This window comes from Linepithema humile, chromosome 8 (genome assembly GCF_040581485.1).
Source record: "Linepithema humile isolate Giens D197 chromosome 8, Lhum_UNIL_v1.0, whole genome shotgun sequence".
NCBI classification, from domain to species: domain Eukaryota; kingdom Metazoa; phylum Arthropoda; class Insecta; order Hymenoptera; family Formicidae; genus Linepithema; species Linepithema humile.
This window is the reverse complement of record NC_090135.1, coordinates 3301711-3373799: the sequence shown is the minus strand read 5'-3', so window position 1 is coordinate 3373799 and position 72089 is coordinate 3301711. Positions and strand designations below refer to the sequence as shown.

The 72089-nt window shown below is 38.5% G+C and overlaps 4 protein-coding genes, 1 long non-coding RNA gene and 1 other non-coding gene across 7 annotated transcripts; 3 read left to right on the top strand and 3 right to left on the bottom strand.

Moving 5' to 3' along the window:
- Nucleotides 1-23379: 23379 nt before the first annotated feature.
- Nucleotides 23380-24885, bottom strand: LOC137001698 (ATP-dependent DNA helicase PIF1-like; the record flags this gene model as incomplete). The annotated part of the gene is made up of 1 exon (XM_067360805.1): nt 23380-24885. A coding segment is annotated over one exon (1146 nt), but the record flags the coding sequence as incomplete, so codon positions are not given.
- A 5120-nt stretch (nt 24886-30005) lies between these two features.
- On the top strand, nt 30006-32228 carry LOC105677885 (uncharacterized). Its single transcript, XM_012376766.1, has one exon. The coding sequence runs from the start codon at nt 30006-30008 to the stop codon at nt 32226-32228; it is 2223 nt and encodes a 740-aa protein (XP_012232189.1).
- A 12062-nt stretch (nt 32229-44290) lies between these two features.
- On the top strand, nt 44291-46899 carry LOC137001535 (uncharacterized). The gene is made up of 3 exons (XR_010891516.1): nt 44291-45282; nt 45345-45587; nt 45689-46899. It is a non-coding gene; the product is annotated as an uncharacterized lncRNA (long non-coding RNA).
- Nucleotides 46900-48608: 1709 nt separating this feature from the next.
- Nucleotides 48609-48713, bottom strand: LOC137001801 (U6atac minor spliceosomal RNA). Its single transcript, XR_010891671.1, has one exon. It is a non-coding gene; the product is annotated as a U6atac minor spliceosomal RNA (small nuclear RNA).
- An 11696-nt stretch (nt 48714-60409) lies between these two features.
- Nucleotides 60410-63042, top strand: LOC137001425 (uncharacterized). Its single transcript, XM_067360238.1, has 7 exons — nt 60410-60559; nt 60730-60833; nt 61316-61483; nt 61563-61749; nt 61872-62137; nt 62244-62300; nt 62581-63042. The coding sequence occupies exons 4-7, from the start codon at nt 61715-61717 to the stop codon at nt 62787-62789; spliced, it is 567 nt and encodes a 188-aa protein (XP_067216339.1). The 5' UTR covers nt 60410-60559; nt 60730-60833; nt 61316-61483; nt 61563-61714; the 3' UTR covers nt 62790-63042.
- Nucleotides 63043-63106: 64 nt separating this feature from the next.
- On the bottom strand, nt 63107-65052 carry LOC137001424 (putative nuclease HARBI1). 2 transcript variants are annotated; one of them, XM_067360237.1, is made up of 3 exons: nt 64347-65052; nt 63887-64235; nt 63107-63808 (listed from the first exon to the last, which is right to left on the bottom strand). In XM_067360237.1, exons 1-3 carry the CDS (start codon nt 64526-64528, stop codon nt 63107-63109), a joined length of 1233 nt encoding a protein of 410 aa, XP_067216338.1. In that variant the 5' UTR covers nt 64529-65052. The 2 variants fall into 2 exon arrangements, with proteins under 2 accessions (XP_067216338.1, XP_067216337.1); XM_067360236.1 differs by having other exon boundaries at nt 63887-64636; nt 64741-65033.
- Between the last annotated feature and the right edge of the window lie 7037 nt (nt 65053-72089).

The following is a 72089-nucleotide window of genomic DNA, read 5'->3' as shown; positions in this document are numbered from 1 at the left end:
ATTTCACAAAATAGTGGTACATCGCAAACAATTTCCATTGTCCCTCAGTTATGGAATAACTATACACAAAAGTCAAGGCGTTACGTGTAAAAATGCAATGATGGATCTGGGAACGACTGTATTCAGTGATGGTCAAGCCTATGTAGGTTTGTCTCGAGTGAGTACATTGGAAGGCCTACATTTGATAAACTTCAATCTGGCATCAGTTCAAGCACACTCAGGAGCCATTTCGGAATATAATCGACTAAGATCTTTGTTCAAATCTCAGCTGCCACAAATCGATTTATCCAAGAAAAAGGCTATAAAAGTTTACGATCGTCGATGGACTATACCTAATATCATTGATAATGTACAGAATCATGGTAGCAAGGAATTAAAAAGTGTAATTACGTGGAAAATATACGGCCTTCTTAATGACGATAATGTTTCGTGTTACGCTAATGTAATATTGCAGTGTGTATTTCATTGCGTGCGTATCAGGCAACAAATACTAAAATATAAAGCATCGAACGCATTGACTGATGCTATATGCGCGTATACTGAGCGTAAATATTGCAACGTTCAAGCGGTTAGAAGATCTGTCGGAGAATGCTTCAAAGAACGAATACAACAAGATGCTTCGCAATTTTTCATGGCTCTAATGTCGACGTATTCTGAAATCAATGATATATTGGAACACGAATTGAAGCACGTAACATGTTGCTCAAATGCCAAATGTAATTACACGGTAACTACGTTGGAAAAAAGTTGTTTGCTAATATTACCTATACAATCGACATTAAAAAGGAAAAGAGGTGTCACGCTATAAACTTTGATTGATTCGGAATTTTTCAAATGGGAAACGATAGACGGCAGTTGTAACGCATGTAAAGGTTCCGTTCTGAAAAGGAAAACCGTAATCGAATCGACTTTATCCATTTTAGTGATACAGCTTGTTGCGCCTACTATGGTAGCGGTAGGCGCTGCGTATAGATTCGGGATTCGCCGTGCTGGTCAAGGGGGCTTTGGCTCGGAGAGTGTAGAATAATTAAGCACTTCTGAATATATATAGAATAGCTTTTATTTGGTATCTTCTTATTACACTTGTCACCTCACTTATTCGGCGACCGTACTACCGGTTACGCGTGTACGCGACGTGTCGTGCTTCGTCCGGAACTTTGCTGATAAAAACCCGCGGCGCCTTGTGTGCCGCCTTAATTTATACGAATCAGTATTCGGAACACAATGAGACTTGAACTATATCGATCCATTGTGTTACCAAAATGCTGATCTGTTTAACCTACTTTAGACGCAAGTGACACTCGGGCTTCTAAGAACGAGTGCTCGCGTCAGCGCCTAATTGTTTAATAATTAAATAACTTTTGTCACAGGATTCTCGAGAAATGGCCTCGATTAATGGCCTTCTAAATGTTTATTATTGTTATTGCCTAATTAACCTATAATTATTACGTTGTGGTCTTTCGACACACAACATCCCTCCCCCGTTAAAAGAAGAAAACGGAGGTACGAAGTTTTCGTTTGTTTAATGCAGTTGTCTCAGTAGTAACCTGAGTAGTGCATGTTATAATGATTTACAATTTTACGCATTCCGGGGTTGCGAGAGTTCTTGAGTTTCCCTTTTTCTTTTTGCTAGAACAATTACCATTCCTATTAATAGGGTTAACACAATAACTACGATGGCTACAGAACTAGTGACCATAGGATAAATAAATATTGGCTTTTTGAATTGCACATTACTTTCTTCTAATTCCTTGTTAATTTCTTTTATTTCTCTTCCTAAATCCATGAGTTCCTTAGGGCTCTGGATGATTTTCTTTAATTTTATTGGTCTGATTGCCTCCTCTGGCTTATTTATGACCGTCTCTTTTATTAGAGTTAAATTAAATTTCGGCAAAAAGGCTTGAATGCTAGTGTCGCTTGTTGACGTTAAAGTCCTGATGGTCATGTCCGTCGTAATTATTTTACAATTATTTACTAATGTAATTCTACCGGTGCGTTCGATTTTGATTCGCATATCCCTTTTATTTTTGCACTGTATAATTATTTCCTGTTCTTTATTAGTCGAATACAGCCATGAATTTTCTTTACTTAGAGCTATCCAAATCGTTTGGTTAGATTTAATATATCTAACGTCGCACGCATTTTCTTTCGCTAGTCCCGCGTACAACTGTACTTCACAGAGTGCTCTCGGATTTATAGAGTATACTGGACTGTCTGGTTTACAAATATACTGATTTACGATTTTTACACACTTACTTAAATTTTCTACCGTCATGGTTACATAGGAGGGTAATTCCAGATTAACGGCAATTACATGTTGGTTTATTTCCGTAAAGGTAAATAGTTCGCCATGGTTATGGACAGGTAGAGGAATTATCTTTATTAACTTATATTTAGGATAAGATACAAGTGGAAATCTTAATATAGTGTACACAGTGTCGTTCGCATAATATGCGTTAACAGTGGTCAATTTCTCTAGTAACGGCCATCCACTATTTTCGAGGGCAAAGGGGAAGTGCGTCCCTTGAGGCAAGTGTGGCGTTATCGCTCGCAATTCGCTAAAAATTTGCTCTACCGGAACTAACCTAGGGTGTATAATTCCGTGTGTAGCGTAGGACAAGTAGTCATATACGTTCTGTACGTCACGTTGTAAATCGGTTAACATTTTATTAATAATAGTATAATATTCGTTTATTTCTTCGCTTTTGATAATTAACAATGTTCCGCTGTAGATACGCTTATCTAGATCGTATAATCTTTCGTTATTCTGTTCGATGGTTTCTTCTAAATCACTGATATGCGCTATTGTAGTATTTAATACTTTTAATTGGTTATGCGTTACGTGCGTCAGCGTCTTCTGGTTACTTTGTATTAGCATCAGTTGTTCGTTTATTTGTTTTTCATCGTCGGCGTCCATAGTGCCGAATAACGATTTAGCTAGCGAACCTATTCCGTTAATCAGTCCGCGCTTTCTATTTGATGAATCCTTATAGATACTGTTTAATCTGTCTATTAGTGCAGCTAATCTAACTTCATCTTTCTTTATTAATTCTAGCAGATTCGCGAATTTGCTTTTCTCTGGACGATTCGGATGTATCGTGTCCCTCGCGCTTTCGGCTCGCTCGACCCATTCTCTGATATGCTCATGACGCTAACCTAACGACGATATTTCGAGTTTGATTACTAGTTTCCAGGTAGAGTCTATAATGTTCAGGTCTCCAATCTCCTCGAAATATAACCCAGGCTCTTGCTGGAATCGGTCCACGGTGACGGGTAGGTTTGTCTCAGGTTGCGTCGCAAGCGCTTCCCGGAGAATTAGATACCTGTTATCAAGTGGTTATAAAGTTACATTGGATATGAATGAGCATTTTTTTTTTGTTTTTTTTTTTTTTTTTTTTTTACCGGTGGGTCGTTATAGAGCGAGTGGCGCGTAGTTTAGTACTGTTTCGATTCGCGACGATGAATGAGACCTTCCTCGTTGAGTCTGCTACGATCGCGGGAACGCGGCGCGTGTTTCGCCTCCGTCTACCGCGGAAGCCTTTCCCGCTTCGCAATAGACGTGACGGCGAAGTTCGAGGGAGAGTTGCCCCCAAGTTTTCTCCGGGGGTTTTTCCGGTTTGGCGTGCCGGTAGCGCATATGATAAAGTGCATGGAGAAGCAAGGAGAGGCGGAGAGGTAAGTGTTTATTGTTCCAATAATAATTTTAAACGATTCGCATGAACGACCATGCTTTTCCTCCCCGCTTTTATAGTGTAATTCACGTCGGAATTTTGTTTAATTATTGTATGCGGTCCTCTCCATAAAGATTCTAATTTCTTAGAGCGTCCACGGCGCAGTATTTCATCGTATAGCAATACCTTGTCGCCTGCTCTAAATGTGCTTATATTAGCCTTTTTGTCGTAGCATTCTTTTGATTTTGCTTTCTCCTCTTGCATGTTCGCTTTCGCTACCTGGTGTGCTGCGCGCAATCTTTCTTTGAACTTGGATACGTAGTCATCATACGTATACGTTAATTTCGGAGGACATGTCAGGGCCGTAGGGAGCGTAACCTGGTGTCCGTACAACAGTTCAAATGGCGTATAGCCTGTCGCTGTATGTGGTGTAGTATTGTATGTGAACATCGCGTAGGGCAGCCATTCGTCCCAATCGGTCTGATCTCCGTTTATGTAGTGTCGCAAGTACTCTGCTAGTGTTCTGTGCGATCTTTCGAGCGCGCCGTTACTTTCCGGGTGGTACGCGCTTGTATGAATCTTCTCAATTTTTAACAGTTTGCAAGTGCTCTTAAACACTTCGCTCATAAAATTCGTTCCTTGGTCGGTGAGAATTTTATCAGGCACTCCGTATTCCAAAATTATTTTTGTAACGAATGCCTTCGCTACTGTACCAGCTTCCTGATTTTCGATGGGCATTGCCTTGCTCAGTTTCGTGAAATGATCTTGGAATGCTAGTACGTATTTGTTTCCGGTTAGAGTTACGGTTAACGGTCCTACTATATCTAGTGCGCATTTTTCGAATGGCCTATCCGGAGTATCGGTAATAATCATTGGCGCTTTACTTCGCCGTTTTAATTTATTCTTTTGGCAATGCTCGCATTTGGCAATGTATCGTTCTACGTCTTTTGTTAACCCTCTCCAATTGTGAGTCAAACGGATTCGATTTATGGTGCGTTGCACGCCTTGATGCCCGCCTATCGGTGCATCATGATACTCATACAATATTTGCTGTTTCTCTTCCTCCGTGTACCTTTTTATCTCTTTTTCGCTATCTCTTTCTTCTTCCTCTTCGTCACTCTCTTTCTCCTTGTCGATTATATGTATATCGTGAGCGACGTTGCGACTTAGTGCGTCAGCATTTGTATTGTACTTTCCGGCTTTGTGTACGATTTCATAGTCGTACTCTTCCAATTTCAGTCTCCATCTAATTAGACGAGATCCTGGATCTGTCACGTTAAACAACCAAATTAGCGGTTTATGGTCGGTGACAATTTTAAATTTGGTCCCGTATAGGTACGGTCGAAAATGTTTGACCGCCCACACAATCGCGAGTAATTCTTTTTCCGTCGTGTTATAATTTTGTTCTGCACGAGAAAGAATTCTACTAGCATAAGCTATTGGTCGGTCTTGTCCTATCACTCCTTGTGACAAGATACCTCCTATCGCGAAATCCGATGCGTCGGTAGTCAGTATAAATTCATCGTTAAAATTTGGATACTGCAAGACGGGGGCGGTAATTAATTTCTCCTTTAGATTGTCAAAAGCTCCTTGCTGCTCGTGTCCACTCGAATTTTACTTCCTTTCTAATCAATTTCGTGAGTGGTTTGACTATTTTCGAAAAATTTTCGATAAATCGTCTATAATAGCCCGCCAGTCCTATGAATGATTGCACATCCTTGACTCGTTTTGGCGTAGGGAAATTCTTTACTGCCTGGATTTTTCCAGGGTCAGGCATAATTCCGTGTTCGGTAATTATGTGTCCTAAATATGCCACTTCTTTTCTAAGAAATTCACACTTGTCCGGCTGTAATTTCAGATTATTGTCGCGTATTTTTTGTAATACTTCTAATAGTCGCCGGTTGTGGTCTTCTAAACTAGCGCCGTATATCACGATGTCGTCTAAATAGACCAGACACCGTATTCCTTGTATGCTCGCCAGAATAGTATTCATTAATCTTTGAAACGTTGCCGGGGCATTCTTTAGCCCGAACGGCATCCGATTAAATTCATAATGCCCGTAGGGCGTTGAAAAAGCCGTTTTTTGTTTATCTCTGTCTGCCATGGGTATTTGATGATAGCCCGATGCCAGATCTAACGTTGTAAAATATTTCGAATTCCCTAGTTGGTCCAAAATATCTGTTATATTTGGCAGTGGAAAAGAGTCTCCGACTGTTAGGTCGTTTAATTTTCGGAAATCGACCACGACTCGCATTTTAGGTTTTCCCGAAGCGTCTGTTTTCTTCGGTACCACCAAAAGTGGTGCGTTCCATTGACTCGAGCTTGGACGTACGATATCGTTTCTTAGCATTTCCTGTACCTGTCTATTTACTTCGGCCTTATGCTTCTCCGGTAATCTATACGGTCGCGTATTCGCGGGTGCCGTACCGGCTCGAGTTACGATCTCGTGTTGCAGTGCCTCGGTGCAGGTCAGGGGTTCTCCGTCCAAATGGAATATGTCACTGTATTTTTCGCAGATTGCCAATATTGCTTTTTCTTCTTCGCAATTCATATGCTCGGTCCTTATTGACTTCTTTATTTTTCCAATACGCGATAAAGGTACTGTATCCTCCTCTTCGCATTTTCCGGTGGTTAAGATTTGTGCTTTCACCTTATTTTCTATGGGCTCAATATCGACGTGTGGGGCTTGTATTTCGATCTCTTCGTCGGTGGTGTTAATTACGCTTACGGGACAGCTATAGTCACTGGCGTTTACTAAACAACCGCCGATGATCACCTCTGGTCGTGTCTCCAATACGTGCACGACTCCTAGAGCGTTTTCGCTTGTCGTGGCCTGCACGACTGTTTCACTTCGTGGTGCCAATGTTATTTTCTTATAAGGAAACAGCTTGAATGTAGTTTCTCCTATGGTTAATCGCTTAGTGGGGTACTCCCAATGCGTCACATGCCGTTTCAAAAAATCTGCGCCCAGAATTCCTTCATGTGTTATGGGGAAATCATCTCCCACTACATGTATCTTGTGTCTTATGCGCTTGTTGCGCATGGGTATATTGGCTTCAATTATCCCCAAGGTCTCCGTTTTTTTTCCGGTGGCGCCGATTAATGTAATTTTTTCGTCATAGATTAGCGTTTCTCCCTTCAGATGTTTTAACTTTATTAATGTTAATGTAGCGCCGGTATCCACTAGCATGGTAGATATTTCTCCTTTTGCTTCTTTAACAGGGATTTTAATCAGATCCAAATCCGTGTTTGTTTGCGCTATTTTATCAGTATGTGCGACTTGTAGAGTTTTTGCTGGTCGAGCTGTTCTCTTGGCAGTGACCTCGCTCTCGTTATCGCTATCGTCGCCCTTGCCCTTATCACTTTTAGTGTATTTAATGGCTCTTGGGCGTACATTATCGTTTGAGTTGGCCCCCTTTTCGGGTCGGCCGTTTAGCAGCCAACACTCGTCGCGCAAGTGTCCTGTCTTTTTGCAATGCTTGCAATATTTTTCAAGAGCGTTTACTCTTTGTCCGTCCGCCTTGGGTAAGTTGAATCGGTTAGCGAAGCGACTTTCGCGTCCGTGGTGGCCCCATTTGCCACATTTTGCACATTGCGGTGGTTTTTCTCGCGTGGTACCTACCGCTTTGTAATTAGGCTTATTCATTACGTTTGGGCCTCTCATTTTTTCTTCTGAGGCAACCACTGCTATCGCCTCTTGCAGATTGCTGTAGTTCCGCGATCGGACTATTATTTTTATGTCCTCCTGCAATCCTAATTAAAAATTTTGCAGGGCCTGGCCTTGTATTGTTCCCTTAATCGTGTTCTTTTTGGCCACGGTGTGTCCCTTGCCTTCAATCGTTGACTCATAAAGTTTCATTGCGAGCTGATCCACTCGCAGGCCATATGCTTGAGCGCCCTCCCCCTGCTTTTGCTTGAGTGTGTTAAACTCTAACTGCAGGTGAGCAATGCTTTTACGGGTCGTATAGCATACCTCGAGTTCTTGCTTCAGTTCCGCGAACGTTTGTATGTTTCGCGTCTGGAAATCGAGCATGACCTTTCCCTTTAGCTTAGTGCACAATATGGCCTTGAGTAACTGTGACTCTTCTGTAGGATTTATGCTTTCCATTGCATATGTGCTTGCGCTTAAAAATTCTTGAATTTTGTGCTGTGAGGTACCGTCAATTTCCGGTATTATACTCCGCGCCTCTTTTAATTGCATGTAGCTAGTCGCGGGTAGGGACCTACTTCGTATATCGGATGGGCCACGTCCGTATGTCACGTTCGTCTCTGTTACACGTCGTGGTGAAACCTGTGCCCTATTATCAGGCCCGAACGCGACTGGTCGGATCGTATTTCTTATATCGCGTTGCTGTTCTTGTAGATCGACGAACTGCTCTTGTAAGCGTAGTATTTGCGTGTGGAAGTGTTCCTGTATCCCTTGTAGTTGAACTCGCATGTCGCTCATAAATTCGATCATTATTTCCATCTGCTCAGTTTCGCGATTTCTATGCGTTCCAGCCTCTATTACGGTCTCTTCGCCCTCGTTACTTAGTTGTTCGCGTAACGATTCTATATCCTCGTCTATCGCGCTGGCAGTTATGTTGCGCGGTGCTTGGGCCATCGTGCTCCGGTATCTTATCTCGCGCGGATCGAATATACTGCTATCGTATGAGGTCAGTTCGGACTCGCTATTTGCTGACGCGCGACTCGGTGTTCTACTGCCTATTTGTCTGTTTCGACGCGTTTCCCTATCCTCGCTTTCGGGTATTAGACTAGTATCTATTTCCCCGAAAGAGTAGTGTCGATTTATTTCTATATTCTCGTGGACTTCCGGATTCTCGCTCGCGTTTTCGGTACTAGAACTCTGTATTTCGAGTTCGCGATTTCCGCGTGTCGCACGCTGTGTTCCCTGACTCGGGTTTATAAGTGCGCTTATCGCTCGTTGGCCCTGGCTGCTGAATAGCCAGGATCGATTAAGTTGCACGTTGGGGTTATCGCGTTCCTCGGACATTAACGCCGCTTAACTTTTAGTGTACAATTTTTGTCAGTAACTTACAGAATTATTATCGCTCGCATGTTGAATCGCTGCTCGTGCCGTTGCGTCGGGCTGTCTTCTGCGTCCGGCTGTCGGCTGTTGAGGCAGGTCGCGGTTCGTCTCTGCGATAAGGCCGCTCTGCTCAGGTTGCGCTGATTCAGCTCCTGCGGCGTTCTGCTAGGCTCACGCTGTCCCTCTGCTGCTTGCTGCTGCGGGTTGCTTCGGCCTTGTCACTTTCTTGGTCACCAGTTTCAACACTTTAACTTTCGTTTTGCGTTGTTTTTAGCTCTGGCGCCTGTGCTTCTAACTCTTCGAGTTAGGCTTCTTGGTCCAGCTGCAGCCGTGCCCAGGTCATCAGGGTATTCAGAACATCCAGGTAAACGGTAAAGATGGCGAATCCCACCGCTGCCACCAATTTGTTGCGCCTACTATGGTAGCGGTAGGCGCTGCGTATAGATTCGGGATTCGCCGTGCTAGTCAAGGGGGCTTTGGCTCGGAGAGTGTAGAATAATTAAGCACTTCTGAATATATATAGAATAGCTTTTATTTGGTATCTTCTTATTACACTTGTCACCTCACTTATTCGGCGACCGTACTACCGTGGTTACGCGTGTACGCGACGTGTCGTGCTTCGTCCGGAACTTTGCTGATAAAAACCCGCGGCGCCTTGTGTGCCGCCTTAATTTATACGGATCAGTATTCGGAACACAATGAGACTTGAACTATATCGATCCATTGTGTTACCAAAATGCTGATCTGTTTAACCTACTTTAGACGCAAGTGACACTCGGGCTTCTAAGAACGAGTGCTCGCGTCAGCGCCTAATTGTTTAATAATTAAATAACTTTTGTCACAGGATTCTCGAGAAATGGCCTCGATTAATGGCCTTCTAAATGTTTATTATTGTTATTGCCTAATTAACCTATAATTATTACGTTGTGGTCTTTCGACACACAACAAGCTCAATTTATACACTTTTGTGAACGGTGTTTGCAAAAAAATTATCAACAATCGGATTAACGCCGTACCGACGAATAATATCACGATAGATAAAAAGAAGTACAAGGTAATAAGCGCTATGTTTCACGAAGGCGAAGAAATGAATCGTGGTCACTACACGTGTATGTTGAGAGCAGAAAAAAATCAGAATGGTATTGCTCTAATGACATGAAAATCATTAAGAAAAACTGGCCCAAAGGAGCACAAGGGGCGTACATATTGTTCTTGGAGCAGATTAACTGATTTTGGAAATAACTGCATTTAATGACACTTTCCTCGAATGTAAGTGTCGGAATTTCTTTGTAGTAAATTTACGTGAATTTTTCAGATCCGGAAAATTATAACAATTAATCGGCTGCTCTGGCGCTTCATAAAAGCTGCCGTAGGCGCTGAACTAAAACATCGAGCCATAGCGCTGAGTTTAGACTTGTCCTAGGTGCAAAATTAGAAAAATTATTTTTGGGCCTATTATGTCCCCAAACAAAAATTATTTTCGCAATTATAGCGTTTACGGCTGCAATAGCGTTGAATTCAGGCTTGCCCTAGGCGATCAATTAGAAAAATTTGGGATAGAATTCTATGCACAAACAAAAAGTAAAAAAGTAGGTGATATAGCACAAAAATTCATAAATGATAAAATCAGGCCAAGTTCCAAAAAAGACACTCCAATATGTTTATATTTTAATAATAATCTAAATTTTTAATATATTACTAACATGAAAAGTAACTGATATATTGTTCAAGGTGCAAATTCAAAATAAACATACATAAAATATACATAAAATGTATAAATAAAACTAATCAAAATTTGATTCTAGAAAGTAAGTGATATGTTATTCTTAGTGCACATACAAAATTTTAAAAAATTTAATTAAAATAACAAAATATTTATTAAAAAATACAAAAACACTTGGCGCTGCCAACGGGCTTCACCAATCCTTTTCTAGCGCTTCCCCCTCCCCCCTAGCGCAACCCCTTCACGCCATTTCCTCTTTTCCCCCCTCCCCTCCCGTCAAAAGGCTCCACCACCCCTCCACTTCTTTACATCTTTACACCTATAGTATTATGAGACAACGAAAATGAGTAATAATGTAATAATAGCATGATTAATTGACATCATAATAAACATCGTATTTAATTGACATTATGTAAGTTAACATGTTGTTCAGTGTGGCAGCGCCAAGTGTTTTTGTATTTTTTAATAAATATTTTGTTATTTTAATTAAATTTTTTAAAATTTTGTATGTGCACTAAGAATAACATATCACTGACTTTCTAGAATCAAATTTTGATCAGTTTTATTTATACATTTTATGTATATTTTATGTATGTTTATTTTGAATTTGCACCTTGAACAATATATCAGTTACTTTTTATGTTGGTAATATATTAAAAATTAGATTATTATTAAAATATAAACATATTGGAGTGTCTTTTTTGGAACTTGGCCTGATCTTATCATTTATGAATTTTTGTGTCTTAATTTATAAAGCGCACGGAGCAAAAACAAGCATACTTTCTTTATATATTTTTGGTATGCGCTTTCGATTGAGCCTATTACCAACTCAATCGGTCCAGGCGTTATTGAGATCCGATAATCTCGGCTCATCTGAACTGTCTGTCTCGCGTAAAGAGACACGGTCGGTCTTGCACTACGCGTGAACTTGGCGCGAGACACTACTGTGTCTCTTGATATTACCATGGAGACATTATTAATAACATTTCAAAGTTGCTAAGAAACAGCTTCTCAAACCGTTGAATGACCGATCGATAATATCGATCGGTTTGTCAGCTGACTGCACGCAGCATCAGCGATGAAAAAGCCCTGGCGCAACACTGCCCCTCTTCTTCAAAATTGTCGTTCCGACAATTGTCTTGGCTTAATGGGTTGACTGTAGCCTTCATGTCTTTTAGTGTTGACTCCAGGGCGATATTACGACTTCTTGCCCTACCCTGAGCTGCTGCAACAGGTTACCGAACGTCGAAATTCCCAATCAAACACCTTTATCATGAAAGATTTTGTCGTCGAATCCTTCAGCGTCGATTCCAGGATACTTTTTTTTTTTTTTTTTTTTTTTTGGTAAGGCGGGGGAAATCCTTTATGGATACCCTCGGGTCTCAGGGGAGAACCCGAGGGTTATGTGGGAGTCCCCCAGGGAAAGTGTCCCTGGGTATACCCACTAAAACCCCCGCCGGTAGCCATCCTAACCCGTGTTGAGAGGGGCGTGAGGCATCGCCAGCGGCATTCATCTCAGCTCCTCTCGGGTTTGACCGTTGTTTGGCCTCATCCCAAAGGGTTTTAACCCTAACAGGGGGGGAAAGGTCGGACTACCACGACCCTTCCCCCGTCATCCCTTGTTTGTTGGGGGAGTGGTTGACATTAATCGGGAGCCCCCGCTCCCGATTAACCCCCCCAACTGTGTGCTCTAACCCCTATTTGACAGGGGGTTTGGAGGACGGGGTGGGGAAGGGAGGAAATTCCTCCTCTCTGAATACACTTCCCCCCCCCGCCTCCTTTTTCTTCCCTTTCTTTTTTTCCTGGGCGTGGCCTCTTGAGGGGGAGGAGACTAGGGCTGCACAACCACGCCCGTATTTGTCTCCTTTCCCCAGCCTTTCGCCCGGAATAGTCCTTCCAGTTCGGCAATCAAAATTTCCGCTCCCCCCGTCACTTTTGGGGAAAGGGGGCGAAGGGAATCCGGGGGAAGGGGAGAGAAGCAAGTCTCTCCTCTAAACCCCCACTTGGGGAAATCCCAGTCAATCTCCTCCACCGTTGCCCTAATCAGGTTGGTACCAGTCCAGTGGCTTAGATCGTCACCGAACCGGTACCAGACCTTCAGCCAAGGAAGGTCTTCCTTCGGTGCCTTCCAGCCAACAAGTTGGCCTAGGTTCCGGTCTGGGAAGGTCTCCGTGAAGGCCTCCCAGTACCCCCAAACTCTGGAGTTTACCTCCGTCCAGTGTGGCCACACTCTGCCCCGGTAATCATACGGAGCACCTATGAGGGGGCCACACTTCTTCCATCTGAAGATTATTTCCACGGGAGATGGGCCGTTCTCCCTTTTTTTCCGCGGAAATGTCATCTCTAAGGAGGGGATGTCTATTACATCCCCCTTCGTCCTGTCTTCTGGGGCGGTAAGGGATTTTCTCTCCTCTTTCCCCTCCTCTCTTTCCCTTTCCTTTCCCTTTTGGGAGAGGGGGGACGAAGAGACCCTCGTTTTTTTGTCGAGGGGCCTCTTCTCCTCCTCTTTCTTTCCCCGCTCTGTCGGGCCTTGTGGGGGCTTAGAGCTCCCCTGGCTCGAAGACGCTGGAGACGGAATTGGTGAAGGGCCTATGGCCTCCGCCGTCCTTCCTTTATTGATGGGGGGAAGAGGAAGGCTTTTGTTAGCCTTCCCCCCCCAATCTTCCTCCTTTCCTTGGGTGGGGAGAAGGCCACAGTGGGCCTTCCTCTCCTCACCCTCCTTCTTTTTCCTGGCAGGGGGAGGTGAAGGGCTCGAAAAAGCCTTTCCCCTCCTGTCATCCTCTTTCATTAGAGGGGTGAGCGAGCGCTAACTCCTCTTCCTCCTCCTTGGGGGAGGATTTGGAGGGGAATTCCTCTCCTCTTCCTCCACTTCTATTTCCATGATCTCGGGGTCGGGAGAGAGTGTAATGATGGGGATGAGAGAATTATCTCCCCCCCACCCACTCCCCCCTTCCCCGAGGATTCCACCATTTCCTCCACCTCCATTGTTGGGGTGGAGGGGAGGCGGTCCCCCTCCTTCTCCTGGGAAGGTAATTGGGGGGTCTCCCCCCTCTTCCCTCCTCTTCCTCTTTTTTCGTCTCCCCCTCGGGGGAACGATTGGGCAGGTTCGGTCACCAATACGGTGGGCCAAATTCCTGCCCGCCTCCCTGCACACGGGGCAGCTCGCCTCCTACGCGAGCATGCCCCGGCCAGGTGGTCGGCGCCCCCGCAGTGGAGGCAGCATTTGCTGCGGTCCACCTGCGAGGGACACCGCCACCTCTCGTGCCCACGCAGCAGACACCTGTAGCATCGAGGGAGGGGGGTGAAATCACCCAACCCCCCATTTTCCTCTGTGCGGGCGGGCTGTAGCCCCATCCTTCTCCAAGTCTGCGTGCCGGCGCTTCTTACACCGGTCGCAGACTGGTCCGCCTTTTTGGGAGGAAAGGATTCGGGGTCCCTTCCCCCTCCGGGGCGTGTACCCCCTCTTACGGGCTCATCACGCCCGCGTCCCCCACGAATCTCCTCCAGAAGGACGAGGAGGATTCGAAGAATCTTGTGGGCCTCAGCCCACAAGTCACCAACCGCGGTAGCACTTTCGCCCAGGGCGCCCGCATGGCACGCCCTGGGTGGCCCGTCGCACGATAACGACGAGGGGGGCACCGGGACTGGATACCCCCCACGCCGGCCCCTGGGGGTCCGAATCCCCTGGGGCGGTAAAGTCATCCTCTTCGTTGTCATCGTTTTTCCCCATAGGTGTTATTTGTTGAGAATTGTCTTCTCCGGGTTTTTTATCGTGGTTTTCCTTCCACTAGGTCGACTGCCCACCCAGGGCTAACGAGCTCGACCTACCCGGGTCTTTTTATAGAGGTTTTACCACCCTCGCAGCCCGTCCTAGCTAAGCTAGTACCGGCCCCCGGCCCCATAAACTGGGGTTACGGTATGTGACGCTATCGCCCCCCCCCCCTCGTGTAATGGGGGCTCGACCGTTATGCCGGAGCACCGGCGTGCTAACGAGGTTGGTCAGGCCCCGGCTTTTTTATCGAGGTAATGCTCCTCTATCCTGGTGGAGTGTATAACACTCCTAACGGATCCAGGCATCCGGGCGATTGAAATCAGGGCCGCCAACCCCTAACCGGCTAATCGGGACAAGTCCCTTGAGGGGTAGCCGGACCCCCGTTCCCCCCTACGGAGGAACTGTGCGCTCTTAGCACCGCAGAAACACCTTTTCAGGTATTCCCACGGTGAGCCCCCTCACCACGACAAGGTGGCGCACAACGAGGAGGCTTCCAGGATACCCTCATGGTTTCTTGCTCTACCCTGAGCTACTTTTGCTGCAGGTTACCGAGCTCCATCTTCTTGTATCCAATCGACTTTCTTTTCGAATTTTTCTGGTTTTTTTTGCTTTCAAGTTTTTTTATTTTTGGGCAAGAGAGGGGTATTCAACGTGGACCCATCGCCCTAAAAAAAGACTTCTCATGCCTACTGCTTCGGCATTCGCCCTTCGGCTCACGGGAAAACCACGGCTCAAAAACCGTGAGCGAAGCAGTCTTTTATGAAAGCTTAAAAATTTTTTCCTTTTTTCCATTTTCCTTTCTAACTTTGTCTTTATTCCTTCTTCCAAAATTTCCTTTTCTTCCTTTCTTCAAATATCCTTTTTCCTTCTCTTTTCTTTTCAGGAAACTCGTGGGCGAGACAGTCTTTAATCAATCATTCTTCACTTCTTTCCATTTCCATTTCTTTAACTGCTTTTTATTTCCAAACAGTTCCATGTTGCTTCATAAAGATGAAATCTTCAGAACACTAAAAAAAAAAACTCAAACAAGTAAATTGATCACAAAAGAAAAATATTAGTTAGGGCTTCGGATATAATAAAACTTTCTGTAATTTCTAAGTTTGTCTCTCGTGATAAGAAGTTAATCTATCTAAATGAACTGTTTTATTCTTGTGTTTTCTCGATTTCCAAATACAATAAACTACATCATTTAATTTTTTAACGACCTCATATGGTCCTTCCCAATTGCTTTGCAATTTGGGAGTTCTTCCAATAATTTTCCGAGGATTGAACAACCAAACTTTTTGTCTAGGCTCAAACCGAATTCGACGAGCTTTCCGATCATAAAGAGCCTTAACCTTTTGAGATCTCATTCTCAACTGTTGTCTGACTACCTCATAGATTTTATTTAATTTTTCCTTTAACTTTGTTACATAACTTCCTTCTGAATATTCTATTTCTTTAGGGGGACTACCACAAAGAAGATCCAAAAGTAGTTTCAAATCCCGACCAAAGCACAATTCAGCAGGGGAAATCTTAGTGGTTTTATGTCTAGAAGACCTATACGCTAATAGACTCATTCCTATCCAACAATCCCAATCTCGTTAATTTTCTGAAACAAATTTGGCCAAATAATTCGTAATTGTTTGATGTTAACGCTCTACTAATCCATTAAATTGAGGATGAAATGGAGTTGTTCTAGTTTTTTTTATCCCTTGTGATAATTCAAGTAAAAGTCGTGAATCAAAATTTCTTCCTTGATCCGTATGTAATTCAGAAAGTACTCCAAATCCAGAAACTACCTGATTAACAAAAACTTCTGCAATAGTGTTAGCTTTAAAATTCTTTAACCCCTTGCCGTGCTTTAACGAGTCTGACTCGTGATGAAAATTTTGGCCCAAACATGAATATGACGAGCCAGGCTCGTGAATAGATCGTCGGGCCAAACGTAAATATCACGAGCCGAGGTCGTGTACAGATAGTCGGATCAAACATAAACATCACGAGCCTGAGTCGTGATTGAATGTTAGTTTCTATCTGTACGCCACCAGAGTTAGTCACGAGTCTCATAATTGCTGTTACAAAGTAGCTTATGTTATTATATTGAAATTTAATAATAAACCCTTACAAAATGCAAAATAAAAGAGGTTTAAGTGAAAGCAGTGATGATGAATCTGGTGATAGTGATGTTCTTCCGCTAACCAGAAAACGTCTAAGGCCTATGATTATAGAAGATAGTAGTGAAGAGGAAGTTACGACGCGTCAAACATGGATTTGGCAGGAGAAAAAAAACACACCAATAGTTTGGACGTATTCTGAGACTCGTGGTATAAAGGCGTCTGTTCTTACTAATTTAAACAAGGATCCAACAATATTAGAACTATTTTCTATTATATTTGATAACAAACTGTGGGATATAATTATTACGGAAACAAATCGCTTCGCATACCAAGAAATGAACGACGAGTGTAAAAGACGGAAAGTGGACGACAATTGGTATCCTGTTACCTTGGACGAAATAAAGGCCTACTATGCATTATGTATTTTGATGAGTCAAGTGAGAAAATCAATTATACAACAGTATTGGACTACAAGAGCAGTAATAGAAACGCCAATATTTCGAAAAACAATGCCATTTAAGAGATTTAGGCAAATTTCGAGATTTCTACACTTCTCTAATAATGAAACTTCTAATAGAAATGACCGACTTCGAAAGGTAAGACCTATCATCAACCTCTGGAATAAAAAATTTGAAGAAATTTACACACCCAGTGAATATATCAACATAGACGAATCCCTGATGAAATATAAAGGGCGTTTAGCATACAAACAATACAATCCGTCAAAAAGAGCTCGATTTGGATTAAAAATTTATAAATTGTGCGAGGCAAATTCCGGATTCTGTCATAAATTCAAAATATATACCGGCCAGGACAAAATTAATGTAAATGATAGTGCGTCGCAGAACGTTGTGATGGATTTGTCAAAATCAATAATAAACAAGGGATATACTTTGTTCCTTGATAACTGGTATTCTTCACCCGAACTTTTTTTAGAATTAAACCAGAAAAGGACAAATGTTATCGGGACAGTACGTAAAAATAGAAAAAATATGCCACGGGATATTCAAAAGCCTGTTTTGAAAAAAGGAGAATGTGTATGGAGGAGCTGCAATAATTTGATAGCTCTAAGATGGAAAGACAAGCGCGACGTATATATGATATCAACGAAACACGAAAGTGTAGAGATGGTTGAGCAATGTGATAAAAAATTACAGAAAGTAGTGAAACCTAATTGTATCGTGGAATATAACAAAGGTATGGGTGCAGTGGATTATCAAGATCAGCTGTTATCCTGTTTCCCAATCAGAGAAAAGCATGAGAAAAGCCATCAAAGGATACCGAAAGCTTTTCTTTTACATGTCAGATATGGCCCTGTTGAATACCTATATTATGCATAAAATTATACACGGTCGAAAAAAGGAGAGTTATGGTCAATACCGAGTAAATATAGCAGAAACAATTTTACAAAATGTCCGATTACCGGATTACAAAACGCGTGGAAAATCTACATCAATTGAACCTCTTCGACTTCAAGCACAATATTGGGCTCATTTCCCAAAAACTATCAATGCGACGGCTCGAAAAAAGCACCCAACAAGGACGTGCAAAGTTTGTTCTAAGCATAAAATACGAAGCGAAACGAAGTGGGAGTGTGCGAAATGTGAAGTAGCTTTACATCTGCCAGAGTGTTTTAGGAAGTATCATACCAAAGAGGATTTTTAGACTTGTTAGTATTTTCTTATTAGATATTGATTCAAGGTGAATATTTATTACAATTAAAGTTTTATTTTTAGCCGTGATATTATTACTTTCTTTGGAACAAACCCACAGTTGAAGATGCAAGGATTTCTGTTAAACTGTTAAACTGTTCTATTGAATTCGTGAAATATAATTTTGTAACTGTTATCGATTACAAAATATAATATAGTATAATAACTATAATGTAATGAATCGATTTCAAATATATAATAAATACAAAAGGTATTACAGTTTATTTTCACAACAGCAGTATTGTGCAAAGTGTCTATATCAGAGGCATTTACATTTCGGCTCGTATTGTGACCTTTCTCGCGCATCAGTCTGATCTGTTTACCACGCGTTGACGCCTAACACTTGGACCCGAGTTTCGTCGAGCTAAATGGCACGGCAAGGGGTTAATGGAAAAGCCTCTACCCATTTGGTAAAACAATCTGACACAACTAACAGATATTTATTTCCTGTAGTAGAAGTCGGAAATGGACCAAGAATCTCCATTTATATCCTTTCAAAAGGAACTCCAGAATTATAAATTTGCATTTCAGATCTTCCTTTATTAGAGGGACCTATTTTTGCAATACAGATATCACAGAATCTACACCAATTTTCGCTCAAAAGTGGTAGGAGCATTACAAAGTCCAAATGGCATAACAGTAAATTGCCACAGCCCACTTCCAATGGAAAATGCTGTCTTTTCTTTATCCTTTGAACGAATTTTCACTTGCCAATAACCACTTTTCAAATCCAAAGTAGAAAACCAAGAATTACCGGACAATTGATCTAACATATCGTCAATACGGGGAATAGGATAGGAATCTTTTATAGTAATTGCATTCAACTTCCTATAATCAACACAAAATCTTATTGTTCCATCTTTCTTTTTAACCATAACTGCTGGAGAAACCCAAGGACTATGTGATCACACCCAAAATAAGTTATATTTTATTGCTTTTATTGCTTTATCTGTCCAAAAAATTGTCGTACATATTTAGAACCTTTCTAAAAAACCTGTCGTATATATCTAACCAAAACAAAAATTATATTTTATTGCTTTATCTATCAAAAAAATTGTTGTACATATTTAGAACCTTTCCAAAAAACCTGTCGTATATATGCTTTACCTGTCCAAAAAATTGTCGTACATATTTAGAACCTTTCCAAAAAACCTGTCGTATATATCTAACCAAGTGGGACTAAAAAACTATGAAAAAAGTTGTTAACTATTTCTATAAAACTCTTCTATAAAACTTTTGTACATAAAGCTGTCGTATACATTAACCAAAAAAATTGTACTTTTAAAAAAAGTTGTATATACCAAATAAAACTTTGCTATACATATATTCTGCCTATAAAAAAGGTGATATCAGAAAATGACGCCAAGTTTAAATAAAAAACCTTTCCAAAAAAGTTGTATGTATATATTATTCTATAAAACTCTTGTACATAAAGCTGTCGTATATACAGGGTGTCTGGCAATAATCGCCCCACCGGTCATATACACGTAGAGGAGGTCAAATCGAGTAGAAAAGTCCTTTACCATTTTTTAATTTTCATAATAAGTACTGAGTAATTAACGGAAAAAGATCGGCGAATCCGCGCGAGTAAAGCGCGCGCGGTGAGAAGGACGTCCCACTGCTACGCGATCACTAGGACACAAGGATCTAGCGTTACGCGCCGCTCGTATGTTGCCATTGTCATTTGTATAGCGCTCCTCCCAACGCTTCATCGCGCGCCTAGTGATCGCATAGCAGTGGGATGTCCTTCTCGCTGCGCGCACTTTACTTGCACGGATTCACCAATCTTTTTTCGTTAATTACTTAGTACTTATTACAAAAATCAAAAAATGGTAAAGGACTTTTCTACTCGATTTGATCTCCTCTACCTGTATATGACCGGTGGGGCGATTATTGCCAGACACCCTGTATATATATTAACCAAAAAATTGTACTTTTAAAAAAAGTTGTATATACCAAATAAAACTTTGCTATTTATTCTGTCTATAAAAGAGGTGATATCAGAAAATGACGCCAAGTTTAAATAAAAAACCTTTCCAAAAAAGTTGTATGTATATATTATACAGTGTGTCCCATTTAACTTGAGACAACTAAATATTTCGAAAAATAAGCATTGTACGAAAAAATGTCCCAAATAAACTTTTAATATTATCAAGGGGGACGTCTGCCTGTGTAAAAATTAACCCGCCCCAACCGCCCCTTGGGGATAGGGCGGGTGGCAACTTTAAAATTTCAAATGGGAATCCCCATTTTTTATTGCAGATTCGGATTCCTTGGAAAAAAATACGTAAGTTTTGTCCGAGACATTTTTTCGAATCGTGATAGATGGCGCTGTAATCAGTGAAAATTAGTTTTTGCCATTTTCTCTCACCATCGGGGTGCTTTATTTCGGTGAGTCCCCTCGCCTCTCACTATTCAATTACAATAAATGCTCGAAATAATGACCTTCCATTTCGATGCATTTATTAACTCGAGCTTGGAATGCTTGTACACATGTAGAAAGTGTATCTGGCGTTATTTGTGCGCAAGCATATCTAATACGTTCCACTATGTTTTCTCGAGTATTTGGTACTTCTGTATACACTTTTTCTTTAAGGTAACCCCACAAAAAGAAATCTGGTGACGTAAGGTCTGGCGATCTGGCAGGCCAAAATCAGAAGAGTTTTATAGAATAATATGTAACGGTGCGTATTTTTACGTTTCACGGGCGGTGCGTAATGATGCGGAATTTTCGATGCGGAATTACGACGGTGCGTAGTTAGCGAAGCGGATTCTTACGATGCGGAATAACTCGTCGGTTTGCCAGAGTTCGTTCGTGTGGTTTATCGGGAGACTCCAAATTAACCAAAAATATTTTAAAGAAAAATAACTATTCAATAGAGCATTATAATTATAAAAAAAAATAGTAACAGCGAGTACATGTGTATTTCTGGAACGGTCTTATATCTTAACGGTATAATCGGATACAACTATCGGAAATAATTCCTTATCGGTTAGACGAGTTAATGTTTTGACGGTGGATGTGTATAATTCTAATTGTGAACGAATGAATAATGAAAGAAAAATAAACGGCGTAAATTGTTGGTGCGCTTTTGGCTGAATTATAAACAAATTAAATTATTTAATCGGTCGGTTCGTACGGTACGGAGCAAAGTAATAAAAAATAAGCGATACCGCGTATATCCGAGCTTTGCTGATTTGACGGTTGCCGGTACGCTGTGTCCGAAGACAGTGAGAGACTTCTCTCGTGCAAGGGGTATCGGAAGTCGAACGCCGGGACACCCGACCGAGGCAGAGAACGCCCTGCCCCTGGAATGACGGAAAGTCGGAAGTCGAACGCCGGGAACACCCGACCGGGGCAGAGAACGCCCTGCCCCTAGAACGACGGAGAGTCGGAAGTCGAACGCCGGGAACACCCGACCGGGGCAGAGAACGCCCTGCCCCTAGAACGACGGAGAGTCGGAAGTCGAACGCCGGGAGCACCCGACCGGGGCAGAGAACGCCCTGCCCCTAAAACGACGGGAAGTCGGAAGTCGAACGCCGGGAGCACCCGACCGGGGCAGAGAACACCCTGCCCCTAGAACGACGGGAAACGGCGAGGTATAGGAAGTCGAACGCCGGGAACACCCGACCGGAGCAGAGAACGCCCTGCTCCTAGAACGACTATCGGGATTGGAGCGAGTACGACCGGAGCTTCAGAGTGCGCCCTGAGGCTTGTCCGAGTCGTACTCGGGGGAATGATCTCGATCTGTTCCGCGAGCCGGCTTTTATACCGGTCGCGCTACCCCCACTTGGGGTACTTCCCTACCCGGCAGCTACCCCTTCTCGGGCTTTTACCCCCAAGTTGGGGGATCGGAATGCGGCCCGAAATGGGGGTGCTCACGTGGAGCCCGCGTGACGCTTAGTAACAGCGCGTGCTGTTACAAATATATACATACAACTTTTTTGGAAAGGTTTTTTATTTAAACTTGGCGTCATTTTCTGATATCATCTCTTTTATAGGCAGAATATATAGCGAAGTTTTATTTGGTATATACAACTTGTTTTAAAAGTACAATTTTTTTGGTTAATATATACGGCAGCTTTATGTACAAAAGTTTTATAGAAGAGTTTTATAAAAATAGTTAACTTTTTTCATAGTTCTTTAGTCCCACTTGGTTAGATATATACGACAGGTTTTTTGGAAAGGTTCTAAATATGTACGACAATTTTTTGGACAGGTAAAGCATATATACGACAGGTTTTTTGGAAAGGTTCTAAATATGTACAACAATTTTTTTGATAGATAAAGCAATAAAATACAATTTTTGTTTTGATTAGATATATACGACAGGTTTTTTGGAAAGGTTCTAAATATGTACGACAATTTTTTGGACAGATAAAGCAGTAAAAGCAATAAAATATAACTTGTTTTAGTTGTAACAAGAGCGTGCACTTGGCGCCTTTTTTTTACCTTTTTTTTAAAAAGGTAATTTTTTGATAGATATCATTTTTTTGTTAGTAATATATATACTAAAACAATTAAATGTCAATTAGATAAATTAGATCAATTTTACTAAAGAGGGCCCACCACCACCTCCGTCGTATTTTCAGTATGCAAGATCAGTATGCAAGATACGACGGTCCTCTTTGATTAATTATGTTACGAAAATACAAAATGATATAAATGTCACATTGTTTCTAGGCCATTGCGTTTTTCTAATTCGAGCATAATCAGCTTAAGTCCAATTATTTCCTTCTCTACATATACCTGTATAACAAACTTTTTCAATATATACTATATTAAACTAAAAAGACTTTCGTCATCACTTTCGACATATTTTAATAATAGAATATTGCACTATATGACAATTCTTCTTACCACTTATTATCAAGAGGCACGGTCAAATAGTGAAATAATACCAACAATTAGTCATCAATTTTTTGTAAAAAAATGATACAGATATCTTTAGCGCCTCTAGGCCATTGTCTTTTTCTAATCTGTGCATCGTCAGCTTCAATCCAAGTGTTAGACATTCCTTTTCTACATATGCTTGTGTAATAACCTTTTTCGATACATGGTCCATGATGAAATATAGCACTCATTACTTTGTACAATTGTCCAATAATAGTTATTTTAGTTGTTGGGATAGCACGCAAAGTAAACTTATCTGTTTTTGTTGATGTACCGTTTTGAATTGATATTAAATGAATGACAATTATATCTTTGGTTAATGTAAATTCACTTTTACATAATATGTCATTTCCTGTACAATTTTCACATAATTCGTTGTACAATTGACACCAATGAGAAAACGTTACATTAATTAACTCATTAAGATCAAAACATTTTTTCTTACATTTATTTACAGGAATTGAAAGAACGATATTATTATTAACAATAGTCGTTGTATTATCACAACTTTTGCATCGTTTAATGGAAGTGACTTGATGTCCGATTAAACTTTTTATATAATCGTATTTTGTGCAAAGAGCTATAAGAAATTCACATACATCTTGTTTAACGCTTTTGGAAAAAAATTCTCCTAAACATTGCCGTATTACATATGTATTCAAATTAGGCAATTTGTTTTCATATTGATGCATTAATGTACCTAAAACATTTAATTTATCACAATGAAATATTTGTTTTCTAATAACACTTAAATGTAAGAGACATTGCAATACTGCATTTGCATAACAAGAAACATCATCTGTATTTTGGAAACCATGCATGACCCAAGCAGTATTTTTTCAAACTATTTCATGTAACTTTTGAATAGAACTCATTACTTTTGGCTGTACCCATAAAATATTTTTTATTTTACGATACTTTTCTTTCGAAGCAGAAATTATTTCTGTTGCTAGTTTGTGTATCTGTTTTAATCGATTATATTTAATAATAACTTCTTCATTAGCTGTTACAGATGAAGGATCGAAATTAATTAAATGCAACCCATCTAAAAATGTTACTCGTGACAATGCAACATAAATTTGGCCGTGACTAAATACAGAATTACCTATGTCCATAATAGCATTCTGCAAACTCAGTCTCTGGTTTTTATGAACAGTAATTCCATAACTCAAGCACAATGGAAAATGTTTTCTAACAACATATGCTTTCTCAATCACCGCAAATTTAACACTTACTCTTTCAATTAAATATTCTAAACCTGATGGCAAAAGAAGCTTGATCTTTTCTACATAACCAGTAGACACATCTTGTACAATTGAAATAACTTTAGCAATTGTACCATTTACAAGACCCAAACTAGCGTCAATATTACGTCTTATCATTACTTTTGCCTCAATTTTTATAGCAATTTGTTTCGAAAGCCCAGCTGTCTTGGAATTATTATCTTCATTATTTGCCAACACTTTTAATACTTTCTTTTTTAGATATGGAATACATTCAATTGTATCTTCAGCAATTAATATTTCTTTCGAAGCAATACGACTTAACATTGCAGTATTTAAAACATCACACATATGACAAGTGGGCAATAAACAAACGGTGTCTGATGGCAAATTATTAATAAAATTACATAATTCATTTAATCTAGACTCGAAGGAATCTTCTTTAAAAGATATTCTTCTATTTTCTAGAATTTCATAATCAGACTTTGTTAACAAACCAATACGAATTCTTGATAGTAATTCACGATAAGACTCATTTCCTTGCTGGCGCATATTAATTATCAATTCATCGTAATCAAATAATGTAGTCCACAAATTCACATTCCCTAGGCAACCGATATATTTATCAATTTTTTCATTTAACATATCTACAAAGACAGAATCTTCACGTACAGGAGGTAATTGAAGCAAATCTCCAAACAGAAGAATATGCTTTTTACCAAACCAACCATCATCGCAATCATTTGAATCAAATATTTCAGACAATCAAAAACGTATGTTGCGACGTAAACTAGCCTCGGAATCACGCCAGATCCGAGGGAGCACGCCCAATGGAAATCGGTAACCGCGGTACTCCACAATCTTCGGGAGTTAGGTAACTTACGCGGCGTCGGCTGTAAATGCACGACTCGGTAACTCGCGGTATCGGCAATAAGTGCTCGATTCGGTAACTCGCGGTATCGGCAATAGATGCTCGACTCGGTAACTCGCGAAATCGGTATCCGGAAATGGGCGCCAAGTGCGTATAATCACACCACGGTAACGGTAACTTCAATAATTCTTTTAATATGTCCGGCCGCTCCCCGCTCAGTATATGGCAGAGGGGCGTAGTTCTTTTGATTTCTATTGGAGATTCTGGAGAGGAGATGTCGTCAGAAAAACACCACGTTTAACAATAAAATTAATAACACTTATTATTACAGAATCGTGAATTAACAGAGCTGAACAAGCTTTAGAATCTCTTTAAGAGAGTCGGTATCGCATGCAAATCAAAACATCATATTCGCCAAACAGGCGTCACAGAAAACAATACTCAAAACGATAACCAAGAACGACACTTCCCAAGACGTTACTCTAGACGGTATCCAAGAACGACACTCGAGAAACGGTACTCGAAGACTACAGTCGAAACGATACTCAAAATGATACTCGGAAACGATACGCAAAACGATACTTAGAATCGGCAATCAAAGCGGCACTTCAAAAGATATTCCGGGAACGATACGCAAAACGGTAGTCGAAAACGTTACCTACGACGATATTCAAACACGAAAATCGGAACGCAAAACGACAATCAGAAGCGGCAATCGGAATGATAAGCCAAAACAATACTCAGAGAAACATTACGGTAACCGATACGGCAATAGATTTGCCAGATACGTTCCAGTCTCCTCCCAAAACTGCGACCCCCGAGATTCCGCCAAGAAACGACGCTCCAGGACAGGCCCCAAAACGGTAACACCGTAAGACACGGAGACAGAGGGAGTCCTGCCAGAGACGTCCAATTTCTTTAAAGGCGTGAATCCGGAATCTCGCATAGAGACGACGTTCCAAGGCCAAATCCGTACTAACGGTAATATATGGATTTCGGTAGCCGACAAAAAGGTAATCTCGACAGTAATTTCGATAGAGGCACTCAAGTTTCCGCGACGAGTTGATCGTTACGCCCCAAGGCCGAATTCAAACTCTCGCTGCAAAACGGCACTGCACTCCACGCAAATTCCGCGACTCGAATTCTCTATCAACTTTATCAAACGGTATTTTCTCAAAACAATAGTAACATACGGTAACGGTAACTGATAACTCCGGTAAGACAAAGACAGTAACAATATAATCCGGCAAACGATAACTGATAACTCCGGTAAGACGGAGACGGTAACAATATAAGTCTTTCTCGGACTACGAGCGTTTGGACTGTCGACGGCTCAGCGCCTCGAAGAAGGCTACGGTAACACGGTAACCAGAGCCAGCTAACCTCCGACTCAGAAATTCACGGGAAGCGATATCGGCACTTCTTATTTCGATACTCAAGAATAATCACGGTACTTTAGCGGTAACTGTCGGTAACGAATGTGTCGGAGGCGTCCGCTTTGGCCAGTATTACAAAATTATATCTACCCTGGGTGATGGCCTTACGGTACGGCTACGCTCGTCGGGACCCTCCTCTGGAGCTGCTCTTTCCCGGTTGCTGGCTCGTCGAACAGTGGTTTCTCTGAGGTTTCCCTGGCCCATGTCGAGTCTCCACGCATTGGTCAGCGCACTCTGTTTATAATTTTTCCTCGAGTCGCCTGTCGATCGTAAACAGCTCCGACTTCGTCAATTGTTTATTCTTCATTTGTTTATCCTTGCTTTCTTGCTCGCCAACGGCCGATACTTCAAAATAAGGGCCTCTGAATTTGCCGTCCTCCGGTTCGATCTGCCCGGCTGGCCAGGCCATGGCTACATCAACCGTCTGTTTGGACTCTCGGTGATGGCGGCAACGTCTTTCGGCATCCGGTTGCACTGCCGTGCTCCCTCTATCTGGACCTTGTCGGGGCTTCCCCGTAACCTCGGTCCTGCAAAATTGGAGGATCGGTAACTGCTACTATGACAATGTTCAACGCGAGACCCGATTCATGACTTTGGTTTCGTATGTTTTCCGGGCTTCCTCTTTACTGTCGGGGTCATCTTTCGAAATCCCACGGCGTTCGCTTCTTCTTGACGTTAGTTACACAAAACGATAAATTGACCATGCACCCTAACGCTAAAATCCTAAGTTTGTTGGTAGATTATAACAATTAAATAAAAGCGCAAGACCCGTCGAAGCGGGAGAAATCGCTCCCTCCTCGACCGGGGGGACGCAACTCCAAATTCCGCCCCCTTTGGCCGGGCTAGTGCCCTTGTGACGGGCGCGACGGAAAGCGTCACGTCACAATGTATGTACATTAGAGTCTGTTCAGGCAGGCATAAATGTACGAGATATTATATTTAATATGATGAAGAGCGATTGAATCAACGGCCCTGTCTTGTGACAGTCGCGTGATCGGTTGTTTTGGAATCGCTACCACGTGCTAAGATCGTGATTTTTTCGGCGCGCGCGCCCGTGGTCTGACGACGGAAAAACTCGAATTTTTTTTTGTTTGCTTGACGATCGGGAGTAAGACGGCCTTTTAGCAGTCAATCGAGTCGATCTCGCTGTATCGAACATTTGTATTCCGCTCCCGAGAGTCTAAACTAAAACTTCATCAATAGATGTAAGAGTGAGTAAATTAGCAATAAATTCTGTTGTGTGGTTGACTTTACAATTCTAATCAGCGTGATTATTTCCAACTCCTTGCGACGTCCCAAAACCCGCGCCAAAAAAAAAATATATTTGAGTGGAGCGACAAGATCGGAGGTGTCGCTACTTTTAATGGTCCTTCGAGCCGGATTCAGCGGGTGGACGTCGAAAAGAGTCGTGACTTTCTCAGTGCACATTAGCGAACATTGACATTCCATTGAGTGCTTGCGCGCCGTGTATTTGGCGCGTAGGATTACAAAAAGCAGTGATAATTATACTGCGCAACAACACGCGTTTAAGTGCCGGGTTGAGCGACCTTGAGAATAATTTCACGCGAATAACCTGCTCTTGTCGCGCATGCATTCCTTCGCAAGTAAATAAGTTGTCGTGATTGACGCGAACGACCTATATACACGGTGGACATTTAGTGCCGTACAGTCAGTGAACTTTAGTGTTTATTCATTATGGCGACGCTCAAAAAGCTGATCACGCAGCAAGACGTTCTTATCGGACAAATCTCTCGTTCGGTAACAAATTTGAAAAAACTCGGTGCGAGCAATCTCACGGCCGCCAAGGTGAAGCATCGTCTCGATGCCTTGGAGAAGCTGTGGGAGAAGACTCAGCTCGTCCACATACAACTCCTTCAAGGGACTTCCAAGGAAGAAAGAGAGCAGATGGACTATTTAAACGAGGTACATTCCTTCTTGCTGAGGCGGAGTATCTCGACGCTTCCGACTACATGGCCGATTTCATCGAGACGCTCTCCGAAAAGCCCTCCATCCCGGGACACTCAGGTGACACCAGCTCAGTTAACACGGCAGTTGCAAACAATTCCGCGATGAAACTCTGCCGTATCGAACTCCCCGAATTTTCCGGTGATCGTTTAAAGTGGACTCATTTTCATGACATGTTCGAGACTCTTGTGATAAATAATTCGTCACTAAATAATGTCACGCGGTTGCATTATTTAGTGTCCAAACTTAAGGGCGATGTTGCCGCTTTATTGCGCAATTTTAAAATCACCGAAGATAATTTCGAGCCCGCATGGAAGGCCTTGACGAGCGAATATGCGAATACACGTCTAATTATTAATTCTCATTTGCAAGCGATCGTTGACTTACCGATTGTAAAAACCGAATCAGCTAGCGCGCTTCGAAATCTACGCAATGTAACAAAATCAGCGATTGAGGCGTTGTCAAATCTCGGGCGTTCTGTCGATAAATGGAGCGATCCTTTGATTTTTATACTTATTACTATATTTATTACTAAAAAATTGCTTCCTCGCACTCGTCAGGAGTGGCAAATGGAATTGGGGGATTCGTACGATCCTCCTGAACTAGACACGTTTCTAAAGTTTATTTCAAAGCGAATTAGAGGTCTCGACGACGATAATCCTTCGATTGCGAGCGATACTGTATCCGGAAGTCGTGTAACTGCAAAGCGAAAATTCATACTGCGAATAACGCGTCCGTACAAGATTTCCGTAAATGCCCGACTTGCTCGGAAAAGCATTTACTCTATCAATGCAATCAATTCGTCCCCTTGGACATTAATCAACGTTTCGCCCTAGCGAAAAAAATTAAAATGTTGTATGAATGCGACTCGGTTATTCCGCCAGTGCGTGTAAAAATCCACAGAAATGTTTTAAATGCGACAAAGCGCATCATACGTATTTACACCGCAATAACAAGACTAATGAGAGAGCGCCGTCTTCCGACCATCACTCTGCTGACGCAAGCGCCGCGAAAACACAAGCTGCCAGTCCGTCAGTGCTCACTGCGTCACCGTGTCGAAAAATTCTACCGTGCTACTCGCCACCGCGTGGGTGAATTTGCGTACCTACGAAAATCGAATAGTACGAGTACGCGCGTTACTCGACCAAGGAGCTACTCATACGTTTATCACGGAGACATTGGCTCAATCGCTGCACACATCCCGCCAACGGACGACTTTGCCCGTGACGTGTTTTGGCGCCCAATATTCCGGCACGGCGAAAACGATGATACGACTTTCGCTCGAGCCGTGCACAACAAACGACATTTCTCTCCCAGTCACGGCCTACGTGTTTAATCGGATAACATTATACGGTACCTCGAAGCGCAGCCCGGTCTCTGGCTGGCCGCATTTACAAGGACTTGACCTAGCCGATACTGATCTCACCGATTGAACTCCGATACAAATATTAATTGGAGCGGATCTATACGGAGCCACATTACTAGATGGATTTCGAAAAGGTCCGTTCGACAGTCCCACGGCCCAGTCAACGATCTTTGGTTGGATTGTCACTGGCCCTACTCGCGATATCGATTCCAATGCATCAGCTTGCGTAGCGACAGTCAATACCATGGACATTGAGCTCAACCAAATTCTCGTGCGATTCTGGGAGACTGAAGAGGTTCCCATGAAACCAAGCTTTACCGCGGACAAGGAGAAATGCGAGAATCATTTCCGTACCACTCACGCAAGAAGGGAGAGCGGGCGATACATTGTTCGCCTTCCCTTTAAACAATTTCCTCCACATATTGGAGATTTACGCTGCATCGCGACTCGATTGTACGACAAACTCGAGAGGCGGCTATCGCGCGATGCTAATCTCGCTGCGTCATACAATGCGTTTCTTCAGGAGTACCTAGACTTGGGACATATGGAGCTGGTCACCGGTCCAGAGTCGTCTCACGACACCGTCGTCTACCTACCGCATCACCCCGTGGTGAAGAGCAAAAGTTTGTCGACTAAATTGAGGGTCGTATTTAACGCGTCGTGTGCTACATCGAATAAAACTTCCCTTAATGACCATCTTCATACCGGGTCCAAGCTACAGACTGATCTGATGTCTATACTAATCAGATGGAGACAACATAAATACGTATATCTTGCCGACATTAAGAAAATGTTTAGGCAGATAATGATGCATCCCGAAGACGCCGATTACCAACGCATTCTGTGGCGACCGTCGTCGCAATCGTCCATCCAGTCGTATCGTCTACGTACCGTTACGTATGGTACAGCTCCCGCGCCATACCTCGCGATACGGGTATTACACCAACTTGTCGAAGATGAAGGCCATCAATTTCCTCTTGCACGTTCCATTCTACTACACGAGACTTATGTCGATGACATTTTATTTGGTGCCGGCGATATTGATACGGCCAATGCAATGAGAGTTCAATTAGTCAATATGCTCGCGGCGGGCGGATTCTGTCTGCGAAAATGGGCGGCCAACGCTACCGAAATGCTCGAAGATGTACCGCCTAATGATCGAGCTATCAACATGGATCACTCCTTAGAAGAGGATAACAACATCAAAGTTCTCGGCATTTCATGGTTGCCACGAAATGATTCCTTCTCCTTCCATATTTCGCTCCTGCCCACTGCGGTAGCGACCAAACGCTCGATTCTTTCGGCCATAGCCAGAATTTTCGACCCCCTTGGATGGGCTACGCCGGTAGTCATTATTGCTAAGAGCCTGATGCAAGAATTGTGGATTAGGACATGCGGCTGGGATGAGCCGCTTCCAGCAGATCTCAGCACACGTTGGGAAACTTATCGCGATTCTCTCCGGTCTCTCACCGAAGTTCGGATACCCCGCTGGACCGGACAATCCAAACATGTGAGCAGTATCGAATATTACGGTTTTTCCGACGCCTCACTTAAATCTATAAGTGCCGTGGTGTATATGAGAATTACCTGTTCAAATGACGTCGAGGTTATGCTTATCGCAGCCAAATCTAAAGTGGCGCCAATTAAAACTCTGTCTGTCCCGCGTTTGGAGTTAAACGGTGCCGTATTACTCGTCAAATTGCTACAATACGTTATTGAAACAATGCAGCTCTCTAGTATTCCAACCTATTGCTGGACTGATTCGACAATCGTTCTCAAATGGCTTAAAAAACATCCCTCCACGTGGGTTACGTTTGTAGCAAATCGAGTGTCGAAAATTCAAACAGAACTACCGTCAGCTACTTGGTGTCACGTTCCGACTGGCTCGAATCCCGCGGATATTGCATCCCGCGGCATCACTCCGGCTGATCTATCGTCCTGCAAACTATGGTGGTCGGGCCCGACTTGGTTGACACAGTCGTCGAAGTTATGGCCCCGTCAGACTCCCAAGAGTTTTGACGAAATTACCCGTGGTGTCAACACCGAAACTTGCAAGGCTGCTGTCGCACATATCAACGACATGCCGCAACCGCTTGCGCTCGATGATCTTCCTCATCGGCTATCATCATGGACGCGCCTACTTCGAGTGACCGCATATGTCCTTCGATTTATCGCTTGTGCACGATCGAAACGGTCAAGTACCGCGGGAACCGATTCTCGCCTTACCGCCGCTGAATTGTCCGAAGCACGCATCGATTGGTGCAAACAAGCTCAGCTCAGTCTTTTCGCCTCAGAATATAAGAAGCTACGTCGAAAGCAACCTATATCATCTCGAAGTCCTCTAATAAAATTAACGCCATTCCTCGACGAAAACGATACGATCCGGCTCGGCGGGCGGCTAAAAAATGCCCCTCTCGCATTTTTCGAGCGACAATTATTTTGCCTCGTCATCGTATCAGTGACTTGATCATCGATCATGCCCACAAACACACGTTACATGGAGGGCCACAGTTGACTATCAGGTTCATCCGACAGAACTATTGGATTATCGGCGCAAGAAACTTAGTCAAGTCGGCTATTCATCGCTGTGTCCCGTGCGCTCGCCAACGAGCGTTAATTCCGACGCAAATTATGGGAAGTCTTCCAGCTTCACGTGTCTCGCCATCTCGCTCGTTCACACACACGGGCATTGACTATGCGGGACCATTTGCCGTTTTATGGAAAAAGGGGAGAGGACAACATTCACACAAGGCTTACGTGTCCATATTCGTTTGCTTGGCGACCCGCGCTATACACCTTGAGTTAGTCTCCGACTTATCTACCGAGGCTTTTCTCACAGCATTTAAACGCTTTGTCTCGCGTCGCGGCATCCCCAACAATGTCTACAGTGACAACGGGACCAACTTTCAAGGAGCAGAGAGAGAATTGGCAAATACATTCCGGAATATCGTCAAAGATTCGGATTTCGGCTTGCTTTTAGCGATCGATGGAACTACGTGGCACTTTGTTCCCCCCGCTGCGCCCCACTTCGGCGGTATTTGGGAGGCGGGGGTGAAGAGCATGAAACACCATTTAAGGCGCATTGTGGGCAAGCATACGCTATCGACAGAAGAATTTTCCACCCTTCTCTGTCAAGTAGAGGCATGCTTGAATTCGCGACCGATTTCTACCATGACTAACGATCCCGATGATTTTACGACGCTTACTCCAGGGCACTTCCTCATTGGAGCCCCTCTCCTCACCGTTCCCGAAGAATCAGTAATGGACGTACAAGAAAATCGCCTTTCCCGCTATCAACGTGTTCGTTCGATGCTCAAACATTTTTGGAACGCGTGGTCCTGCGACTACCTGCACACCTTACAGCAACGGCCCAAATGGATGTGCTCGCTCCCGGATATTAAACCAGGAGAACTCGTGCTCTTACGAAATAATTTGTTACCGCCATCCAAATGGGCTCTTGTGCGTGTTATCTCTACGCAACCCGGCGACGATGGACATGTCCGTATTGTTAGTGTAAAAACTAAAGATTCTGAGTTCGTGAGATTAATCTCGCAAATTTTTCGTCTTTCGATAGATTGAGACAAGGGAAATCTTTATCGTACCGTTTCGGATACGAGGCGGGCGGCATGTTCAGGCAGGCATAAATATACGAGATATTATATTTAATATGATGAAGAGCGATTAAATCAACGGCCCTGTATTGTGACAGCCGCGTGATCGGTTGTTTTGGAATCGCTACCACGTGCTAAGATCGTGATTTCTTCGGCGCGCGCGCCCGTGGTCTGACGACGGAAAAACTCGAATTTTTTTTATTTGCTTGACGATCGGGAGTAAGACGGCCTTTTAGCAGTCAATCGAGTCGATCTCGCTGTATCGAACATTTGTATTCCGCTCCCGAGAGTCTAAACTAAAACTTCATCAATAGATGTAAGAGTGAGTAAATTAGCAATAAATTCTGTTGTGTGGTTGACTTTACAATTCTAATCAGCGTGATTATTTCCAACTCCTTGCGATGTCCCAAAACCCGCGCCAAAAAAAAAAATATATTTGAGTGGAGCGACAAGATCGGAGGTGTCGCTACAGAGTCAAATTAGATATCATTGATACTTCATCAATTACAAAAAGAATAACATCATTAAGCTCTGCTCGTAAAAGTTTTAACACATGATCAGACAATCGTTTGTATTTAGGAGTATTACCATGTTGAACAGGTAATTGAAGCAATCTATGAACTGTCAAACCATCTATATTAAATGCTGCTATCCCAGTAGGTGCTGCAACAGCAGTATCTTTTTTTAGATTTTGTTTTATCCAACATTTTATAGTTTTAATTAAATAACTTTTTTCAGTACCACCTTCTCCACTAACATATAATCGCAATATTGAATTATCTGACCCTACAGTGGTAATAACTCTATCGAATACTCTTTTTTGATTCATATTTAATTTCGCTATCATTTCTGATACATCGATTTCTTTATTCTTATCATCAAGATCTTTAAAATCTTGCATCGCTTCACCAGCTTCTATATTTTGAACACCTATTGGATTGTCAGGATCATCCTGTGACTCATGTTGTTTTTGTACTTTATCTAAATATTGCTGAACTAACTCTTTAGCAGTTTCAAATGCTTTTTGCAATTCTTCTAGTTTTTCATGATATTGTAATGCTTCCGTTAAATGTAGTTTCACCTTGTGAAATGATTCTGCAGAGGTATCACATCCATTTCTAAGCTCTTCTAATTTTCTCCACGGTTTAAACAGAAGTAATAATTGTTAAAACTAATTTAAAGCTCTCACATTTTGTGTTTCTTATTTTTATAATTCGCGCTACTTTGCTTTCTTTTATATGAATAAAATATCTCTGTCCTACAGCGCTCCTTGTATTAGTATTTTGTTTTTAAGCTGTTAGGCGTCTCGTATTGTTATCCCTCTCGCGGATACTTTTTCTTTTTATAAGAAGCAAATAATAAGTTAGTCTAGTTATACCACGCAACGTGTATAGTCGTGTTTTCTGTTGTTTACCCATCTAAAACTTTAACAATAATGCAAAGAAATACTTTTCCGGTTGTGTATTAATATTATATCTATAATGATTAATAAGATATCCACGCTGTCGTCGTCTAAGATAACCATTATTTATTTTATGGAATTCAATAAACTCATTTCGTGGTTTGATTTTTGTGATATTATACTGTAACGGTGCGAATTTATCTCGCGGTCTTGTAGCTAAGCGCGGAATAGCTCGTTGGTGCCAGGATTCGGGATAAGCGGTCAGATAGAGAGACTCCAATCAAGTAGACCAGTTAGGGTAACAAAACAACTATATTCTTAAATAGAAGAGTTGGTAATACATTTACAAAGCAATTAAATGGCGCAAGCGATAGCCATTGAATTAGCGGGTGCGCGTAATAAGTGGTGCATAAGCGAGAGCGCAAGCTGAACGGTCTAAAGCGGGGAAGCACAAGATAAGCGTACAAAAGCGGGAGTAACTAAAAGGTTACGATACGCCGCGGAAGAATACAAGCTAGGGAATACAAGCTAGAGAATACACGCTAGAGAATAGAATATAAGCTAAAGAATACAAGCCAGAGAATAGAATATAAGCTAGAAAATACAAGCTAGAGAATAGAATATAAGCTAGAGAATACAAACCAGAAAATAGAATATAAGCTAGAAAATAGAATATAAACTAGAGAATACAAACGAGAGAATACAAACTAGAGGATACAAGCTAGAAAATGCGAACTAAAGAATACTTAAATCTACGGAGGAACAGACGGTGTATACAGGACGTCGAGTGCTCCCGACGGAGACAGAGTGCTCCCGACGGAGACAGGGTGCTCCCTGTCTTGAGAGGGATGGTGAACGGATGCCGAGTGCTCCCGGCGTGGACAGAGTGCTCCCTGTCCTAATAGGAACGGATTGCTAGGAAGAGCCGAGTCGGAGTGCTCCCCGGTGGCTCGGGAGATCTGCAGCGTGCTCACTGCAGACCGGGATCGGTTCCTACTGGCCGGAGCGACGGCTTTATATACCCGGCCGCTCCACTCGGCGGCCGTATTCCGGTGACGTATTGCGGCCGGCGGCTCGATGCGCGGCCGATCGTCGTGGCCGATTGCGCGACTAGTAACATGGGTTAAGCCCATGTTACAATACCATTTTGCAAACTCATAAAGAAATATACATTCTAGTTCTTTTGGTCTCTGTGGATAGTGATTATCTATTAAAGATTCACAAAATATATCTGTCGATTGATCATCAAGTGCTTCAATTTCTTTACGAGTTTTTAATTTTCTACATCTTATTCGATTAACATCTAACCATCTAATAGTTGTATTTGGATCAGTTTCACATAAAGCAATACCCAGTAATGTATCAGCAGCTTCAAGAGCTCCACATTCTCTATTACTCGTAAATCGCAAGGCAATACTCCAAAGATAGCTCATCAATGATTTATTCGTATTATTTTTAATATTAATAATAGTATCAGACAACTCACATTTTCCCGCTTTATTCATATATTTAGTAATGTACCAGGTAAGCAATGACGACTTTTCGCCAATAAATTGTATATCCATATTTCCTTCCCATGCAGTAAGAAGAACAGGATTGTAATCATTTATATAACCTTCATCTTCAGTTCGCGGAAGATCATAAAGCCTGCTTCTATGTTTTAATTGCTTTCTACCTGCTATGGCAGTTATGACATCTCTTATACTTAACGTTTCAGTGACAGGACGAGGAAATCCAAAACGACATCTCCGAACAACTTTATGTCCAACTTTTTTAGAACGGAGACAGTAATCATTATGTTTGTGTCGTTGATGCGTATTAACACGTCTGTACAATAATGGTGAAATATTTTTATCTGGCATTTTACAGCTTATATATTGTAAAATAAATTTGGAAACTTCTTCAATAGAAGATTCACCAAGAATTGGAGCATTTTTTATCTAAATTAATAAATGAAAATGTTGTATGCCTCTACCTTGGTATTCTCGTCGCCAAAAATAATGAGTGACTTTTCCGATCGGATGATCTTTGGAACAAATAAAGTCAAGCATCGCACAAAACGTATTATCGAGAAATCTCGATGTTGACACAGGATCTCTAGCAACAAGTACACTGGCGCATACCGAAGAATCGCACCATCCATTTACTTCACGAATATATTCACATAACTCTTCCCATAACCATTCAGCGGGATTTAATGTTAGAAACCATGTTGCAGGTCCGTAATGTTGTGTCATACAATTTAAATTATTTCGCGGTTTACTCCAGAATTGTTCCGTATTCCTTAGTGTCAAAAATATTGTGGTTAAATCGGATTCTAACAATTCTTTGGACATTGCTTCTAAATATTCCGCAGCCGTATATATAACGAACTTGTGCATTAGTTACATTCATCTTATGAAAAATTCCACGATTTAATTGACGGATATTCGTATTATTTAACAAAAAGAATAGGTATTGTTGATTTAATCTATACTGTGGATGTTTAGACGTCAAACGACATTTAACAAATTCATGATCATGAAGCTTGACCTGCCCAGTTTCGTGCTGTCCATTAATACCAAAAGAATATAAATCTGGAAAACATAACAAATCCAAACATTTCTCACGATTATCCAAAGGTAAATCATAGACTTTTAACATTTAATATAAAGCTGTTGCAGTTTTATTTGTTCTCTTTTCATATAATGGATATATAGTATATTGCTCATAATAACCATCATTTTCATCATTAATAACCTGAGTTAGCATTGCTTCATGCTGATTAAATGCAGCATCTCCAAGATTTTTTGTTCCCTGTATTTCGGTTTCTAAATTATTACTTAATGACACATGCTCCTCATCCAATACATCTTTTGCAACATTTTCATCCTCTTGCATCTGGAATTCCAGATTATTTAATTTTTCCAAAGATAATTCATTATGACTATTTGGTAATATTATTTCAGAATACAAAGGATTATTATTCTTTAACCATATTAATGCATCGAATACTTTTTTAACATTTACCATCTCTTCCCATATAATTTTTGATTTTGTGGGAATACCTCTGACTAAGATATATAATTCATGATTAATATTTATCGCATCGGTATTAGAACATAATTTGTTTAATGTCTCTTGTATAGGAAGTGGTAAATGAAATGTTCTACCTTTAACTTTTTGTATCATTTGCCTTTCAGGTAATTTTTTGTTCATAACAGTTGTCATTTTAACAACAGTTTGAAATGCTTTAGCTCTCTGTATAAGAATCTTTTCAAATGTATTAAGAGATGATATTACTTCAGGCACATTATTTGTAAAAAGATTATTCAAAATGCAATACGCAGGCATTAAACCTTGACAAAATTTTTGTTTACAATAAATACATATATATTGTGCATTAATTTGTTGTTTCTCCACATGTACCATTAAATCTTTCCAAACTGGATTATCTATTTTTGCTTTAATGATTTCAGAAACATTTTTTTTATAACAAAGCTTTTCGCATGATACACAAGCATAACGCGGTGTATCCATTAGACGTTTTTTCAAGGCTTTAAACGCATTCTTATACTTAAAAAAGATATCATCATCACTTATAATTGCATCGGTTTGTTGATGTTTGTATATATCTGCTTTCTCTTGTGCAGCAATAACAGTTTTATTTAATGCTTCCAAATCAGCACAATTTAATGCTTCATCTAAATTCAACATTTTTTGATACAAATTTATAAGTTGATAAATCAAACGCCTTATATTTCTCACTTTCGGAAAATGGGGTGATAACAATAGAATTGGTAGAAACATCGCTCCACAAATAGTGAAATTAATATAGCAACTCTGTGCATGACCAAGTTTCGTATTTGATGTTTTTACTGTACATGTACGAATACTTTCTATCAATCTAGGAACATTCTTTACAGTACATGTACTAACAGTTTCAAGAAATTTTTCATATTGTTCAATCAAAACTGGATTGTCAATTTTACATGAGGTACTGCACGACCACGATTTTTTTGCTAGTGCTGTTATCAAAGGTGACACATTTACAATTTGCCCTTCCATGTTCATTACTAAAGATTCTTCCAAAATTGCATTACGGTATGTAGACTCTATAAAATAATTTTCAGATGATGCTGTGTGTCTAGATATCCCACATAACACATCTAATTTTTTATTAATTCCACAACACTTATCAACAAGAGTCAAGCATACTTCTGATTTCTTTTTAAGTACAGCTAATATATTATACATCTTGCGAATATAACCGTTCCTAATATGTATACACCAACGTATTATTTTCTCGGCTTCTAATTGTTTTTCGATCTGACCTGTAATATTTAATTTATTTGAAATATTTTTAATAACTATTGTCAAAGAAGTATGAAGTTTTATTGTTGAATTCTGACACCGAAAATTTTTATATTTTTTAATAATTTTATTTGTAACATTGCATTTATTTATTACAAATTTGTTTTTATTCTCTTTTCTTCTTTCTTCTCTTTTCTTCTCGTAATATTGTCTGTTACAACATTTACGCTCTAATATTTTTTGTTTACTTTGTTCGTTTTGCATAACTATAGCACAACGTTTGCGTTTTTGTGCGCGTTGTCTTACAGAATCTATTTCATATCGCCTTCTCTTTTTAGCGCAATTATTTTTTAAATCTGTATATCGTTTCCGTTTTAGAGTACAAATGTTTTCTACATTTTGTTTATATCGAAACTTTTCTTCTTGATTTTTATGTTTATTTTCATTTTTCTTATTTAAATCGTTTTTAAATTCACGATTCTTTTGCAATCAATTTACTTTTTGTTGCTCTGTCTCCTTTTGACGTATCATATGTACGCGAGTTGCTTTAGCTTCTCTTGCTTTTATTATCATTAATGGAAGCACTTTTTGAGGAATACCATATTTAGAATCCTGAGGGAAATGTTCAATCACATTAGATTCAAAAATTTTCATTAAATGCGAACGCATTAAACTGTGGTTATATCTCACTTTTTCGGGTTTAATATTAAATAACAATGAAATTGCAAAAGCTATTGCAAAAACACCACAATCGTAATCATTCGGTTGACTTTGCACAGTAGGAAATCTGACAGGCCGTTCATCAAAAGGATAAGTTGGAAATAATCGTCTTAAAAATTGTTCATGATTTTTGTGCAACTTTTTTATGTTTAACGAATCATAGATAAATAAGTTTTTTCTATCATAATGACTACATATCCAATGTTTATTTGAGCTATATAATATCTGTATATGTTTCTTATGTTCTGATACAGGTTGTATTTCATGAAGAAAATTTAATTTCCACGTTTCAACAAGTTTATAATCAGAACAATTTATTAAAAGTTGTACAAAATAATCTATATGTGCATCGTCTAACATGTCGTTTTGAGCAATAATATTTTTCTGATCTTTAAATTTATAATTTTTTTGTAATTGCTTTGCTTTTACTTGCTCTGTCTTATTCTGACGTATGATACGTTTACGATTTGCATCAACTTCTTTTCCTCTTATTATCGCTAATGGAAGCACTTTTTGAGGAACATCATATTTAGAATCCTGAGGGAAATGCTCAATCACATTAGATTCAAAAATTTTTGTTAAATGCGAACGCATTAAACTATGGTCATATCTCACTTTTTCGGGTTTAATATTAAATAACAATGAAATCGCAAAAGCTATTGCAAAAACACCGCAATCATCGCCATTTGGTTGACTTTGTACAATAGGAAATTTAATACGCCGCTCATGAAAAGGATAAATTGGAAATAATCGTTTTAAAAACTTCTCATGATCACTGTGCAACTTTTTCAAATTTAATGAATCATAGATAAATAAGTTTTTTCTATCATAATAACTACATACCCAATGATTATTTGAGCTAAATAATATCTGTATATGTTTCTTATTTTCTGGTACAGATTCTATGTTATCAGGAAAAAACAATTTCCACGATCCTTCAGGTCTATAATCAGAGCAATTTTTTAAAAGTTGATTAAAATGATCCATATGTTTATCATTTAACCAGTGACCTTGAACAATAATATTTTTCTGATTTGGTTTCAACGCCATCTGTTTTTCTGTTTCTTTAGACATTTTTGTCTTATTAAAAAATAAATATATATTATTTTCTATTATATATCTTTATAGGCGCACAGCAGCCTTTTTTATAGGCGCACAGCAGCCTTTTTTGCAGGCGCACAGCAGCCTTTTCTTGCAGGCGCACAGCAGCCTTTTTTGCAGGCGCACAGCAGCCTTGTATCGGCGCACAGCAGCCTTTATTAAAATAAAATTAAAAATATATACTTTACCAAAATCCTTGAAACACCTTGATCCTCCAGGCACCTAAACCCTCCAAGAGTCCTATAAAATAAAAATATTTAACAGAAATAAATACACACTTTGGTGATTATCATACAATTGACATAAACCACTTAATATAATTATTTAAAAAAAACAATCTTACCTTCTTCCAAATCTGATTTTTTTATCACTGCAATAATAAAATAATAATATAATAAAATATTAACTAATTATAATAAAATATTAACTAATAAATACGTTATTAGATTTGAACATACCTCTATAAGTGTACTGCTGTTTCCTCTTCTTCCAAATTTTATTATTATCACTGTAAAAATCAGATTTTTTATTACTGCAATAATTAATTTGATATAATAACTAAGAATTATGTATAAATACAAACAATCATAAATAGAAAAAATCGTGCATCGTAGTTTGTCAACTATTAATATTAATACATTATTATTAATTTTACACATACATACCTCAAGAAGTGCGTTAATATACAACTTATTCCTCTTCTTTTTCTCTTATTTCTCTTATTATTAATATCACTTGACTATCAAGAGACATTAATAACAACACAGAGTTAATAAACATAGAGTCATATCTACATAGATAGACAACTATTTGTTGACAAACTGTCATATATATAAAAGTATCCAATTAGGTTTTAATAATTGCATAGAAAAGAAATGACATATCAATCTATCACATTTGCGCTGAAAGTTGGACCAATCACAAGGCACCGTTTGCGCTTATAAGATTCTAGGCAGACGGGGCCCATACACAGTCAATCAAGAATCGCGTATGTGTGGTATTATACAGAACGCTTCGCGCAATAGGTATACGCCACTCTAAATTGAATGTGTGTAAGCCTCGGTGTCAGTGATGCGATATTTCCCACAGCGGTCCCGGCTCCGCTGCCTCACACAACCTTACAGAAGCGCTACGTCACGTATCCGTGTGAGCTCGGCCGTTCAACCAATGGAAGAGAGCGAACGCTCCCTTCCACCGAGCCGACACAACAGACGATAAATGCATGCTACTTGCATGTTAAAAGCAAGCGTTTCTGATTCAGAAAAGAAATTTTGAGGCGAGTGGCTGGAATATTAGAGATCACCTGTTCGAAACCTGCTTCGTGCAACTTTTTTTTCTTTTTTCCACATTTGTTTCTAACATAGTAAATTATTAGATAATATTTTTTTGCCCAAAAAAATAATATTTTCTATTTATTATTAATATTCGCATATATTAAACTAACAATTTTAGAAATAATACAGATCTGCTATTGTTAATAGAAAAATGAAGTTATTTTACAATGTTGCAACAAAGTGCTAATTTAACATATGCGAATATTTTTAATAAAGATAAAATAATTTTTTTTAGCCAAAAACATTATCTAATAATTTACTTAAAATAAATATCGAAAAAGGAAAAAAAGTTACAAAATCACAGTTTTCAAACACGAGATTTTTAATATTCTTGCCATTCGCCTTACTCGTTTAGCCATGCTTGTTATTTTACATTTATCAACATAAAAGATTACACGCCTGCAAAGCTTTTAATTATTTATTTTAAACTACTGCATATTAGCAAGAGTTACTGCAGTAACTACATATACATGTACTGTGGAGATTAGTGGAGGAACACAGTAGCATATTAAAACTGCAGTCAAATAGATGTAGATTGGTAATTTTATTAATACTATTAATAAGTAGTGGTCTTCCGCACCACCTTTGAGGTTCCACTTATGGCGCGTTCGATTTTTTTAAGTGGATCGTCGCCTGGAGCCCTATTGTACCACTTTTTTTACACCTGTTATTTACAGGTTAAAATAATTTGCAGTAGTTGACACTGTATTTTTGTATCTATATACTTACTGTACTTTGTATACTCACTGTACTTGTACTTTTGCGCGTTGCGCGTATATTGGCGAGTTGGGAAAATTACTTACTTTATAATTTTTTATAAATACAAAATATATTTTGTATTTATTATGCCTGCAATGCTATCAAGAGTAATGAGAAATACAAGGTGTCCCATTTTAAACAATCCACTCAAATATCTCAGAAACACCGAGTTAAATAATAAAATTTTTTAAATAAAAGTTGTAGGATTTGGAGAGGGAAAAATATAGGGATATTTGTTTGACCTTGGATGGAAGCGCTTCTGAGATTTGAAGGTCATTTTTATTTTTTTAAATGGAACCACTTTAATTTTTTTATATAAATCGATTTCTCATAATATTTGTCGTAAAAAGTTATAAAACTAGGATGGCCAAAAATTGAATGGTTTACAAGATATTTTATACTTTAATTTGACATAATTTTACATAAATTATAAAATATCTCGTTAAATATTCATTTTTCAATTATCTTACTTCAACACTTTTATGCACAAAATAATGAGAGGAATCAATTGGTGTAAAAAAATACATAGTTGACTTTAAGAAAAAAGTATATATATTTAAGAAGAAAGTATATTATATCATATCTGCTAAATATAGCTTAAATATAGCTCTGCTAGATTTTTTCTTAAAGACAACTATGTGTTTTTTTTATACCAATTGATTCCTCTCATTATTTTGTGCATAAAAGTGTTGAAGTAAGATAATTGAAAAATGAATATTTAACGAGATATTTTATAGTTTATGTAAAATTATGTCAAATTAAAGTATAAAATATCTTGTAAACCATTCAATTTTTGGCCATCCTAGTTTTATAACTTTTTACGACAAATATTATGAGAAATCGATTTATATAAAAAAATTAAAGTGGTTCCATTTAAAAAAATAAAAATGACCTTCAAATCTCAGAAGCGCTTCCATCCAAGGTCAAACAAATATCCCTATATTTTTTCCCTCTCCAAATCCTACAACTTTTATTTAAAAAATTTTATTATTTAACTCGATGTTTCTGAGATATTTGAGTGGATTGTTTAAAATGGGACACCTTGTATTTCTCATTACTCTTGATAGCATTGCAGGCATAATAAATACAAAATATATTTTGTATTTATAAAAAATTATAAAGTAAGTAATTTTCCCAACTCGCCAATATACGCGCAACGCGCAAAAGTACAAGTACAGTGAGTATACAAAGTACAGTAAGTATATAGATACAAAAATACAGTGTCAACTACTGCAAATTATTTTAACCTGTAAATAACAGGTGTAAAAAAAGTGGTACAATAGGGCTCCAGGCGACGATCCACTTAAAAAAAAATCGAACGCGCCATAAGTGGAACCTCAAAGGTGGTGCGGAAGACCACTACTTATTAATAGTATTAATAAAATTACCAATCTACATCTATTTGACTGCAGTTTTAATATGCTACTGTGTTCCTCCACTAATCTCCACAGTACATGTATATGTAGTTACTGCAGTAACTCTTGCTAATATGCAGTAGTTTAAAATAAATAATTAAAAGCTTTGCAGGCGTGTAATCTTTTATGTTGATAAATGTAAAATAACAAGCATGGCTAAACGAGTAAGGCGAATGGCAAGAATATTAAAAATCTCGTGTTTGAAAACTGTGATTTTGTAACTTTTTTTCCTTTTTCGATATTTATTTTAAGTAAATTATTAGATAATGTTTTTGGCTAAAAAAAATTATTTTATCTTTATTAAAAATATTCGCATATGTTAAATTAGCACTTTGTTGCAACATTGTAAAATAACTTCATTTTTCTATTAACAATAGCAGATCTGTATTATTTCTAAAATTGTTAGTTTAATATATGCGAATATTAATAATAAATAGAAAATATTATTTTTTTGGGCAAAAAAATATTATCTAATAATTTACTATGTTAGAAACAAATGTGGAAAAAAGAAAAAAAAGTTGCACGAAGCAGGTTTCGAACAGGTGATCTCTAATATTCCAGCCACTCGCCTCAAAATTTCTTTTCTGAATCAGAAACGCTTGCTTTTAACATGCAAGTAGCATGCATTTATCGTCTGTTGTGTCGGCTCGGTGGAAGGGAGCGTTCGCTCTCTTCCATTGGTTGAACGGCCGAGCTCACACGGATACGTGACGTAGCGCTTCTGTAAGGTTGTGTGAGGCAGCGGAGCCGGGACCGCTGTGGGAAATATCGCATCACTGCTCGGTGTTATATCTGGCCATTTTATTCTATGACGTGTGCAGTACGGTCAACTTGGCGCGAGACACTACCGTGTCTCGATAATAATTAAGAACACGTGGTACGAAAAGTAAGTAAAAATTAACTGATAATTAAAATGTTTTTTTATTAAATTATTAATATCTTTTTTAGTCATGCAGGAAGAAAAACTGCCATCAGAAATATTGCCACTGCCGTCGCAGCCTCCACTGCCTTTGCAGTGGCCACTGCCTTCGCAGCCGCCACTGCCGTCGCAGCCTCCACTGCCTTGGCAGCCGCCACTGCCGTCGCAGCCTCCACTGCCTTCGCAGCCGCCACTGCCATCGCAGCCGCCACTGCCATCGCAGCCGCTACTGCCACAAAAAGAGCACAAACAGCATCAGGTTGCAGCACAACGTAAGTATAGCAACTAAAAGTTACATATCCTACTTTTTAGTAGCAAATTTATCAACAATTAAATAATAAACAATTATTTTAAACCATTTTTTTTGTTACAGTCAGAAGATGGAAAAGAGCGGGCCAACGTGAAAGCCGTGGAAGCCGTGGAAACAGCAACAATTTTTGGAATCGTGGTAGGGGCGGAAGAAGAAAAAAATGCGGAATATCCGTCACAAACAATTATTACAATTGAACTGCGTATTACATTTTAAATTTAAATTTCCTGAGTTGAGATAGTTTTCATGCGTGGCATTAATGCGAACAAATAGCACGACTAAAGCATGCTATTGAAACCTTATCGATTGCAATCTTATCAGATTGAGGAGGGTCCAAAATTGAATCAAAACTCATTACTTTGTATTTTTTTTTAATAACAAAAAGATTTTTTGCATTCTACGCTGCGATTCTTTTAGTTTTTCTTTTATTAATCTTTTTTCACAAACTTAGGTCTGTGAAAAATGAACATATTACGATGTAAAGGTATATCTTTTGATTTTTTTTTATTTATAAGATAAAACCGTGCAATCATATGCATCGGCACATAACAATATTTCTACAACTGATCCAAAGCTCGCTAATATAGGACTTCGATCAAATAAGCTTAGTATTATAATTGCTCTCGTTCTGCTTCTTTCAAGTTGGTTTTTTGTATACTATTAACAATACAAAACTATACTATTAACAAAATTTCGAAGGAGCATTTGAATTGTAGTCACAGAAATCTTGTCGAAACGAATTCCAGCAGAACAGCGCAGTAAAGAACACGAAATTACATCCTACAATTTTCCCTCGTGGAAGTGAGGGCAGAATTGGTGCTCCACCACTCGTGGATCACTCTGTATTTCCTGAGCTTGTAGTTTTGCTTCTTCTATGCAGAGCATATTACTAGAGAATACAAAAAACCTCTGAATTATGGTTAAAACGTTCCAAATATAATTAGAACAATTATATGTAGTTTATTTAGGTATTAACACACAAACCAATGTAAAATTTTGACTTGTTTTTTGACAGGAAATTATCCTACATCTATACGAAATCACGATTACCACCCTGCATGAATACAATGCTCCTTGTATTGTCGAAACTTGGTTCAACTTCGTGTATTAAGGCATTATTGATTTCGTGTGTGTACATCAGGCGTCAATAATGTCTTACTTACTAATTTAAGACTTCGGGCTGTGTGTGAATCACGTTCGGATATTCGTGCATCATGACTCAGAACTATTTTTAACAGTTTGTTGTTTTCAAGCGTTTGACATGTGTGAAAGATTAAAGTTCAAATATTGACAATAGCTGATACAATAAATCAATTAATCAATTATAATTTAAAATTTTGTATCAATAGTCACGATATATGTATTTAAAAAAAGGTAAAAAAAGGGCGCCAAGTACACGCCTTGTTATATTAAAAAAAAGTTTTCCTCATAAAAAAACCTTTCCAGAAAATTGTTTTTTTAAAAAAAGTTTTCCTTATAAAAAATCTTTTCAAAGAACTGTACTTTCAAAAATATATTATATTAAAAAAAAGTTTTTCTCACAAAAAACCTTTCCAAAAAAAGTTGTATATATTATAAAAAACTTTCCAAAAAGATTGTATTTCCAAAAATATATTATAAAAAAATTTTTTTAAAAAAATTATATATATTTATTATAAAAAACCTTTCCAAAAAATTGTACTTTTAAAAAAAGTTGTATATACCAAATAAAAATTTGCTACATATGCCTATAAAAGAGGTGATATCAGAAAATGACGCCAAGTTTAAATAAAAAACCTTTCAAAAAAAGTTGCATGTATATCTAGTTATTTATTTAAAAATGATATTTATGTTTATATCTTATTTTTTTTTTTTTTTTTAGGTGGAGAAATCCTTTATGGATACCCGTGGTCCTCGGGGGAAGACCACGGGTTATGTGGGAGTCTCCTGGGGAAAAAGGTTTTTCCCAGGCATACCCACTAAAACTCCACCGGTGACCCTCACTGGCCTAGGTGGGGGAGTCCAGGGAACCGCCATGAGCATTACGTCCTGAAGACTCCCCCGGCCTGCCGCTTTATTGCAGCACTTTCCCGCCCGGAAGATACCATCCGGGCTGCCCGATTAACGGGCTTTATTTCCTTGCTTTTGTAAGGAAGCAGGGTCACCTCTGCCTCCCTACACCCCTCCCGGTGTTGTTGGGGGGGTGGGGATTGGCACCTTGACCCCCGTCAAGGCGCCAACCCCCCCTGTTTTCCTGTTTCGGAGAGAGGAGAAGAGGAGAGGAGATCGCGGATAATTCCATCCGACCCCTCTCCCCCCTCCCCCCCCGGACCACTCCTTCGTAGTGGGGAGGGGTGGTGGGGGGGAATTTTGTCGAGCTCGATGCACCCTTCTCACCCCCCCCCCAGGTGTCTTTCTTGTCTAGTGGGGCGTGTGGTGCAGCGAGGAGGATCCAATCCCCCTCCCCCTAGAACCTTCTCATATGGGCTGCAGGGCGTCTTCTTCTTAGCGCTCTGCCCCCATCTCCTCCATTAGAGGGTTGAGCTGGTAGCTCTCCCCTTCTTTCTCTCTCAGCCTCCTCTTTCTGCGACATTACTTGCTCGCAGAAGGAGGAGACCGCCCTCCATTTCTCCTCCCCCTCCAGCATAGCCTTGACTATTGCCGGAAGGGAGAGGTCCCCCCCCACCACTGCGACCAGGACTCGGCGCTCCTCTGCCCATGCTGGACAGTCCTCCAAGGTGTGTTGCGCCGAGTCCCGGTCGGCCGCACAGTGGTGACACCGTGTTGTACGTTCCCTCCCGATTCGACACAGGTACTCTCCGAAGCATCCGTGCCCCGAGAGCACCTGCGTCGCACGAAAGGAAAGCCCGCCGTGGGCCCTACCCACCCATTCTGGTAGGCAGGGCCGGATGGCCTCGATGGTCCTGCGGCCCGGAATATCAGGGTCGCTCAACTGGATTCCCCAGTTTGCGATAGCCCTCATCCGGGCCCGCTTCCTCATATTAAAAATGTGTTGGTAAGAGTCGTCAAAGACGACCGTGCCTTACCAGTACATATGTGTCCGTCCTTGTCTAGGGGAGTGCTAAACATCTCTCCTTTCATACAACACTTTATGTTTATATCTAGTTAATTCTTCTTAAGTATACTTTTTAAAATAATTGCATCTGTATCTAGTTATTTTTTTTTATATCTGTATCTAATTAAATAAAAAAAATTTTTCAAATTTAATTAAAATAAAAAAATATTACAAAATTTCGCAAAAAACTTGGCGCTGCTATAAAATAGCTTTCATTGCTCTATAATATTTTAAGATGTATAATAATATTTTAAGGCTATTTTATAGCAGCGCCAAGTTTTTTGCGAAATTTTGTAATATTTTTTTATTTTAATTAAATTTGAAAAATTTTTTTATTTAACTAGATACAGATATAAAAAAAATAACTAGATACAGATGCAATTATTTTAAAAAGTATACTTAAGAAGAATTAACTAGATATAAACATAAATATCATTTTTAAATAAATAACTAGATATACATGCAACTTTTTTTGAAAGGTTCTTTATTTAAACTTGGCGTCATTTTCTGATATCACCTCTTTTATAGGCAGAATATGTAGCGAATTTTTATTTGGTATATACAACTTTTTTTAAAAGTACAATTTTTTGGAAAGGTTTTTATAATAAATATATATAATTTAAAAAAAAAAATTTTTTTATAATATATTTTTGGAAATACAATCTTTTTGGAAAGTTTTTTATAATATATACAACTTTTTTTGGAAAGGTTTTTTGTGAGAAAAACTTTTTTTTAATATAATATATTTTTGAAAGTACAGTTCTTTGAAAAGATTTTTTATGAGGAAAACTTTTTTTTAATATAACAAGGCGTGTACTTGGCGCCTTTTTTTTACCTTTGTTTAAAAAAAAGGTTTTTTTGTGAGATATTATTTCTTTTTTTTAGTAAAAATAATTTCAATAAATATGATTCTTTTTTTTTAGTAAAAATAATGGTAATAATATCACCATCACTCCCGTCATATTTTCAATACGACGATCCTCTTTTCGATTATAGAAATCTTAATTTATACAAACCTAATAATTTTTTTTTATATTTTACAACATGTTTTATAAGAAAATTATTAGTGATCATAAAAAGGGTATAAAAAACCATCTGTATTTTTAAGTTATTGCGTTTTTTCATATATAAAAACAGATTACTTTTGATCAAATTTCTGTAAGAATGACAAAAACATCTTTAGCACCTCTAGGCCATTGTCTTTTTTTTAGCGTATCGTCAGCTTCAATCCAATTGTTAGACATTTCTTCTCTATAAACATTACATACCTGCCGATTCCACCAATATACACAAAGTACACTTTCTGTCCACTAACTACAGAATACTAACAAGGGAACGTTCACAAGTGTCCCCTCCTCCGATTTGATTCTCTTTGAAATATGTTGTAAAACATACAATTTGAGTAGACACGTATTTTTTTATAGCGGCCCTAACTCAAATTTAAGGGATGAAACACTCCTTTAAAAAAAAAAATGGTTTTTTTTTGTGTGTAACTATCGCCAAAACCGTAGGAGATAAAAAAATATTTCAAATAGAAGTTGTATGGCTTGTAATGGGCTTTATAACTGTGTAGTTAAATTTTCAAAAAATAAAATTTTTTTAATTTACCCCCACCCCTTGTTATTATTTTTTCAAATTTCAAAATTTTTGTAATGACAAAAGTTGTAGCATTTTTTACGCTGAATTCAACCATATATGATTTTATTATGTTTCGAAATCACATCTTTCAAAAATGAGTCATCAGTATCACATTATATGCGTCGCGCTGCATGACCGTTTATACCGCACTTGTGTTGTGCATAGTCGCAAAATAAATATAAAAATGACATGTTATTATATATTTGAGAAAGAAAAGTTAACTAAAATTGTTGCTAAAGCATCCCTTCCACATTACACTCTTATAGATAATCGCTGCATTTCGTGCGCAGCGCGTTGTTATATGCAAGTTAGCTATCAGCGCATATTACACTTTGAAATTTTGCTTGCAGTGACCACGGGAAAATAATTTATGAAACGAAAACAGTGAATGAATCTATTCAACATATATCCACCCTGACTCTACCCTCTTGGCCCGACTTGACTGACAATGAATTGAAATATAAAATTCTGTACAGTTTACTCTTTTTCAATAATTTTAATATACTGCGATATATTCTATATACTATTACATTCTATTAAATTACTACGATTTTTTTAAACTATGGTATATAAAATCTTGAAATATAAAATGTATATTATAAGTATAATTATAATATATTGATACAATAAATAAGCTTTTATATACACTCACCCGAAAAAAAAGCGGTACACTGAAAATGTGGGAAAAATTCATCAAATTTCAACTGACGATAACTTCGTAAATAATAAAGATAGAAAGTTCTATAAAATATGGAAATGAAGCTAAAAATCTCTACTTTAAGAATCAATTTATTTCAAAGTTGCAAAATAAATTTATTGAAAATGGCGGATGACAAAGCGCGAGCATGCAAAATTGAAAAATAATGGTTCGAGTTTGCGACGGTGCACGGTATAAACAAAAAATTGTAGCTTATTGGGATCAAAAGCGTACGAAAGTACAGAGTCTCCTCTTTAAAATGCTTTTTTATGCATCTCGATACGATGATTTTTCGCCGAGAGATTCGCATTTGAAGAAAAAGGCAGATTCTTACTTCAAATGCGAATCTCTCAGCGAAAAATCATCGTATCGAGATGCATAAAAAAGCATTTTAAAGAGGAGACTCTGTACTTTCGTACGCTTTTGATCCCAATAAGCTACAATTTTTTGTTTATACCGTGCACCGTCGCAAACTCGAACCATTATTTTTCAATTTTGCATGCTCGCGCTTTGTCATCCGCCATTTTCAATAAATTTATTTTGCAACTTTGAAATAAATTGATTCTTAAAGTAGAGATTTTTAGCTTCATTTCCATATTTTATAGAACTTTCTATCTTTATTATTTACGAAGTTATCGTCAGTTGAAATTTGATGAATTTTTCCCACATTTTCAGTGTACCGCTTTTTTTTCGGGTGAGTGTATATATAAGCTTATTTATATATATTATAATTATACTTATAATATACATTTTATATACCATAGTTTAAAAAAATCGTAGTAATTTAGTGGAATGTAATAGTATGTAGAATCGCAGTATATTAAAATTATTGAAAAAGAGTAAACTGTACAGAATTTTATATTTTATTTCATTCTCAGTCAAGTCGGGCCAAGAAGGTAAAGTCAGGGTAGATATATGTTGAATAGATTGATTCATTCACTGTTTTTGTTTCATAAATTATTTTCCCGTGGTTACTGCAAGCAAAACTTCAAAGTGTAATATGCGCTGATAGCTAACTTGCATATAACAACGCGCTGCGCACAAAATGCAGCGATTATCTATAAGAGTGTAATGTGGAAGGGATGCTTTAGCAACAATTTTAGTTAACTTTTATTTCTCAAATATATAATAACATGTCATTTTTATATTTATTTTGCGACTATGCACAACACAAGTGCGGTATAAACAATGCATCATGCAGCGCGACGCATATAGTGTGATACTGATGACTCATTTTTGAAAGATGCGATTTCGGAACATAATAAAATCATATATGGTTGAATTCAGCGTAAAAAATGCTACAACTTTTGTCATTACAAAAATTTTAAAATTCAAAAAAATAATACCAAAGAGTGGGGGTAAACTAAAAAAATTACATTTTTTGAAAATCCAACTACACAGTTATAAAGCCCATTACAAGCCATACAACTTTTACTTGAAACATTTTTTTATATCTCTTACGGTTTTGGCGATAGTTACACACAAAGAAAAAACTCGTTTTTTTTTTAAAAGAGTGTTTCACCCCTTAAATTTGAGTTAGGGCCGCTATAAAAAAATACGTGCTTCTCAAATTGTATGTTTTATAACATATTTTAAGGAGAATCAAATCGTGAGGGGATACTTGTGAACGTTCCCTTTAAGAGTGTTGTCAGCATGTGTGTTGCTACACTTCTGCACTTCAAGACAAGAAAAATTTTTTTTATAAAGAATACTATTATTTTGATATACACTATCTCTATTTGTCTCCACAACACGTTACATATACATTTTACGACCGATATTAATTATATCAATGTGATTAGTATCATCAAAGCTGCGAGCTGACAGGTCTGAGCGCCGCCATGTTGGAAAAGGACAGACATCTTTTAGAAAAAGAAAGGAAAGAAAAAAGACGCTCTTATGCGGGAATCGACATTTCGCGGGCTGTAGAAAAGGACAACCATGTCGCATTTTGATGCTTCTAGTTGACAAAGGACAAACTTATATATTAGAGAAGGATGACGAACAGACGACGACGACCAAGCTTACATAGATTTCGGCATATTTCGACTTTGGCAAACTTTGGCAATTAATATATTTTTTTAGAAAGCATGTACAAAAAAAGTAAAGATACTTTTATTATGTAAATCGCATGTGCTCTATCGATTAAGCCTATTATAAATTCGATCGGTCCACGCATTATTGAGATATGAAAATCTCGACTCCTATCAGCTCATGTGCTCGCGTAAAGATACACGGTCGGTCTTGCGCTGCGCGTGAACTTGGCGCGAGACACTACCGTGTCTCTTGATTAACATCGAATCATGATGCGTTTGATCCGAAAAGTCTGAAATCGAAAATGTAAAGCATTATTGATGTACGTAGAGCATTGCGCAAATATTAAGATCCCTTCCCTTTCACATCAAATCATAGCCACAACATTCATAATTACTTGTCTTCGATAGATGGTAAACGCGCGATATAACATCGCACAAATGTATTTTATTATTACTTAGGCTTTTGTTAACTCATCTAATATCTTATTTGTATAATTACTTTTAAATACTAGGATAAATATGGATAAAATTATTATTTGTATGTATAAAAAAATCAATAAAAAGTATAATGTACTAATACACGTTGCCGCGTGTATATTAATCCCTCAGAAGCAATATTTGACGTTCAGCTAATTACACTGTTAACTAATTATACAAATCAAAGAGTTGTAATCTGCTTCAATATTCGATAGATTAATGCTCCTCTCAATATTATCAAAAAATAATATTACATAGTAATAAATAATGAAGAGAAACATTTGCATATATAAAAGTGTAGGTGTGCAGTCAAATTACAGAGAAAAATCAAATATTTATATCTTCTAATTTAATTTGAATTTTATTTATGGTTTATGGCAGATTACGATACAGTTTTTTATATTTACAGAGACTCACAGTGACGTAATTGCATTAATTATTAATTATATTTTAAAAAATATAGTATAAATTGTCTTCTGTAGTTAATGCTATGGTTGACAACAAAATTATTCACATCATAGTGTGGGTAGAGAATTAAGTGTATGTAAGAGAATATTCAGATTATATTTTAGATATATTATTGAATTTTATTTATCCATAGAAAAAAAATTGTACACACAAACTCGACAAGAAATCTTGCAATACACAAAATGAAATTGACTGGAAATGATAAATATTGTTAGAACTAATTTAATATATATAGAACAGAAATATTAAACTTTGAGCTATTTAATTTTATTTATTTAGACATTTAGACAAATCATATACAGTAAAGTCTCTAAACAATTGTCACATAAGGCATAGTGATAAATGGTATGATTGTTTTAATTTTACCATACATTCTGTCAAAAAAGTACATGATTTGAGACTTTAGTGTATGATTTGTTTAAATAAATAAAATTAAATATCAAAGTTTAATATATTTCTGTTCTATGTATACTAAATTAGTTCTAACAATATTTATCATTTCCGGTCAATAATTAAAAGGTAAAAAAAGGGCGCCAAGTACACGCCTTGTTATATTAAAAAAAAGTTTTCCTCATAAAAAAACCTTTCCAAAAAATTGTTTTTTTTTTAAAAAGTTTTCCTCATAAAAAACCTTTTCAAAGAACTGTACTTTCAAAAATATATTATATTAAAAAAAAGTTTTTCTCACAAAAAACCTTTCCAAAAAAAGTTGTATATATCATAAAAAACTTTTCAAAAAGATTGTATTTCCAAAAATATATTATAAAAAAATCTTTTTAAAAAAATTATATATATTTATTATAAAAAACCTTTCCAAAAAAATTGTACTTTTAAAAAAAGTTGTATATATTAAATAAAAATTTGCTACATATTCTGTCTATAAAAGAGGTGATATCAGAAAATGACGCCAAGTTTAAATAAAGAACCTTTCAAAAAAAGTTGCATGTATATCTAATTATTTATTTAAAAATGATATTTATGTTTATATCTAGTTAATTCTTTTTAAGTATACTTTTTAAAATAATTGCATTTGTATCTAGTTATTTTTTTTATATCTGTATCTAGTTAAATAAAAAAATTTTTCAAATTTAATCAAAATAAAAAAATATTACAAAATTTCGCAAAAAACTTGGCGCTGCTATAAAATAGCCTTCATTGCTCTATAATATTTTAAGATGTATAATAATATTTTAAGGCTATTTTATAGCAGCGCCAAGTTTTTTGCGAAATTTTGTAATATTTTTTTATTTTGATTAAATTTGAAAAATTTTTTTATTTAACTAGATACAGATATAAAAAAAATAACTAGATACAAATGCAATTATTTTAAAAAGTATACTTAAAAAGAATTAACTAGATATAAACATAAATATCATTTTTAAATAAATAATTAGATATACATGCAACTTTTTTTGAAAGGTTCTTTATTTAAACTTGGCGTCATTTTCTGATATCACCTCTTTTATAGACAGAATATGTAGCAAATTTTTATTTAATATATACAACTTTTTTTAAAAGTACAATTTTTTTGGAAAGGTTTTTTATAATAAATATATATAATTTTTTTAAAAAGATTTTTTTATAATATATTTTTGGAAATACAATCTTTTTGAAAAGTTTTTTATGATATATACAACTTTTTTTGGAAAGGTTTTTTGTGAGAAAAACTTTTTTTTAATATAATATATTTTTGAAAGTACAGTTCTTTGAAAAGGTTTTTTATGAGGAAAACTTTTTAAAAAAAAAACAATTTTTTGGAAAGGTTTTTTTATGAGGAAAACTTTTTTTTAATATAACAAGGCGTGTACTTGGCGCCCTTTTTTTACCTTTTTTAAAAAAAAAGGTTTTTTTGTGAGATATCATTTCTTTTTTTTAGTAAAAATATTATATAACATATAAAGCAAAATAAAAATTATAATTTTTTGCTTCTTACCATAAAAGGACAATCTCGTTGATCAATGAAAACCCAATTAAAGAAATAAAATCACACCTCGATCTGTATAAAATCAACACATATATATATATATATATATGCGCTGATGGCGCTGAGAAGCCGCGCGGCGCGCACTTACATTTGTTTGACATTTACATAACCTTTCAGTTCAGAAAGTGTTAAAATAAAAAAATAATTATAGTGAATTCGGTCTAACAAATTTGGCCATTTGCACTATGCATACTTAAGAGTACTTATCCAGAGCAGTGTAGTGCGAGTGACTAAATTTGTTAGAAATTCGTATTAAGTGAAATAAGTATATAAGTGTATATATACATATATATATATATATATATATATATATATATATATATATATACACTTATATACTTATTTCACTTAATACGAATTTCTAACAAATTTAGTCACTCGCACTACACTGCTCTGGATAAGTACTCTTAAGTATGCATAGTGCAAATGGCCAAATTTGTTAGACCGAATTCACTATAATTATTTTTTTATTTTAACACTTTCTGAACTGAAAGGTTATGTAAATGTCAAACAAATGTAAGTGCGCGCCGCGCGGCTTCTCAGCGCCATCAGCGCACCTAACGTCAGAAACTTGCAGATTCCACCATCTGCACAAAGTATACTTTCTGTCCACTAATTAACTAACTACAGAATACTGAGAGTGTACACTTCTGCACTTTAAGATCGAAAAAAATTTTTTTTATGAAGAATACTATTATTGATGATATACACTATCTCTATTCGTCTCCACAACACGTTATGTATACATTTTACGACCGATATTAATTATATCAATGTGATTAGTATCATCAAAGCTGCGAGCTGACAGGTCTGAGCGCCGCCATGTTGGAAAAGGACAGACGTCTTTTAGAAAAAGAAAGGAAAGAAAAAAGACGCTCTTATGCGGGAATCGACATTTCACGGGCTGTAGAAAAGGATAACCATGTCGCATTTTGATGCTTCTAGTTGACAAAGGACAAACTTATATATTAGATATATTAGAGAAGGATGACGAACAGACGACGACGACGACGACGACGACGACGACGACGACGACGACGACGACGACGACGACGACGACCAAGACTTACATAGATTTCGGCATATTTCGACTTTGGCAAACTTTGGCAATTAATATATTTTTTTAGAAAGCATGTACAAAAAAAGTAAAGATACTTTTATCATGTATATCGCATGTGCTCTATCGATTGAGCCTATTATAAATTCGATCGGTCCACGCATTATTGAGATATGAAAATCTCGACTCCTATCAGCTCATGTGCTCGCGTAAAGATACACGGTCGGTCTTGCGCTGCGCGTGAACTTGGCGCGAGACACTACCGTGTCTCTTGATAATTTCCAGTTATTTTGTGTATTACAAGATTTCTTGTCGAGTTTGTTTATTATAATGTTTCTTATTTACTATGGATAAATATTTTCTATGGATAAATAAAATTTTCATTTCAATAATATACCTAAAATATGATTGAACATTTTCTTAATTCTCTGCCCACACTGTGACGTGAAAATAAATAATTTTGTTGTCAACCATAGCATTAACTACAGAAGGCGATTTATGCTATATATTTTTGTTATTAAAATTGACTGTAAATTATAAAATAAAATATTGTTGAAACTAATTTAGGATACTCAGAACAGAAATATTAAACTTTGAGCTATTTAATTTTATTTATTTTAGACAAATCATACACTAAAATTTCCAAACAATTGTCACATAAGGCATAATAATAATTGATATGATTGTATAAATTTCAATTTTACCATACATTTTTGTGAAAAAAGTACATGTTTCGAGACTTTAGTGTATGATTTGTCTAAAATAAATAAAATTAAATAGCTCAAAGTTTAATATTTCTGTTCTGAGTATCCTAAATTAGTTTCAACATATAGCATAAATCGCCTTTTGTAGTTAACGCTATGGTTGACAAAATAAATTATCCACATTATAATGTAGGTAGAGAATTAAGTGTAAGAGAATGTTCAGATCATATTTTAAATATATTATTGAATTTTATTTATTCATAAAAAAAAAAAAAAATTATGCACAAACTCGACAAGAAATCTTGCAATACACAGAATAAAATTGGAAATGATAAATATTGTTAAAACTAATTTAGTATAAAATACTAAACTTTGTGCTATTTAATATTTATATACTAAAAAATTAGTTGTAACAATATTTATCATTTCCAGTCAATATTAATAATTATATATATTATAACGAAAGTTTGCGTATTACATTTTTAATTATATTAATATATTTTATGTAAAACATTTATCTGGTAGTAACCAAACATTTGTTTGTGTTACACCAAGCGAAGTATTGCGAAAAAATTAAAATGAACTGGAAATTATAAATGTTGAAACTAATTTTGGATTCTATGTATCCTAAATTTCAACAATATTTTTATAATTTCCAGTCAATTTTAATATTTTGTGTGTTACAAGATTTCTTGTCGAGTTTGTGCTTATTATAATGTTTCTTATTTATTATGTATATTTTCTATATACGTAAAATAAGATCTGAAGATTTTCTTAATTCTCTGCCCACACTGTGACGTGAAAATAATTTTGATGTCAACCATCAAGAGACACGGTAGTGTTTCGCGCCAAGTTCACGCGCAGCGCAAGACCGACCGTGTATCTTTACGCGAGCACATGAGCTGATAGGAGTCGAGATTTTCATATCTCAATAATGCGTGGACCGATCGAATTTATAACAGGCTTAATCGATAGAGCACATGCGATTTACATAATAAAAGTATCTTTACTTTTTTTTGTACATGCTTTCTAAAAAAATATATTAATTGCCAAAGTTTGCCAAAGTCGAAATATGCCGAAATCTATGTAAGCTTGGTCGTCGTCGTCTGTTCGTCATCCTTCTCTAATATATAAGTTTGTCCTTTGTCAACTAGAAGCATCAAAATGCGACATGGTTGTCCTTTTCTACAGCCCGCGAAATGTCGATTCCCGCATAAGAGCGTCCTTTTTTTTTTCTTTCTTTTTCTAATAAGATATCTGTCCTTTTCCAATATTTCAATATGGCGGCGCTCATCAGACCTGTCAGCTCGCAGCTTTGATAATATTAATCATATTGATATAATTAATGTCGGTTCTAAAATGTATATGTAACGTGTTGTGAAGACGAATAGAAATAATGTATATCAAAAATAATACTATTCTTTATAAAATAAATTTTTCTCGGTCTTAAAGTGCAGAAGTGTAGCAAGCATGCTGACAACACTCTTAAGCCTTGTGTCCACGATGCTAGAACTCGATCCAAAATCTTGGTCCGAGTCCTCGAACAATAATATTTATACTTGGCTGAATATAGTTAGCGTTGTAATCGAGTTACGATTCTTTACGATGATTTTCTGATCTATGTTATAGAAAACTCATATCTTCAAACAACCATCAAGTTGGTTTTATAGATATCATCAAGTGATGCACCGCTTGATTTCGAATGTTTTATTTCATTTAGATGGTCCAGATATTGTGATCTTAAATTATTAATTTCTTTTTTTGCAATTTTAGTTGTTAGTAGTTGTCCATTTAATTCTTTGTACTGATTACAGATTATCTGTAAAGCTTGATCTCGTTTTATACGATTATGATAATCAACACTTTTTGTAACATGTAAACAAGGATGTTGTTGATATAACATTAATAAAATTTTAACATTTTCCTTATTATCCATTTTTTATTATAAAAGAAGTTTTTACTGAAAATCAATTTTATATATTATTATACTTTTCTTGAAAAATAATATGTATATATAGGTTATAATATATTTTTAATGTCTTATTTAATCTGCATTAAAACTAATAATAACTACTTATGTAAATCTTATTAATTATTAATCTTATTAATTTATTTTATTTAAGAATTATATTTCTCTTATTTTTTCAATTCTATAATTACTTACTAAAATATTATTTATATTGTTCACAGTATCTCGTATCACTATAAGTATCTTATATTTTGTCTTGGCAGATAGTAAAAGAAAGGGTAAAAGACCCAATTACTGACAGTGTCCCTAATACTGTCAATCAATATTTAAACAATTTTTTAAATATGAAAACTATATGGTATATTATTTTAAAAAATTAAAAAAAAATCTTTAACAAATATAATTATTGTTATAATAAATAAATAAAAAGTAAAACTAAATACTAGTTTTAAAAAAAATTTTAAAGTTTGAGGAACACATTTTTTTTCCGGATTGCGTCCATTCTTATTAAGAAAGTAAGTAAAAAGTACCTGCAAAAATGATTGATTACTGGCGATCTTTAGGGTGCCATTACATGGAGCGTAACTGGCGTAAAGCGTAACTCATGTAAATTTGCGCCGACCAATCACATCGTCCCAAGCTTCCGTCTAGTAACTTTATGCTTTTTACGCTATGACCGTTACGTCGAATCCAATTTCTGGCGTAAGAAACGCAGATATGTGCGTATTGACGTTTCAGTTCGCCATCTTGTATTCATTAATATGCACGTGTGCACGAGTGCTCTCAAATTGGTCTTATTGTGCTTACTTCTGAGCTATTTTATTATCTGGAGGAAGTATCCTATCAAAGGTCTGCTTATTTATTTGCTTATTAACAAAGAATCGAGTAAACGGGTGTCTATTAACACTTCGTCACGTTTTTGATGAGATTCATCACGATCCGGCCGTTGCTGGCCTCTCATCTTTTGTTCTCATCACTGTGCCTTTTTAAGGAAAATACCTTTTTATTTGTTCTACCAGAAAATCCACTGTGGAGACAAAGGACACTCATTCCAAGGAACAGTGCCCTCGGTTTTGAGAAGCCCCCAACTGCGTGTGTTATAAAGATGAATAATCAAATCAGGGTAAGTTAACAAATATTTAATTTTTTATATAATAGCTTTTTAGCTTTTTTATATCTGTCACTGCTCACAGCATGTCGATACAAAATTTTAAGGTTGCAGTTTGTTATAAATAGGTCTTACTCTTGCTACTTGCATTTTTTGCATTTGAAATCTTTGTTTTCTCTTTCTCAAATATCTAATATTTATCTTGTTTTAAATGCATGAATTTTTGAAAATTTTAAAGCAGCATGAACATCTTAATGTTTGCATTGCACGCTTGAATCCTTTCAGCACAAATGTGGGTATTGTGGGTGGCTGTTCAGTTTTACCACTAATTTTTTCGAGTATGAATGCTTCAAACATTATGTGGAGGACAAAGATCGCATTTATATAGATGAAAATAATGTTGTGACAATACGTATGTTTACTGCATTCTTTTATTCTTCGCGCATATTTTATTGTATTATAATAATTAAATATATCCATTTGTTTAATGATCTAAGGCAATACAAAGACTGCGGAAGATCCTGTATGTACAGACACTTTGGATGAACTCTTGATTGGAGCAGTGAAGGCAAGGAAGGGTCTCTACGACCATCGTATACCTCCTAATGAAAGAACCAATTTACGTAAAAATGCGTTGTGGACAGAAGTTTCAAATACTCTAGGAGGTACTATCTATATCTTTTGTGAATACAAATATGCAAATATTTTATACATTATAAATTAATTATGAAATTAAATTTTTAGGGGCTTTTAATCCAGAGGAGGCTAAAGCTCGTTGGAAATATTTGAGAGATAATTACATAAAAGCTCGCAAAAAGGTTAAAGGCTACATTCCCAGTGGATCGGCAGCCAAAACTAGTGCATCAAAGAAACCTAAGTTTAGATTTTATGACATCATGACATTTTTGAACGACTTGCTTGAGACACGACAGTAAGTTCTTTAAGCTCTTCAAAATAGATGTACAAGACAACTTTTCATGTTCGATGCGCTCACATAGGATGCTATATATATACATATATTTATTTATTTATTTATTTATTTATTTATTCCAGGACTGTGAGTTCATTGCCAAATGATGTTGCTGAAAGTGAAGAATATGGAACACTCGACCAATACGAGAATTATGATAATGTGAGGTTTGATATTTCTCCTCGGACGCCGACTACCATTCATGCCTCTCCACCAGCACTGAGTCCTACTTCTGATCCTCCACGAACGCCCACACCAACTCTCGTTTCTCCGCGGCCGTCAACGTTCAGAAGCGTCTCTCCAACAGTCATCAATATGACTTCGCGAATAGCGGCCACAAATTCAAGAAGTTAGTATTAGTTATTATGTTTTTCTCCCGTGTCTTTTGACGATAATAACTGTACACGTATTGAAATATTTATCGCTACAATAATATATTACTATCTTGTTTTCAGGATTGTTGCAAAGTGCTGACTATGCGGATGTACCCCGACAAATGTCCGCACCCAAAAGTAAGTCAAATTTTAAGAAAAGTAAATTTTAACAAAGTAAATATATTATAAAATGTAATTGGAATATTTTAAAAATAAATTATTACAATAAAAATTTGAGTTGAAAATGAAATAGTTCATTTACTAAGATTAATAATAATAATAATAATTTTATTTAAATATTAAAATTTCAATATACCTTAATAAAATTTTAATCAATAAACATGTATGTATGTTTATATTGTGTTCACGCAAGCATATAACATGATTGATGTATTAAAAGTCTTACATTATGTTTCAGAGCAAAAGACCGATGTATTACAAACTGCTATAATAGAAGCCTTAAAAGAACCAGCACACATTGTTGATCCGCTAGATGGATTTCTAGCACGGTTGGGAGAAGGCATGCGAAGGTTGTCGTATCGCGACAGAAGTCGCTTAGAAATACAATTTCTGACGTTGCTCGCCGAAGAAGAAGAAAAATTGCATCGTAAGCAGCTTACAACGTAGCGTAGTACGTGATGCGATGACGGAAATTTCGCTCCCGATTTTACGATTCTCCGATATTATGTGCGTCTTAATTAAATTTAAGTAAAATATTTAAAATTATATTAAAATTATAAATTTAAGTAAAATATTTAAGTAAAAAAATTTATTATATTTATAATTATTAAAAAATTTATTATACTTATAATTATAGTGAAAAGAGATTTAAAAATTTGAAAATATCTTATAAAAATAAAACACAAAATAAAACACAAAATATGTTTATCTTTATTATATATAAATATACATATAATATATATATATATATATATATTACCATTTTAAAAATCATTGAGCAGAACTTTTTCCCATTGCCAGGGTACTGCCCCGTTGTTTTCGAAATATGTAGCAAAGTCGTCTCGAATTCTGGAAGCAAGACGGGTATGAGTATTTGTTCTATTAGCATTGTTTATTTCTTGCAATGCACCGCTTGTCCTTAATTCCACTTCACTGAGAATACGACTATAACGCCTTTCGGAGAGTGGCAATTTATTTTCATTCTGAATCACGAAATTATGCAAGCATACAGTCGCTTGAACAATTTTGACTGCGATAGAGACAGATGCGATTATCGGTCGACGATAAATTCGCCATTTCGCTGCTAAAATGCCAAACACGCTTTCAATCATTCTTCGTGCTCGACTGAGACGGTAATTAAAGACTTTTCTTTGACAATTTAGACGTCCGCTTCGTGGATACGGCCTCATCATGTAATGAGTCAAAGCGAATGCTTCATCCGCTACTAATATAAATGGTAATGCTGGCCCAGAAGATTCAATTAGTCTCGGTTGTGGCAAATTCATTTGATTTTGTTGAAATCGCTGACCAAAGTTTGAATGCGTGAAGATCCCGCCGTCGCTCTGTCTGCCTTCTCCACCAATATCAACCAATGTGAAACAGTAATTGGCGTCACAAACCGCTAATAAATTAATACTATGACTTCCTTTGTAATTATAAAAAGTTGAGCCACTGTGAGGAGGTGACTGAAATATAGAAAATGACCATTTTCATTTCTTTAAGTAAATATAAATACTAAGTACATTATTTAAACATCGACTTACCTGTATTATTACGTGCTTTCCATCTATCGCACCTATGCAATGCGGAAAATGCCACTTCGTCGCAAAATCATTGGCGATTCTCAGCCAATTCTCTTTCTTTATTTCAGGGAAAACTGACTTGTGGAGAGTATTCCACAATTCCTCGCATGTTTCAGTAATAATTTTTGAGACAGTGGTTATTCCAATCCGAAAAGAATAAGCTATTGAAGTCATACTGTCCCCAGATGCTAAATAACGTAAGCATACTAGAAGCCGGGTACGGGGGCATATTGGATCTCGAATGACAAACTGTTTTTCAATGAGTGGCCCAATAACATTCAACAACTGATCGAACATGTCTACGGACATTCTACAATAATTAAAAAACATTTCGTGATCTCCAAACTCCATTTCTCTGACCAGATTATTACTGGCACCTTGCAATAATCTTTGTCTTTCTCTAAATATCGGACGCACCCACATTTTATGATGAACTTTTTCCTCTTGATGCATCATCAGTTTCCATATTAGAAACAGTTTGAATATATGTCGTTTCTCAACTTTCCGCTGTTGAAGTGTTTGCTTCATCTTCTTCCACTTTTGCCATTTTTTCCATATAATTATTAATATTATGTTAGGATCCATTATGGTGTTTTCATCCATTATAATTTGTTGATGTCAATTCCAGTTTTCTGTGTATTTGTGCCGTAAGATGAATCAGCATGAGCGCAGGTAGAAGCGGTTTCTGTTGTTCTTGTCCACTTGTAAAACCTGAGCAGTGTGAAGAAGCGACTGTAATATAAATGTGGATCTGCTCGATGCTACAGCAAGTACTGCGAGCACTTAATTGTATTACGTATATATATTCTTCTTACCTTTCATTTATTATTTAGATTACATATATATTTTCTTATCCCTCTTTTATTAATAGCATTTAATGGTAAAAATATTAAATGATTTGAACGGAAAATGCAGTGACACACGTGCCATGGACTGTTTTAAACATCCAATTAAATTTCTCAGTTTTTCATGTATAAAATATTTATCATCAAAATATGCGCACGTCATACGCGAACACAAAGCATGGGTTTTACATGACGCGTATTTTTCGTCACTTTTCGAGATGGGTAGGTTACGAAAACCAATCGCAAATCGATTTAACATTTCCGTTAGATTGTACAGCGGAAACCCTGATCTACAATTGGTTGAATTAGTTACGCGTTGCGCTCAATACGCTCCATGTAAATGCCGTCCTTCAGATTAGCGTAACCGTGGCGTAATTTTTATTAAATTACTAGAACGCTATATAAAATTACTAAATACGCAAATTACGCTTTACGCCAGTTGCGCTCCATGTAATGGCACTCTTACACCTTAAGTCTTCCTTAACGCATTTTTTAAATAATATAATGTTAAAATTAAACAAAAAAAACCAAATATTGAATAAATTATTAATTTTTATAATGTAATTATTAATGCCAGTAACACGTTCACTTTATTGTTCCTAATACTGTTAACAGTATTACGGACACAAATCGCAAAATGAATGTAATATTGGCATGTGACATAACCTACATCGTGTGCACAGAGTGAAACGTGTCTGTATCAGTTCAATACGTATCAAACTCAATGTAAGTAAAATAAAATTGTTTGCTAGGTTATCTTATTGTTACTTTATGTTTACTAGATATATATATATTCATAAATATTTATAATTTTTGTATATTTATCATGTTTTTAGAGTTAAAATGAGTGGAAAAAAACGGTGCTTGTACAGCGTAAATGATTTGGAGAAAGCATTATCTGCAATTAATGCAGGAATGAGCATAAATGCTGCCAGTAAGAAATTTAATATTCTTCGCTCAACTTTGGATGCAAAAAAGAAAAAAATTTACGCAGAAAAAAAACCTGGTCCACCAACTGTTCTTTCAAATAAAGAAGAAAAAACATTAGTAGATTGGTTATTTCACTTAAGTCGAAGAGACTTTCCGGTGACTAAAAATCAATTATTAGATAGTGTTCAAATGCTCATTAGATCTTTACAAAGAGAAAATGTATTTGTGAATGATCGGCCTGGACGGCATTGGTACCAAAGTTTCCTGCAGCGACATAAAAATCTTGCAAAAAGAATGGTTGAAAATTTGACCTTCCGTCGAGCTGAAGTTACCGAAAATGCTCTAAGAAATTGGTTCCATGAAGTGATTAGTTATTTAAATTCTAAAGAACTATTAAATATTGCACCAGAAAGGATTTTTAACTGTGACGAAGCAGGTTTTCTACTTAACCCTAAAGATTCATCTGTTTTGGCAGAAAAAGGACAGAAAAATGTATACAAGATAGTAGGTAATAATGAGAAAGAAAGCATCACAGTTCTTTTCACTGGTAATGCAGCTGGTATGTTAGCTCCACCTCTAGTGTTATTTTCTTACAAGCGGATACCAAATTATATAGCATCAAAGTTGCCAAATGGTTGGAGCTGTGGCAAATCAGATAGCGGATGGATGGTCGCAGCTAATTTTTATGAATATATTACGAATGTATTCCATCCATGGCTTATTCAAAGCGGAATATCTCTTCCAGTAATACTCTATTTGGATGGTCATTCTTCACATATGACTAAACATTTGAGTGATTTTTGTAACACACATGAAATAGAGCTAATTGCTTTCTATCCCAATGCAACACATATTCTTCAACCGATGGATGTATCAGTATTCAGACCTCTAAAAATGATTTGGAAAATTACTGTTAATAATTATCGCATAGAAAATAAGCAATCAGCTGTGACGAAAGAAGATTTTGGATCATTATTAAATAAAGCTTTAGATGGTGTTGAGATCTCTAAATGTCTACGCAATGGATTTCGGATTTGTGGTTTATATCCACTCAATGCAGATGCTGTTGATTATAGCAAAGTTATACGAAATCAAAATCAAAATACTCAGGAGGTATCAGTTAATGATGAAGCCCAGGATGATAAAATTAACATTGTTTTACATTTTATGAGAGAAAATTTGGATAAAAATATAATTGATGAATTTGAAAGAAATAAAGATGTTGACGAATGGAAAGGAAGTATTGAATATAAAAAGCTATTTGAATTTTGGAAAATATGTATAAAAAAACGATCTGCAATAAAATCACAAATTGAAGTGCGTATATATATGTAAACATTTTTTAAAATTGAAACCGTGTGAGCTTCGGCGGACGCGGATTAGCTCGCCGGAATCCAGGTTCGGTCGGTTGGGGGTATGTCAAATAAACCAAATACTCGTTTATCAGAAAAATAATGAAACAGTGTTTATTGAGAAAGATGTTGATACGATTTGCCTCGAATGATCTGCTACAATGCTCGTGCATACATGCGAAGCGTGTGCAAGATGAATTTGAAATAGTATATAAATTAGCCAAATATCGGTGAAGAAATTAACAAGTGATAGCGGAATAGTTCTTTGAAGCGGCGTGAAACGAATACAGAGTAGCGTGAAGATAAATGCGGAGTTTCGTTACTGGTAAAATAATTATTTGAGCAACGGTGGAATAATTATTTTAAAGCGGCGCAAAATATAAGTGAAAGCAACGTGAAAATAAATGCAAGATATTGGCAAAGGCGAAATAATTATTTAAGCAATGGTGAAATAATTATTTTAAAGCGGCGCAAAATCTAAAAGCGAAAGCACGTGGAAATACATGCAAGATATCGGCAAAATGAAATAATTATTCGAGCGGCGGCGAAATAATTATTTAAGGCGGCGTAAAATAAATGCGAAGTATACGTGAAAATCAATGCGAAGTATCGTAATAAAGAAATAATTATTTGGGGCGACGGTGGAATAATTATTTAGTATGACGTGAGGCGTCCTGGTGCGGTCGGCGAGAGCGCAAGCGCGGGCGATCGTGTCGCAACGGTTGGTACGAGACGGAGCGCTCGTCGGTGAGTGCGTTCGTAGTATCGCGAGTCTGTTCGATCGTAGATCGATGCGGACTATTCGGCGGCGCGGATTGGTCGACGCGGTGTTGCTTGCCGGACGGATTATCGTTATGAAATCCCGGCGAATAAACGCGGTGTGCGGACTTAGGCTGCCGATTACGTTCGGCGGGAGTACGAGGATGCTCGTACGAAGACGGAATTTAGAATAGCGACCTGGCTAGGTATGCGGAAATGCCCGCAATACAGAGTTCGGTGGCCTAGAGGAACCAAGTACGCTTGGCGGGTATACGAAGATATTCGTATGCGGGAGCAAAGATTACCGAGGACGCTCGGCGATACACGAGGATTCTCGTGTGCTGGTAAAGGCATAGAGTCCGAGTATGCTCGGTCGGGACTACGAGGACACTCGTAGCAGGTTTGTTCGCTGTCGATCAGCGAACGGAGTCTGGTGAGAAGACGTACAGCCGGGCCTCTTTTATACCCGGCTGGCGGCCGAATGGTTTCGAATCGGCAAGCATCGGCGGTTTCGGCGGCGAGTCCCCCACAATACGGAATTTCGGAACGGTCGGGTGTGGGGGATTTTCGGCGGTTGACCGCCGCTGTTTTTGATGCGAAATTTATCGGCGCGCGATGCGCCCTTGGTGGGCTACGGACGATGTACGGTCCGTAGCCGTAACGATGCAGCGGGCTGCATCGTTACATCACCCCCCTTCTTGGGGAGCCGGAAGCCTGCGGAGGCAGCTGACGGCTGGCGAGGAGTCGCCCCTCCCTGGAGAACAGGAGCTTGTATCTCCTGCCGTCGGTGGTCCGGAGCTTATACCGTCTCGACTTCATTACCGAGAAGTACGGTATTGCCGCGAACGCTCGTGGGGCGTACTCCACCATGATGGGTGGTGGAGACGCCGGATCCCATCTCGGCGGCGGCGGCGGCGGTGGTGCAGCGGAGGCCGGTGGTGGCCATACGACGGCGGCGGCTGGCGTCGGTGTTGCGGCGGCTGGTGTTGGCCGGGATGCGGCGGCTGCGGGTGCGGCAAGGGCCGTTGGCGGCCGAGTTCCAACGACCGTCTGAACGGCCATTGGCGGCCGAGGTCCAATGACCGAAGTCGTCGGCATTGGGCCGCTCCAGGGTCGTATCCTTACGGCCCTGGTCGGCTTGGTCCGTGCGGTGGTCGGCGCGGTGGCCGCGGATCTTCGCTCCGGTAGCGGCGTGTGCGTGGCATTGCACACGTCGCCCGGAGACTTCTGCTTTCTTCGTCGCGGCACCGGTGGTGGTGGTGTCGCCAAAAATATCGCCTTTCGGCGATTTTCAGCGTCGGAACGCTGTATTAACGTCCCCACTCGGGGGACGGTGCGGAACGGCTGCGACGTCATCGCGGCCTGTCGAGGCTCCTCGGTCAAGAGGGCCTCGATTGCGTTCAAGATGTTCTTATTGCTCATCTTGAACAAGTGATCTGGCTTCCTGGAATCGGCCTTTATATAGTCCGATTCCCCGGAATTGCGGACTTTATCTTTAACTGGGGGGGTCTCATCCCCGTTTCCCGGTTTTAAGTCTTGCGCGTGGATGCGCCTTAGCCATCGCCCCCTCTTATCACGCAAATCATATATGACGGGGGTGATGATCCGGCCTACTTTGTAGGGGCCGGTGTACTTCGGCGCGAGTTTGGCGTTTACGCCGGCGGCCTTGTTCGACAGGGGGTGCTCGCGGCGCCAAACTGTCTCGCCGATCTTAGGCCGCCAATCGCGGTGCCGCAGATTATAATACGGTTCCTGCCGTTGGAAGGCTCGTGCGAGGTTTCCTGTCATTAGCTCCCGGGCCTCGTCTAGATGGCGCCGCCAGGTGGTAGTCGGAATCGGCGCGTTCGGGTGCGTTCGGTCTTCCGGATTCGGCGGTGCTAACTCGCGCCCGTAATTTGCGAAGGCGGGCGTAAATCCGGTGGCGTCGTGCGCCGCGCTATTGTACGCATATTGTAGCGCGAGAATGTGGCGGTCCCACAGGCGATGATCGCGCTCGACAAACTGCGCGATCATGGTTTTGACCGTTCGATTGGTCCGCTCCACGGGATTGCACTGCGGCGTGTATATCGGCGTTGTGCGATGCGTTATGCCAAACGATTTTAACAGGCTGGTGAATTGGCGCGATATGAATTGTTTCCCGTTGTCGGATATGACCATTTCGGGGCAGCCGTGCCGATATATTATGCGTTCGGCAACGGTCTTGCTAATGATTTCCCCGGTAGCTCGGCGCAAGGGCTGCAATTCGACCCACTTCGTGAATCGATCCTGCAGTACGAAGAGCCACGAATGCCCGTTTGTAGATCGCGGCAGAGGCCCCACTAGGTCGATCGTGACCTGTTGCCACGGGGCCGTGACATTGTGCGCATGAGCGCGGCCGGCGGGTTTGCCCTGATAGGGCTTGTATGCGAGACATTTTTCGCAGCCCCGAACATAGCGGGCGATGTCTCGGAACATGCCGGGCCAGTAATAACGGCGGGTGACGCGGTGGATTGTTTTCGCGACGCCTAAATGCCCGGCGGTCGGTTCGTCGTGGAATCGCTGGATCGTTCTCTCTCGCTCGGAGCGAGGGAGACAGCGCTTCCACTGTTCGTCTTCCGTGTGGTCGCGGAACTCTAGGTCGTGGCGTATATGCCGGTAGAGTTTACCCTCGCGTATGGCGTAGTCGGGGTAATTTTTCGGCTCTTTCTTAATCTTTTTTATCAATCCGCGGTACCAGGCGCAGGCGGCTGGCTGAACGGCGCAGACCTCGGGTTCGCGAGAGAGCGCGTCGGCAACTTTATTCAACGCTCCGCGACGGTACTGGATATCGAAATGATATTGCTGGAGCTCGAAGAGCCAGCGCCCCAATCGGCCGGTGGGGGTTTCGAGGTTTTTGAGCCAACGCAGTGACTGATGGTCCGTGATCACCGTGAAAGAGTACCCCTCTAGGTAGTCTCTCATACGGCGGATTCCCCAGACGACCGCGAGGCATTCTAGCTCGGTAGCACTATAGTTTTTCTCGGCGGCGTTTAGTGTGCGGCTTGCGTACGCGATTACGCGTTCGCCCTCGGCGAAGTTTTGTGTCAAAACGGCGCCGAGGCCGTAGTTGCTTGCGTCGGTTTGTAAGCTAAATGGTAACCGGAAGTCGGGACAGGCGAGTACGGGCGCTGTTATTAGTGCCCTCTTGAGGGCGTTGAAGGCGTTTTCCTCCTCCGATCCCCATTGCCAGCGCGCGTTCTTACGAGTTAGCCGCGTGAGCGGCGCGGAGAGGGTGGAAAAGTTTTCCACAAAACGGCGGTACCATGACGCCATGCCGAGAAATTGGCGGACCTTCCGGATGGTAGTAGGAGCGGGCCATTGAGCGACCGCGCTTATTTTAGCGGGGTCGGTGTGGATGCCGTCCCGCGTTATTATATGGCCGAGGTAGGCTAGCTCGCTTCGGCAGAAGTGGCACTTTTCTGGGTTGAGGCGTAATTTGGCCTCTCTGAGTCGCCGAAACACTTCGGCTAAGTGTCGTAAGTGTTCGGAGAAAGTGGCACTGACGATTATTACATCGTCTAGATATACGAACACATTTGGTTCTAACGCGGGGCCTAGCACGGTATCGAGGAGGCGCTGGAAGGTAGCGGGCGCGGAATGCAGTCCGAAGGGCATGACGCGGAATTGCATTAGCCCTCTCCCCGGAATGGTGAACGCGGTAATAGGTCGGCTCTCGACGGTTAGTGGCACTTGCCAATACCCGCTTTTTAAGTCGAGCGTGGATAGGTACTTTGCTCCCCGTAATTTATCCAATGTGGCTGTTATGTGCGGGAGGGGGTAGGCGTCGCGTTCGGTTACGGCGTTGACTTTTCTAAAGTCTATGCAAAACCGGGGTTTGCCGTCCTTTTTTTTTACTATCACCACAGGCGAGCTCCACGCGCTCTGTGATGGTTCGATTACCCCCTCTCGCTCCATTTCATCAACCGCCTCGTCGATGATACTTTGCATGGCCGGGTTACGGGGGCGGTACCTCTGTTTAATCGGTCGGGTGTCCGTTAATCGCAGGTGATGTTCGATTCGGTCGGTAGGCCCGGCGATGCCCTGAAATAGCGCGAGTTCCCGCTCTAGGAAGTCGCGTAATTGTTGCGTTTCTTCCCCGGTGCGCGGTGTCAGGCCGTCGGATATCGCGCCGATGTTACCGGAGAGCGCGAGTTTTGGCAACGGCGGTGGCGGTAGCGTTATCCCCAGATAGGCCCACAGATCTACCCCTATCAACATCTCGGTCCCCAACGCCGGAAGTACTTGGAAGTCGTGAGAGAA

Excerpts from the sequence above, each read along its gene's own strand:
- LOC105677885 (XM_012376766.1), top strand. The coding sequence starts at position 30,006 with ATGGACATTGAGCTCAACCAAATTCTCGTGCGATTCTGGGAGACTGAA.
- LOC137001425 (XM_067360238.1), top strand. The coding sequence starts at position 61,715 with ATGACATTTTTGAACGACTTGCTTGAGACACGACA. Across the intron at positions 62,138-62,243 it reads AGCGGCCACAAATTCAAGAA|GATTGTTGCAAAGTGCTGAC; the intron begins GTTAGTATTAGT and ends TCTTGTTTTCAG. Across the intron at positions 62,301-62,580 it reads ACAAATGTCCGCACCCAAAA|AGCAAAAGACCGATGTATTA; the intron begins GTAAGTCAAATT and ends ATTATGTTTCAG.
- LOC137001424 (XM_067360236.1), bottom strand. The coding sequence starts at position 64,528 with ATGGATGAAAACACCATAATGGATCCTAACATAATATTAATAATTATA. Across the intron at positions 63,809-63,886 it reads GAAAGCACGTAATAATACAG|TCACCTCCTCACAGTGGCTC; the intron begins GTAAGTCGATGT and ends TCTATATTTCAG.